Consider the following 72,089-nt stretch of genomic DNA (forward strand, 5'->3'; position numbering starts at 1 on the left):
AATTTAAATGTTTTCATGCTGTCTATTTCCTTTAGGAACTAGAATTTTATTTGGCACCATTACTTACAGCTTGATACCTTTGTTTATAACATGACCATGTATTGTTCCAAACGTTTGAAGTCACAACATGTGGTGCACTAACTGGTATGCGACATGGTACACATTTGTTTGCCGCAGTTGCATAAAAACAAAACCACAAAGGGATTATGTGACGAGCAACCAACACTGATACACACTGTTATTATATTTTAGTAAAACAGTTTGCTAGTTGTTAGCTGTAGCTTCATTTGGCTGTTCCAAACAGTTCTGGTACATGCTGACTAATTCCGTAGTAAGCCATCATTTTTGGCATAAAAACAAGGACAAAATCCAACAGGAGAAGACACATCTAAGAATGTAGACTTAAAATTAACATTCTTTATTATGCATTATCTGGTTGTGATACTGTCGCAATACGTTTGCAAGGCATAGGATATCTTTACTTATGGTTATGCTGTGTTAAAAAGATTCAAGAAGCGCACATGACAACTGGAAGGATGGGTTAAATGTTCTATAATGCAAAGAAATATCAAAATGAAGCCGGAGAATATATTTTCTTAGGCACTTAGACGTATTGAAAGCAAACCCCTGAGAGATGTTCACGTATGTAGCAAATATCACTGTATCAGGTTGTAGACAGGCATTTATAGCATATATTGACATTGCTAATCCTGTTAACTGGAAATGGTCAAGAGAACTTGGCTTTAATTATGTAATACGCTTCATAATTAGCTACTATAAGTTAGAGGAAACTCATCAATGTAACTCCAAGAATACATACAAAGGCAGATACAAATGTATCAAGCCAATCCTGTGTACTTAGACATTTTGAAGACATGTGTGCTAGAGAGTGAAATACTGGCAAATCTATCACAGTTTAAGTTAAATATTGAAAGGGTTGTTACGCCTAAAATTGAAAGTTGTTTGTCTAGGGTTACCTGATCATAAATTTTCATTCAACTTTTGTATGTTAACGAAAAAATAATGCTTGGGACATTAAGGCTTAATATGCAAGATAACTGTAGCTCAGTATATTTTAAGGAGACATTGTTTATAAACTAATCGATTAATCTTTACCTTCAAAAATTTACATCTAACTCTATTTGGTTTGATTCTCTTTATTTCTGTATCATATTTTCACCTTAATTTTTATATGTAACTATTTGCGTTCTTGGGGTGTCTGCAGTAAATATCTGCACTTTAGAAATGTTTATAGTTATAAGCTCTGTGGAGGGGTTCAGTGAGAGTGACCGTCTAGTGGTAAAGGTGTTGTCAGATCAATAGGTAGGCCGTTGGTTCAGACCGTACAAAGGTTAACCTATCATACAATACCGGTGCTATTTTCAAGAAAGCGGAATTTAGACTGATTCTAAAACTTGAAATCGTAATCAAATTCAAATAAATTAGTATCATTGAATGTAGTATAAATTAGCACTAGTAAATACAACAATATATTTAGTTCACATTCCATTTTCTTTTGTTTTAAAGAAAGTATTAGGATGATCGTATGCTTTAGCTTGAAGTCATTAATTGTCTTAAATAACATATAAATAATGTTTTGTATAATACGTTTTACATAAATTTAAATTAGATATTGAATTACAAGAAGAACACAAAATAATCCCTTCTTTAGCTGCTCTTTGGAATGCTTAATAATAATATTCATAGAGAAATCGAAATACCGGTACCCCACGTAAGTATAAATACTGTAAAATCGTGTATATGAATTACAGTATGTACGTATATGTGAGCTTGTTTTATAAAATACACTTAATGAACCTCAGAATGTAAAGAATGTTTAAATAATGTTTTAATATAATTAAATACTAAAATTAGTTTTGTTTACCTGAATGATATAATATTCAATATAATATTAAAGTCATCCAGTAAATGAAATTGTCAAACAATTTTGCCAACTTTCAGGGCCTCCTCTAAGTCATTTGTCAGTGTCCTATATATTAAATAAGAATAATTGTTACTAAATAAATATTATGTCAATAATAGTTACTTATTTAGGTTATAAATTAACCTTTTGGAAATTGCTTTCAAAAATATATGATTAAAATAAATAAAATATAGGTCCCCTTTTGGGGCCTCATATTAAGCTAATTGAGGTTAGCGAACTGCGTGTCTCCTCCTTTTTCTGGATTCAGCATACTTCAAAATAGTTACATATAAAGTTTGGTGCTTTCTTCACAAACGGAAACATCTTTTTCCTATAACCTACTCACATGGAACTTTTGCAATATTAGCTTTATAAAAGTCAATTTATTTAGATGTGAAACACTGGACAGATTTCTTTGTTAATCATGGTCATAGGTTTTAAGGAAAAGCAATATCAAACGTACGAGGGTCACTTGCGAGTGTTCTCCTCAACAACAGAGCTTTTGAGACCGTATCCAAGACAACGAGATCACCGCCTTCATTTTGGCATTTTCTTTGAGCATCATCCCATCGAACATTATGCGCCGTCCTGATATGAACGTACAAGTCTGCCTCTGAGTTTTTAAGATGTATGTATCCATCATTTGTGTCACATATTTTAGTAGGTGCACTGCTAGTACTTGTAGTAACATCTGTAACTTGAATCCAAGACAAATCATATATTTCTTCAATGTTTTTAGAATTACTTTGTCACGCTATAAACATAATGATTGATGGACTAGTATCCTTCTCAATATATGTGTTTGTTTTACCATGTACTACATTTATATCAATAATACGGTGTTTTGAAAAATCTGAATAACAGAAATATTTTAAAAAGTATCGTATTTCAGACCTCGTGCAATTAAAGAAGTAAACGAAGCATTACTGAAGTAGAAACAAATGGAAAAAACTAAGGAAACATTTATAAATAGTTTCTGGTAGACCACCAAATTCAACTGGAGAGTACAGCAGACATAACTACAATAATGAAGTATGATAACTCTGAAAATGAAAAACTAACATAAATATATCTATTTGCAAATTGATAAATCTAATATTTGATGAATTAACGCTAAAATTGTCCTTATCATTAATTATCACTGAAGTAGAATCATGTCTTATTTTTGGTATTTCACTGTTGTAATAAAATTTTGACGTTGATCTCATTTCAAGAATAGAAGGCATTGGTAGAATAGACTTTGTGCATAATAGGTAAAAAAACTCTTTTCATTTAACATTTTATTTAACCCATTTTAAACTGCTCATTTTGAATTCGCTTAGACTCGGATTCGAAACTAATTAACATATGTTTTGTAGGTTTCCATGTTTCTTACGGCAGTTTATCTTATGAGTCTTATAGTAATGAGAAATAAATAAACACATTAATAGATACAAATCCTATATATACTTTATAAAGTATACACGAGCTTGAAACCACATCGTGTATTCATAAATAAAGAAAAAAAACTAAGCTTCTGCTCATCGCACAATGGAATATGGTCATAAACAGTGCTAAATTAGGCACTACTACTACAGATGTATTTGTATTTGATCATGGGGAGAGGCCAAAGCCCGGGCCATGGACCGAACTAGGTGGAGAGCTGTGGTGAAGGCCCTATGCTCCGATTGGAGTGAAGAGGATTAAGTAAGTAGTACTTGGTCAGAATGTTTGTCTCAATAAAACCTCAGAGACAAGCTGGATATTGGATCATCTGCTCAGTATAAGAAACTTGATGTATTTGTTGAATATCAGGCGCTTTGCTAAAGCAGGCAATGCTCAAATTATATTTGCTGGAATATCAGACAGTTTGCTAAATTATGCAATACTTCAGATACACTTTTGAATATCAGATGCTTTGCTAAATTAGGCATTACTATAGATATATTTGTTATATTAGGCAATGAAAAAGATACATTTGTTGAATATCAGATGGTTTGCTTACTTATGTAACGCTATAGATATGTTTGTTAAATATTCAGAGGCTTTACAAATTAAGCTTACTTCATTTTGTAAGCAAACGGCTACATTACTGCAAGTCTTAGGATCAAGAAGAGAGTCGCATTTATAACAGTACGGCCCACGTTGTTCAACAGGTACAGCTGAAAAATATTTGAAAAAAAAAACTGAATGACCAATGACAATAATTCTAAAACCAGTAAGATATGTAACGCTCACATTATGATAGTGACGATTTGTCGCCGTAATTTAAAATAATATGAATTAAGGCATTGCCTAGCGTGGGGATTTATCTTTTATATATCTACTTACGAAGAAATATTCAACACTCAAAAGAAAGTGAAACTGCGCTCTAACAAACAGTGGAGTTTACAGTTAGTGTCATCATACCTCTTACAGCGAATATCATACTTTGCAAAATTTACGGGAAGCCGTGACGATGACGTCATTCACCGCGTTTTCTCACTGGCTTTAGGGATTGATCAGGTCGGATATCCGGGCACTTCAGCGTATCGCGTTGCGTAGCAACAAGCGGAGGTGACAGCAAACGCTAAATTGAAAAGCGTTTCATGTTTCACTAGTGCTGGTTGTTTTTCTTTGCTTAAAGTAAAATTTTAGGCAATATTAACAAGTCAGCGAATTTATAATGTATCACGATGTTCCAGAAATCACTCCCGAGAAAGAAATCTTTTTTTTTAGGTTTCAGACGTGATATTCATCAGTGATCCGTGTAAGCTAAATTAGGTCTCATATTTGTGACGGACTGGATGAAAATTATAATTTAAAAAATCGGAAGTCTTTTAAAGATAAATAAAACAGAAAATCTACCTCATCTAATTAGGTTTCTCCATTCGTTTCACTTTCTCGTTCTATTTTGTAGCCTGCCATTAAAATAGTTCTGAAAGCCGGATACCTTTTGTGGTGTCAAAAGTGATTCTGTCACGCCAAATTTATTTAAATCAAGACCTAGCTCTTACCTAAATTCTGATTCGTGTGAGATTTAATGAGAGGTGTCATAATTTAAAGCTTAATTGTACATTATGCTCATTCACTCATTTCTGCTCATTTTCTAGGGAGGAACCCCTTATTTACTCATTTTACCTCCTCCCAGTGAGGAGGAACCCCTCATTCACTCATTTCTGCTCATTTTCTAGGGAGGAGAAACCCCATATTTACCCATTTTACCTCCTCCCAGAGAGGAGGAGGAGCCCCTCATTCACTCATTTTTACTCATTCACACATTTTACCTCCTCCCAGTGAGGAGGAACCTCTCATTCACTTACTTTTACTTATTTTCAAGGGAGGAGGAATCTCTGATCACATTTGGTTATTATTTCAAAAGACTGGATGTAAAATTGTATGAAGGAAATGCAGTTAATCCACTATACAAACAAAAACACGCACGCGCTTAAAAGTCTTCAACAGGGCTATCATTCAATACTGTTTAACCGCAACTTTGGTTTTATATAGGAATTATGGACAAAGTGTTTAGGTTTCCATTCATGAAATTGACAATGTTTGTTTTGACCATTTTTCTTTCAATCAATGCAACATGCTCATTTTCCCATTCATAAACTGGACAGGGTTACGTTTATTTGTCCCTACATTTCCATTCTAAATCCAGGACAGTGATACCATATTTGTCCCTACATTCCCATTCAAAATCCTGGACAGTGTTACGTTATTTGTCCACAGATTTCCATTTAAAATCATGGACAATATTACGTCATTATGTCAACAAATTGATGCTGGATTCCCCCATTCTTCACCTTGGTGTGAAAAGGTAAGAAATTTTGTAGTATTTTTGCTTTTTCTTGGTTTGTTCCATGGACTGTGTTCTGTTCTGATCATTATCTAATCATGCTTACTATCATGCTGGTTTTTCTCTGCCACAGAGCGAGATGCATGTAATTATAATTATCCATTAATGATGCATGCCCTTGAGGTGAGCGATATTTCGGGCAAATTTCGTAGCAGTGTATAGATTGTACCTTAGCGTAAGGACTGCAGATAATAAAAAAATGACTTTTGATTTGTTTTATTTAAAAAACAACAACATAATAACCCACACCGCTAGTTAATTCGCTAGGAATTGCAGGGTCCTGCTTTCACCTCCAAGGTAATTTGCATAATCGATTGCTCCGGATGTGACGTCATGCCGACCTGATCAATTGTTTTTGTTTGTTTTGCACTCCACGCAGAAACTTGACGGCCTTTTCACTTCCTTACTATTTAAACGTGTTTTACAGTTGCATGTACAGTTTTCTTTACGAAAAAGAAGTAAAAGATTCATGTTGGTGTTGTTTACGAATTTCTGTGACTGATTCGCGGTGCTCGGATGTTCATGCAGACAACAGGTCTGCGACGTGTACATAAACCGGAACCGGAAAACATCGAAAAATTTGCCTCAGTATATGCAAACAACAAAGACGAATAACTATATACGGACGTTACCGTCTCGGGGATTTTCATCCCCTATTAGAAACACACATGTCCCCGAACTTGAACACATTATGATTAGGGATTTTACCACGTAATTGTATGGCTAAATACTTCACATTCTCTTTAGACAGATTTTTAATTAACCGCTCTTTTAAATAGATTAGATTTGCTTCAAGATCGACGTAAAAATATCAGTTTTGATAACATAACAATTCGTAATTTTGAACAGTATAGAAATAATAGTTATATGTTATATGAAGAAAATAGGGTACCTACACGTGCATGCGACACAACTTCACTTGACAAATACTATTTATAGATATGTACAAAAATCATCGATTTAGGATGTGGCCTTGTGAATACACTTCCGATTGCGAAATGTTCTCATTATGTTTAACATGTTTGAGAAAATAAATAAATTCTCTTTGACACTTCAAAATGATGGCTGTGACGTGAATTTCTATGTACGACTGTGTATGTCATTGCCTGTGACATTTATATCTGAGGTAATTACGTAACTGTCGTTTGCAGCATACCTTGTTACAGTTTTTATAATTTCATTGAGATCCCTTGAATCATGTAAAAGAAACAACTGAGGTACCAAGTGTTAAGGACGTCATACCAAACTAAGGGAAAATCTTACGTACAGGCGGACAATGCGATAACTACATGCCTCCAGATAATAATAATAAAAATTAATGTGCATAATAGTGATTTTATGAGCTTGCGATGATTCCAATAAAAAATGCACATCTTGTTTCCTTACACAATGCTATGCAAGAGTTGCAATTATTTTACATTCTTTGTAGATATAATGTTGTTAAGTACTGTATAACGGGTTATTTTTACTGCTGTAAAGTTTTCGGATTTGGGGTAAAAAACACATGATTTTATTATATATGATTTAAGAATTTACGAAATCACAAGGTCTACCCATTTACTTGACATTACACGGCGAATTTATACGAGGCCAACATTTACGAATCTGATTTGGTCGTAAAAAATAGTAAACACTAGCAGCAAGTAAATTACCCGTTCTACGGTATGTCAACACATAATATATTAATTATATTACATCAGTTTACAAAAGGATACATGTCTTCCTTGTTACATATCTAACATACATTTTGTTCCACAGCCCTGCTTGTTACAGAAATCACCATGGCAACATTCAAAACATGTTGAAATATCAGTACTTCTACTTGTAATATTACTCGTTCTTTTCCCAACAAGCGGGTCTCCAGTAATAGAACATCGCTGCAAATTAAAACTTTGTAATAAAGCAAAGCCAAATACGCATTATCTATACCCGATAAAGACTAAAAACAAGCTGTGTTTTCTTCAAGGGCTCTCCAAAAGAGAAGTTATATAAATGTTGACGTTTGAAAAGCTTGTTTGTCTGTTTGGTAGTTTAACGTTTGAATAAACGTATTTACTATCAATTTTTTAACCCTTACCCTACTAAATTACTCTAATGAACTTCTCCATTTTTAAATCTGTATATAACCATTAACTGTTAAAAGAGGTGATAAACAAAAATATACTTTCTGATGGCGAACAATGCAGATCATGATCTACACTGGTCGCAAAGGCAGAATCAGTTGTGTATAGTTATAAATCTTATAAAAGAAGGAAAAACATTTTCACAAAATAGTTTACGGATAATTTATAACATGATCATTTTTGTTAACTATCTACAGTACTTGCGATACAATACAGGTAATAAATATAACCCATCATTTGTTTTATTGTATCTTAACATTAAACAGAAATATGAACATGTACCTGTTTATTAGTGCAGCCAATATTGTATACAATACTTCCGCTGGTTGTTACAATCTGTTCTGTGAAACAATACTGAAATATCAGAAAATATTGTGTAGTAATATCTCTTTGGTTATTTATTTATAAATATTCTGCAAATATTTGTTCATAAGTATAACCTCTTGTGAACTTACTGTATTAGAAGTATTTATATAGATACAATTTTTTGTTAGGTATATTGCGCTGCCATTCTGAAAATAAAATAATTGATCTGTTCTATTCATAATGATTTTAGAGTTAAATAAAGTATTCTTATTTCACTCTTAACATTTTGTTTCTTGCTATGATAATGTGAGTTCTAATATCTATACTTAAATTTTAACTGAACATATTTATCTAGGTTAAATAAAAAATGAAGCTTACTAAATAGCAAACTATCTTGCATTCTACTTAACACATTGTACTTGCACTTGTATTAAACATATAATCTCATCAGAACTGCATATAGCCACCTTTGAACACGCACGTGGGTACGGAATGTTCTGACATTCGAAGCAGCGTGTGGCGTTACCTAAATGGTCATAATGGCTTTCATTATAATGCAGTTGTCACATGCTTTGATATGAACATAAAACATATTAATTTCTTGTTATATCCTACTTTTGGTGTTTTTCGTCTCATGTTTTTGTCACAGTTTGAAGGATATGATTTACGTAGGAGAAAGTATTACTAATTTCAACTATTATAACCTCCCTTTGTTGCTGTGCAGCATGGAGAGTAGTGCTTTTCTAACTATTCTCTTTATTATTCGGACAACGTGAAATTAAACGCACTATGAAACTTTAATACATTGTATTCTTCTCTGAAAATGTAGAAAACATCGGCAAGATGGTCAGCACATTATTGTATAAAAAATGTAGTCCAATTTTCCATTTGGATCGTTTAACCAAATACAAAGTGTTTATATTTGCACAATATAGTGGTGCCTACATAAAATACTCGAGTGGCTAATCATATAAGCGTATGCTTTCTGCACTACCATCTAACTTGCCTTTTAACATAAAAGATATTATTATATTATTCTCACAGCAATAAAGTATTCATTTCAATACGATGACGATGTCATCTTGGTGGAAGGCGGTGATACTACCATACATATTGTTTCCGTATATTTAAACAGAAGCAAACAAACACTGAAATCACACTGTAAGTGATCCAGAAGTCTTTCACAATTTAGTAATAGATTAAATATGGAAACAGTTTGTCAATAACCTGAAAACAAAACGTTAACGGGACCATATTGTAGTGTTCTGAAAATGTTCAAATCCTTGCGGTCTGTATGCAGTTTGGGCTCAAAACAATGCTATTAGTATTATGTTGTCAAGATAACACAAGGAAATTGTACCAGGTTATCTAATGCATGGAAACACCAGTTAAAGTTTAGCAGTATATCTCCAAACTACAGAAAGAAAGGGGTGTGTTTTATTCGAAAACTAAACATCAAATATTTTAAAAGCATGTTTATAATACTACTAAATAAATGTCATTTTAATATAAAAGTATACCTTAGAAGCAGGAATGGCACTCAAGGAAGTGATCAAATTGCCGGAAAGTTCATAAGATTTTAATATATTATTATAGTATTATTCTTGTATAGTCTTAGAACTGTTCATCTTTATGTGTTTGCAAAAATTTCCGAGCCCTTAAGTTGAAAAATAATCATTTGTTCTATTTGTATATACTTTTCAATTTTTGACAACTTGTCATTTGCAGTTAAATCTAAGGGAAACAGTTATAATACTAAGGAAATGAACGTAATTACTATTACGAAGATTCACCAATAAGACGTAAAATGAACTTCTCACTATTGTTGGTAAACGAACAAAAGCTTTATCAACAATCTACCAGAGTGTCCAATACAGGTTCAACCGTACTGTTCCGTACTTTAAACATTCTCTGAAAGTCCCCCCCTTTAAAAGGAATGACATTACCTTTGTAAGGAAATAAAAATATTAAAAAGCCAAAACTGCCGAAAATTATGGTGGCATATTTATCTCCCGAGGTACCTGCATAATCTAGCGAGAAATCTTAAGTTTTCGCGATATTTGATAATTAGTCAGGAAAAAAGTTCTCGTTACATTTATTTTCGAAATCAAAACTATTTATCAATTACCGAGATAAGCTATAAATAAATTCTGGTGATCGGAATATTATCTTTGGGCCTGTTTCACAAAACTTCGTACGCATATCGTACGATGAAAAAAACTGTTTCACAAAAGTTCGTAAATTCGGGACAATAACGTGTTAGAATCGAAATATTAACATATCTCAAACAGTGGTTTGCTCTTGAATAAAATCATTGTTTGGCGTTCAGATGCGAAGGAATATCACGAGGGCGCAGCAAACGACAAATCACTGTTTAGGATATACCGTAGAACGAGTATTTTTACTTGCTGCTATTTTTTATTATTTTTTATGACCAAATCAGGTTCGAAAATATTGACCTCCTATAAATTCGCCGTGTAACGTCAAGCAAATGGGTGATTTCGTAAATTTTAAAATCATATATAACGAAATCATATGTTTTTTACCCGAAATCCGTAAACTTTTACAGCATTAAAAATAACCCTTTATATGGTATTGTTTCTAAAATAAAATCTTATCGCCAATACCTACACATGTAAACCATTTTTTTTGCTGACAAAATACTTTTGTGCCGAAATGTAAAGCATAATATCTTACAATGATATCATCCAAGACGACATTTTTCTTTCTCATAATGTTTAGGCTAAGTACATGAGTGTGTTATACATAGTAGTCACCGAATCAATCTAGTTTCACTTTCAAAAGAAAAAAAGAATCTGATCGTATGCTGTGCCCTCTTTAAAACGCTTCTTACATGTATATATCGCATGTATCATACTTTTTAGCAGGTTCGTGAGTGCTTCCTTCGCTCCTATGCTGTTACCTGGTAATTAAAGGCTGTCTTATCTAATTGAACTTATTTGAGAACTAAGCACTTTAACCTTTTATCTATAATACAAGGACGCTAATATATTTTCATAGAAGGCCACGATGTGATGCCATGTTCTCAACCACGTTTTCACACACACACACACGCACGCACGCACGCACGCACATACACACACACAAAAACAACAACGACCAAAAAAAAAAAAAAAACAGTGCTGTATGTTTACTTGTAGTCTTGCCGACTCAAAATAAATCTTAATCTTATCTTATTGTTGCACGCGTTATTTCGGCTTAAGATTTATCAAAGTGAAACGTGAAGCTGTTTTAACTTCGTTTTTTTCTTTTGAAATGAGACACCAACTTGTTGAACAGGCCCCGTGTTCACAAAACATTCTTAGCTGAGTTTGATAATGAAATTTAATTTCTCATTTATATCTAAAAAGCATGTTTAAGACTAAATTTTAAGTTGATAACTATTTGAAAGTGATTATTCGGTATTGATGGTCAGTCTCATTTGGAATTTAACCTTGAAGTTTTGGTAAAACTGATATTAAAATTTCAAACTCAAACTCAGCTGAGATCAAAAAATGTTTTGTGAACACGGGCCAGATCTTATTTTTAGCTCGTCTGATTTTGAAAAAAAAAATACGACGTATTATCGTCACTAGAACGCGGGATGCTTTTCTTTCATTTTATTTTCTTTTTGTTTTAAATTAAACATTACGGAGAATGATAAATTATTTGCTCTGAAATAGGAACTTCTATTATATTTAAGAGCTTTCGTGAAAGGATAACGAACTTCAGTTTCTTTCATTTATTCTACATCTTTTGTAGGCTATATACCAATAAAAGAAATTCTTCTTTGTTTCATATAAAATTCAGCTTCTTCAGAACAATTTTGTTACAGTTTCTAGATTTTCACTCCGTCGTAGACCTATTTTCCACAAGATATCCATACATTTGCTTCAAGAAAATGAAAAGAAAAAGGGGTGTTGAATAGTATGCAGTAAAATGCAAGTCAGCTGAAGTCAGGTACCCTCATATTGCCGCATTTCAGAAAGCGGTCCGCAGAATAAACACCCTACTTTCGTTTTCAAGTAAACAACTCGAAAACATGTGAATATTTGCATGAAAAGTGTCCTATTTTATGTAAAATTCATTCCACGAGTGAAATAATGCCCATTTTGCCTCCGACTTATGCGCAAAAGCGCGAAAAATGAAAAAAATTAGGATCTATTTTTAAGGACTTCTTTCGACTACACCACGGAAGCACATTTTTGACCGAATTACTGCATTATGACCTTGTAAAATATGTCTAGTGTAAATTGTACTTACTTTGGTCTTTATCAAAAATTTCATCATTATACACTAAATCATTTTCTACATTAGGAGAAACGGGCTTTCTGTAAAATAAGTTTGTACGAAATAAGTTTACTAATATTCGCACTAATTTCGTACGAAAGTTTTTGTGAAACAGGCGTACGAGCTTCTTAAATGTTTCGTTCGTTTTGCGTACGAAAAGGTTTTGTGAAACAGGTCCCAGATGTACAACATTGGTAAGCTTGACCGTATGTCTATTTTGCAAGGATTTTTAGCCTGCAAATACAAAAACAAAACAATCTCTTGCTGTTTTAAAATTATTGCAGGATCGCATTTTTTCGTGATAGACAGACTGACAGATACATGAACAAACAGTCATACAGACTGACAACACATTCTCGATTTTGCCTTCTATGTACAGTAAACGTACAGTTATAACGAATTTTCGGGTATACGGGACAATTTCAAATGTAGCGAACAATTGTCAGATACAGGGAACACATTTTCATGTCCCAATGTAAACTTCTGTTAAATTCTGAACACCATGGTCATTATTAAGACTCCAGCGTCATGTTTATATTGTATGCTATCGGAATTCGCTATATTGAATTTATGTGCTATATGCTACAAACTTGCGATTACGTATATATTAACCACTTTAGATACAGTGCAGACAGTGTTTAATTGAGCATGTCATTGATGTAAGTTTGATACAATTATAAAACATATCAGTCCAATCTAAATACAAATTACGAGTCCCATTCAAAAGTTTGAATGCGTGAAGTATACATATAAACTTAAGCACTTTTAAAGTTTTCAGAAATTTGCCTTATTAAGACGGAGAAATACTTTAATATTGTACTGATCCAGGCATAATAAAGAATAAAGAAAAAATAAATAATAAAAAAAAAAAAAAAAAAAAAAAAAAAAAAAAAACTACACTTTAAAATAATACAAAGAAAATTGAAATTCACGGAACGTTCAACCAGTTCGTTATATAAATCAGTTCGACATTCAGATACTGTTATAAGGGTTTTGTTCGCTACACGTTTATAATAAACCCCGAATGTAACGAAATCATTCAATAAATATCTATATTATAAGAAAGCAAAGAAAGAATTTCAAAACAGTTAAATAAGTAAAATAGCTAAAATGGACGAAACGTTTTACCATGAACTGCAGGAGTATGCTGATCTGATGTAAAGTACATTTTGGAATTCACTTAATATAAAACGGAAGAAAAAGCTAATATCGTACGTGGGTTAATGAGTGAAAATGTCAGTACTCATGACCCCTAAGAGATTACAAACATATTCGGGAATCATTTCGAAAATGTATACATGCCATATATAACAATGAAAATTTTCATCGAGACTTTAACAACATATTACGCACGTTGATATAGTCTCATTTAGAAACGAGAAAAACGACGATGAAACTGATAACAATTGAGACAAAGCATAAATGTAGACGAAATTAAATCAGTTGTTTTTGCTAAAGTGAAGGTCACGATCCAATCCAAATGTCAACGAGCATATTAAATATGGAAGAATATTTTTTGTTTAAATGTATATCAAAACTATATAATTTAGTGGTAGAATTAGAGCATATACCAAACCATTTAAAACGCCGCGTAATCATCTCGTTTTTGAAAGAAGGAAAGAACAATATTACAATCTATAGACATGTTATTATTTTACAATTATCTACAAACTGTATGAAAAAATACAAAAAGGTATAAAAGAAAAAATGGATTCAAATCATGGATACAACATTTCCAAACAAATACAAACTTGATACCAAAAGCACTTAGGTTCCATTCAAGCTTGTATTGTCTTAGGAGAAACTGAGAATGGTACTAAACCCTGCGTCTGCCTTTCATGTAAAAACAACGTTTTGCTTTTCATGACTTGCGAATGTTTAATTTTCATCTTTCAAATATTTTCCTAATTATTAAAGCGCAAATCGCTTAACAGATTTACCGCGACACAAATTATGGCTATCACACCTTTTCAGAGACAGCAAAAAGAAAACAAGACAAAAAAAACAAGACAAAAAAGAACCAAAACAAAACCAAAAAAATATAATTAATAAAAATAAGTGATAGCAGTAATAAACCATTCACCACCAAAAATCAATAAATTTTAAACTTACACTGCACCAATTAAGTGAAGAATAAGCACGGTAACAGAAGCTGTTTCATTACGCCCTAATCTAACTTTAAGAGATCACGTTCTGAATTACATGTATAGTAGTCGCAACTTGACCGCGATGGTTGACCTTAGGCTGATTATTCATATCGATTATTTCATTGTTGTTGCTTAGGGTAGCCGTGTATTTTTATATGGAATGAGTTTGTATACAGTGCAGTATCAAAGTATATATACTTACATTTGATCAGTCAAAACTTTCCAATACACTAATTTATATTTACACAAATTTATATTTCCTTTTTCTCGTGGAGCACGTGTTTTACGTACACTCCTTTTCAATAGTAGGCTGAGCCTTATTATGTATTATAATGCCAAGGTCAACCATCGGGGTCAAGTTGAGTCCACTATACATGACAATGATTTGTATTTGATAAGACCGGAGGTCAATGCTCAAAGTATCGTTGTTATCTAGTTTCTTTTATTACCTGTTTTTCATTGGATTATTGAAATATTAGAGCAAAAAGAATTTACAAAAACAAACACGTAACATATGTGTGTTTATCCTGATGAAGGTACGGACTACCGAAACGCGTTGATAAACTGTAATATCTATTTTACGTGTTGTTGTTGTTGTTCATTCAAAGACTGAAATATAAGAGCAAAATACATTATTATTATTATCATTATTCTATTTCAAGTTAAAAGTTAAGCTATGTAGTATCTTGCCTGCCGGGTTGTTTCTTAAGGTTTAGGAGTATATCACCAAAACACAGAAATATTTTATAAACGAATAACATCGTTACCAATATTTTACTTAAAGTGGAAAAAAGGAAATGGATGAAAACATGAAATAAAAAATAAATTTTGCTTGCTTTACATTCCGCATCAAATATCTATCGCTCCTGAACCACATATCGTACATTTGAAGTCGTGGGTATCTCGTGAAATATTGTATCTCTTTATATTAAAGGCATTTTGAACTACTCATTTAGATTTGAAGAGTGGAAACTGCTTAAGCCGGTGCTAGGGGACGCGGGCAGTGTTGCATTCTCCATTACTGCCCATGAACAGACTCAATCAAACCGAGTCTGCAATTTTCACTGTTTGACTTGTTTTCGGTGCTTCCGAGGGATCTACTTTTCAGATTTTATTTTACACTGAAATAAACAATAGCCATCTATGTATAAAGCAACATTATTAGAATGTACAACAATCTTAGTGAGTGTTTGTTTAATCGTTTGTTACAGTCAAACAGAATATGTTTTGGCAAGCAGACAAAAGTTAAATTAATGTAAAACGGTGTTTAGCTCAAACAGACTGAGTAAAATAGAAAAAGTGGAAACTTCACAGGTCGCTCAACACAACAAAAACAAAAATGTTGCAGGCTCGGTTTGATTGAACCTGTTCATGGACGGTAGTGGAAATGCATGCTACCGTCTACGCCCTCTAGCCCAGGGTTGAACAGAACTCAACATTTACACATGTTTAAATTACAAAAAGCAATTCAGAGATATCCGCAGATGCATTCAAACGACGGTGAACCTTCAATGATACACGGGTTGTGGCGTGTAATTCCATAAAAAGCGGCGTCATATTTGCCTTATTTTATCTTAAAATCTTATTTGCGTTTCCTTATAAATATAGTTGAAGCACACGAAATTATCGTGCGACTCAAAAATGGCTCAAAATATTTTTCTTGTATTACGAATAAGGTAATAAAATTCTAATCTTCTGTCCAGTGCCTTCCTGATTGTTCTCTTTCCAGCAGTAGCCTTTTCAACATAGTTCACCTTGTGAAATTCTGGGTGTTTTGACTTTTTTTTTTTTTTAAAAATCGTCTGTTTGTTGACAAATTTCACCACAAAAATGTCCTACTTTCCCCAGGGCAATCAATTATTTGATCTTTATATAGTTTTGTATTTAGGTTGCTAATCCATGTGGCAAGTTTGCATGCTTTTTTTCATGATTAGAGGTAAAAAGTGCATAGCTTGCATGAGGTTCTAGGTCAATAGTAACCTAATCCTATCATAAAGTCTTTTGAGTTGTCTCCATTTTTCCAAATATTTCATCCGGGATCATTTTTATTCAGCTCAAATAACTCTTTTTCAGGAAATGATATTTTAATATTTTTTTCAGTCCTTGTATTTTGATGCAGTTAACTACACATATATTTAATATAGATAGCTCCTACTTGAAGTTTGTATTTTCATTTACAGTGCCTACTTACAGATACATTGTCAGAAATATGTATTTGATAGGTTTTGTCTTATTTATAAAAGATAATAGGTAAAGGTAGATTTCTCGGAAGCACAGAGCACCAAAAGCACAGCCCCAGAGCCACGCATTTGCATAGTAGGCCCACAACAAAAAGAAGCTGTAATGGAAAAATATTTCAGACGGGTTGCTTCAAACATCCAACAAGTAAATATTAATTTATGCTAAATAGATGGAGGGAAAGGAAATGGTAAGGGACAAAATGGGGTCGGGGTAGGGGGTGGGGAAAAGAACCCGAAGGGGAAAGATGAACAAGGACGAATATACAAGGGAATGCTATGTTCTTTAAAAACAGTCGCACTAGAACTTAAAATAATAGCGCAGACACTCATGTACCCAAAATAAACACACAACTACGATCAACTGAATAACATAGAAAAACGAACAAGCAACACATAAATAAACAGTACGGCAACGTTAAAGACTCACAAGCATACAAACGCACCCACACAAGTAGAAAAATACAATCAATCACCGTCTTAGGATTCGGCTGCCAAAACAAGGGGGAGCCACAAAAACTTACTAAAAGTAAAGGGGGAGGGGATGCAAAAAGTAGTGTAAATGCAAGGGAAATGAGAGGGCAATACTAAAGAGGTTAGCTAAATGTTTTTATTTCTATATATTTGCTACTGCAATGTACCTTCGAAGGCATGCTCTCTCAATACTGCGAATGTTCTTTTCTGTTTTGTTTTTTGGAAGGTGATTTATCAAAATCGTCTTCCCTATGTAACCGCGCAATTTAATCAGGAATAGACTGTCTCGCAACTATTTCGTATCTATCCGCTGTACAATGTAGTTCAGTGCGGAATAATTTACCACCTCTGACGTCATTATCGTTACTAAATGGAAAATTTGGCTTACTCTGTCACCGCCTTTGAGGCAGCCGTGGACTTGACCACAAACTTACAAAGTACTCATGCCCTGTAAAATAGTTCAACATACTTTGAATATATACCAATGGCGCAGTAATTTACTACGAATAACTATCCGTTGCATGCCTTTATTTAACATCTTTTTTACTTTACAGGGGGTTTGAATGCATAACTATATACATGTACATGTATATATCACCAAATCGCAGTATTATATTGATGATATGGTTAGCCGAATCAGTACTTTGATTTATATTTTGTTAAATCTACAGATCTATCCAAATCTAATTTGGTAATCTAAGTATGTCCTTATTTTCTTTATTGTATCCAATCGGCCGATGGTCGATAAATCTATATCGACCTCACCAAAAGGCAATAATTGTATAATATTGAAAAAAAGCACAATAAACAGGTATATTATGATCTACAGTTGTATTACTATCTTTCACATATAAAACCGCACCTATACCCGCAATGTTTGTCATGCCATTGAAAATTTCGATCAGCATTATGAGTATTTCTGAACATGCAGACACATCTCTGTTCATGCGCCGGTTTGTAGTTATTTGGTTCACCTAAATCCCAATCGGTCATGAAGGCATTCACAGGGGTGTGATTTATCCACGAATACTGGTTTTTATTTGAGAAATCCTTGGCACCAATCCAATATGCAGTTTCAGCGTAATCTGAAAACAAACAAATCGATTACTTTATTTCATACAGGGGAAGGTTTCGTTAGTTTTATTTTATTTTTAAGGTAGTTCTGCACGTTCGAATCAAAAACTTTTCTACAAAGTAGAATTTAATCAAACTTTACTTTTTCGAAACTTTAGAATATATTAAAAAATTCTGCAAATAAGAAAGGTAGGATCGTGCGCCTGAGTTTTGGTAAACTGATTTGAAAATTATGGACCTCAAGTTTTCTTCATAGTTGTCTATGGGAAAATCACACTTTCGATGACATTTTCGTGAATAGAGTTTTTTCTGCAATATAGATTTGAATGAAATTTCTCACAGTCGTAAAAAGGATAATTGCACAACCTAGACGTATATAAACTTTTACTAACTTTACTTAATAACCTGTGCTTCATACCCTGGTCAAGTGTCCCAAGTTACCTCACCCAGTTACCAACTTTACACTAATCCTATTGACTATTCTTTTTGATGATTTAAAATGTATAGGTCTGTGTTTGTTTTAGATAAATGTTGCATTATCTAACGTGTGAAACGTTTCAACACAATATTTTATCTAAAGAACTATAAAAACACTACCGTTTTGATAATTGAACTCACGGGTTGCCATTAATTCATAAAATAAGTATTATGCCTGTATTCCTGGTCTAGGCTTTATTCTACTCTATCGGGATAAATGACGTTCGTTATGCCATTATTTCTGGTTTATCCAGCGTGCAGTACTACCTTGATAATAGAAACCACTTATCATTTAATTCCGAGGGCATAACTTTTCGTAGTATAGACCAAAACAGCTAGTTAGTTGAATATTTGGTCTTCATCTTTTGGAGATAAAATGAACGATTTTTTTTATTTGTTCAGTAAGATTAAGTTTGTGAATTTGTGTTTTATGTTTTGAAAATAAACGTTTTGAATAGGAGGCCAAACATTTTGAATGTATTGGACTATTTAATACCTACTAAACTTAGAGAAAGGGATGTAGTTTAATATGCTAAAAATGTCTTTTGCACGTTTTGGGTATTAGATGGAAAACATTTCTACTCAATGTCACATGAAACCTTTGCAATATTAGCTTAATAAAAGTCAATTTATTTAGATGTAAAATGTTATATGAAACATTGAACAGATTCCTTTGTTAATCATGTATAGGTTTTGATGAAAAGCAATGTCAAACGTACGAGGGTCACCTGCAAGTGTCCTCCTCAACAACAGGGCTTTTGAGACCGTATCCAAGACAACGAGATCACCGCCATCCTTTTGGCATTTTGTTTGAGCATCATCCCATTGAACATTATGTGTCCCGATACGAACGCACAAGTCTGCCTCTGAGTTTTTAAGATGTATGTATCCATCATTTGTGTCACATATTTTAGTAGGTGCACTGCTAGTACTTGTAGTAACATCTGTAACTTGAATCCGAGACAAATTATATATTTCTTCAATGATTTTAGAATTACATTGTCATGCTACAAACATAATGCTTGATGAACTTGTATGTTTTAATACATGTGTTTGTTTACCATGTACTACATGTATATCAATCTATTCGATTCAATGATACGGTGTTTTGAAACCCTGAATAACAGAAATGTTTTTAAAAGTGTCGTATTTCAAACCTCGTGCAATTAAAAATGTGGACGAAGCATAACTGAAGTAGGAACTAATGGAAAAAACCTAAGGAAACATTTTTTTGTCTTTCACTAATCGTTCTTTACTAGTATGCAACATTTCTTCTTGTATAGAATACGGCGGCAGGTTTGGTTAAGGTGATTCGCCGTGTTGTACAGAGTTGTAACGCAAGTTCAGTTTAATTAAAATATTACCCGATCTTGTACCACAACGTTGCGGGTGTTAGAAAACATATCATACCGTGCGAGTGAGTATGTCTTGTTGGTGTTGGGAGTGGTGGTTTGTAGTTATGAACGAAAACACCACACTGGTCGTTACAAAAGTCAGTGTTACAACAAGTGGGAGAACATCTGCTACTGCTGGCTGTGTGTGACAACACATTGCAATCCTAAATTAATATGTTAACGGTTGTTTTCATGACTTAACATACACCTTTTCAGCTGTGTTAAATATCATTTTAAGAAATTTTTATTTCAATAATTTGCTTATACTCAATTAATAGCTTTTGTTTTACAACTAAATCATAGTTGACCTTTAGATCATTTACACTATTTTGTGTACAGACATGTGCATATAAGTATTTCAAAATTACTTGAAACATTTATAATATTTTATGTACATGACATGTACACAATATGTTATATATGTTGTAAATGCTACAAGTAATTTTGAAATACATATATGCACATGTCATGTACATAAAATATTATAAATGCTACAAGTAATTTTGAAATAAATATATGCACATGTCATGAACACAAAATAATATCAATGATGCAATTAATTTTGAAATACATATATACATATATCATGTACACAAAATATTATAAATGCTGCAAGTAATTTTAAAATTCATATATACACATGTCATGTATATATAATATTATAGATGCTGCAAGTAATTTTGAAATAATTGTAATTATTTACCGACTGTTTTCCGCATGTACCTTTATAAATAGTTTCTGGTAGACCAGCAAATTCAACTGGAGAGTACAGCAAACATAACTACAATAATGAAGTATGATAACTCTAAAAATAAAAAAATGCACATGAAATACTGACGTAAATATATCTATTTTGATAAATCTAATATTTCACGAATTATCGTTAAAATTGCCCTTATAAATAATTATCACTGAAGTAGAATCATGTCTTGTTTTTGGTATTTCACTGTTGTAATAACACTTTGCCGTTGATTTCATTTCAAGAATAGAAGACATTGGTAGAATAGATTTTCTTCATAATAGGTTAAAAAACTCTTTTCATTTAACATTTTATTTAACTCATTTGAAACTGCTCACATTGAATTCGCTTAGACACGCATTCGAAATTAATTAACGTATGTTTTTTACGTTTCTATGTGTTTCTTACGCAATTTATCTTATGAGTCTCGTAAGAATGAGAAATAAATAAACAAATTAATAGAAACAAATCCTATATATACAGGAGCTTGAAACCACATAGTGTAATCATAAATAAAGAAAAAATAAGCTTCTGCTCATTGCACAATGGAATATGGTCATAAACTTTGTTCAATTAGGTACTACTATAGATGTATTTGTTGAATATCAGACGCTTTGCTAAAGCAGGCAAAGCTCAAAATATGTTTGCTGGAAATATCAGATAGTGCAATATTTCAGATACACTTGAATATCAGACGCTTTGCTAAATTAGGCATTACTATAGCTATATTTGTTGCATATCTGATGGTTTTGCTAAATTAGGCAATGCAAAAGATACATTTTGTTGAATATCAGATGGTTTGCTTAATTACGCAATGCTATAGATATGTTTGTTGAATATCAGATGCTTTGCACATTAACCTTACTTCATTTTGTAAGCAAACGGCTACATTACTGCAAGCCTTTGGATCAAGAAGAGAGTCGCATTTGTAACAGTACGGCCCACGTTGTTCAACAGGTACAGCTGAAGAATATTTGAAATAAATACTGAATGACCAATGACAATAATTCTACAATCAGCAAGTAAGATATGTAACGCATTATCTGTTATCCTCACATTCTGATAGTGACGATTTTGTCGCCGGTGTAATGAAGTATTTTGACCCCCATAGAATAACGACCCCCGGTCATTATTCTACAGAAAATGTGACTCCTTTCCTGTAAAATATTGACTCCCCTTATAAAAACTGACTCTCTTTGAAAACTCTATAGAATAACGACCCCCGGTCATTATTCTATAGAAAAACTGACCCCTCCAAGTAAAATACTGACTCCCTAAAGATGACTCCCTTCGAATCTCATAGAATAACGACACCGGTTATTATTCTATAGAAAAAGTGACTCCTTCTATGTAAAATACTCACTGCCGAAATTACTACATTCGAACTCTCATACAATATCGATTCCCGGACATTATTCTATTAAAAAAAGTTACTCTTTCCGTGTAAAACACCGGCTCCTAAAAAGACTTTCGACGATAATATCTATTAAAAAGTGATCCCCACCAAACCTAGTGGACAATTTTACTAGATCTACAACTCTAATACCCTCCATTGCCAATAGTTAACATTTTGATTGTACTACTACTACTGGTGCCGCTACTTCTATTGCTATTACTACATGTACTTCTTCTTCTTCTACTACTACTACTACTACTTCTACTACTACTACTACAAATGCTACTACTGATACTACTATACCTGCTTCCACTAATACGTCTTGTACATCTACCTCTTCTTCTCCTGCTGCTGTTGTTGCTGTCACTTATTCCTCTGCTGCTGCTGCTGCTGCTACTGCAACTGCCACTACCACTACCACTACCACTACTACTATTACTACTACTTTCTGTTGTTGCCGCTACCGTACTTTACTGCCACTGCTAAGTATTGCAACTTTTATTAATACTAAGTTCTATGCTAGCAGTTTCTTGTGCAGTTTTCTTCTAAAGAATTACTTCATACCGAAGTTTGCAGGGATTATTGACACTGGTGTGTTTTGTGAACGTATTGTGAATTATTATTTTCCTGAAAAAAATGTATACACCAAGATACAGCGTCTAGAAATAGAATCCCTTTTCCCGTTGCGGAATGCTCTGATTTCTGTGTCAAGTGATGGTATCTGGGGCTAATGGTCAAACGGAAGGACGGACGGACGGACGGACAAGGGCAAATCTATATGCCCCCCTCCCCCGAGTGGAGTCATAAAATGCAACAATTAGGCCTTAGATACATGAGTTATCACTAAATTTGACCAAATGACTGGGGGTCGTTTTTTTATGGGAGTCAATATTCTTCGTGAGGTTCAGTTTACTTCACGTGGGGGAGTCATAGTACAATGATCTGGAGGTCATAATACTATGACCGGGGGTCACTTTTTCTATAGAATAATGACCGGGGGTCATTATTCTTTGGGGGTCGAAATACTTCATTACACTGGCCGTAATTTAAGATATTAGAAACACACATACCCCCGAACTTGCACACATGATAAATAGAGATTTACCACATAATTATATGGTTTAATACTGCGTAATCTCTTCAAATGGATTTTTAAGCAACTGCTCTTTTTACATTTAAAATGGATTGCTTCAAGATGGACGTAAAAATATCAGTTTTGATAACATAACAATCCGTAATTTTGAACAGTATAGAAATAATGATTATATGTTATATGAAGAAAATATATTTCGATCTTACACTGAAACAAACACATTTTCTATTTATTTTATGTATTTCTAGTGGTTTTAACCAAGTTATATCCAGCTTGTCCGCGCAACGTCACGTGCATCGCATCATGGCGTCATAATGTCATGAGGTCAGGATATCTTTGTAGAAAAATATGTTCTATTACATAACCTGATTTCTTCTACATTTTATTATGATAGAATGTATATATTTATGATCCTGTTAGTATTTCTATACGTCGAAGTATATTTTGCAAGGAATTTTCTATTATTTATAATTCATATTCTTTCGCATTTAAGTGTAGTTCCCTACAAGTGAAAAATAAAAAATGATATTTTCACTGTTTGAAACAGTGAAAATATCAATTTCTTTTCACTGTTAAATTTCAGTATTTCAATGAAGAGCATAAAATAATGTGGTTGTCATTGCCTGTGGTATTTATCTCTGAGGTAACGACCTGGCTTTTGTTCGCAGCATACCTTGATATCATTTTTATAATTTCATTGAGCTCCCTCGAATCATGTAAAAGAAACAACTGAGGTACAAAGTGTTAAGGACGACATACCAAACTAATGGGAAATCTTACGTACTGACGAACAATGCGATAACTATATGCCTCCATATAAAACAAAAAGAAATATACTTAATGTGCATAATAGTGGGTGCTCTCTATAAAGCATACTGGCCCTACATATTTCCGTAGAGGGTCAGTAACAAACCCAATAATTGATTTGTTTTATCGGCCACTAAATTACTTCTCGAAAGGTCTCTGAAGGTGGTAGTAGGATCCTTTTGAATTTTTAAAATAATAATGTTAATTTTATGGTCAACATCACGCAATTTTGAATTGCAATTCTCATGTAGGGTCACCCACTGACCCTCTACAGAAATATAGAGGGTAACCATGTGACACTACTCACCCAATGAAAGAGCTAGACTCTGGGGGAGGTTAAACAAAATGCTATGCAAGTGTTGCAATTATTTTACATTCTTTGTAGATATAATGTTGTTAAGTTTGTCAACACATAATATGTTGATTATATTACATCCGTTTACAAAAGGTTAAATGTCTTCCTTGTTACATATCTAACATACCTTTGGTTCCACAGCCCTGATTGTTACAGAAATCACCATGGCAACATTCAATACATGTTGAAATATCAGTACTGCTTCTTCTTGTAATATTACTCGTTCTCTTTCCAACAAGCCGGTCTCCAATGATAGAACATCGCTGTAAATTAAAACTTTGTAACAAAACAAAGCCAAAAACGCATTATCTGTACCCTGTAAGGACTAATAAACAAGCTTTATTTTATGTTTTCCGGTGAATTATAGACTTTTCTCAGGTAAATAAAAGTGATAATCCACAGTTTGAAACAGTAGATTATCTTTTTTATTTTTCACTGTTTTTGCCGAACTAGTTCCGGTCTTCCGTCGCGATTGAAGTCAAATTGTATACAGAGCGTTATCAATACCGGGGACCATAATGACGATAACGTCATTAAAATGACGTCATTTGTGATATGCTTTCTGATGATATTTCCCGCGATTTTCGACATTTTATAAATTACGCAACAAAAGAAGAGTTTTACACATGAAATAAAAAGAAAATTGGTTTGTGTCTGTGAAATATCAATTTTATTTCACAAGTGAGCATCAAAAACTGATATTTTCACGAGTCGTTTGATTAGCTAATTTTTCTGTTTGGTATTTTAACATTTGAATGAAAACGTTAAGGTGTTTGCTATCAAAGTTTCAATCCTTACCCTGCTAAATTACTATAATGAACTTGTCCATCTTTCAATTTGGATAACACCAATAACTGTTAAAAGGGGTGATTACCAAAAGTATACTTTCTGACAAAGAAAAATGCAAATCAAGATCTACACTGGTCGCAAAGGCAGAATGAGTTGTGTCTAACATGATAAGGGTTGTAAATCTTATAAAAGAAGGAAAGAAAATCATAAAATAGTTTACAGACAATTTATAACATGATAATTTCTGTTAACTATTTAATGTAATTGCGATACAATACAGGTAATAAATATAACCTATGTTTGTTTTATTGTATCTTAACATTAAATAGAAGTATGAAAATGTACCTGTTTATGAGTGCAGCCAATATTGTATACAATACTTCCACTTGTTGTTACAATCTGTTCTGTGAAACAATTCTGAAACATCGGAAAATATTGTATCTATTTTTGGTAAAATATCTGTATCTTTGGTTACATATTTATAAATATTCAATATTGTTTGTTCAAAATTATAACCTCCTGTGAACTTACTTTATTAGAAGTATTCATATAAATAAAATTATTAGTTCGGTATAGTGCACTGCCATTCTGAAAATAAAATAATTGAACTGTCCGATTCATAGTGATGGTAGAATGAATAAAGTAAAGTATTCTTATTTCACTCTTAACATTTTGTTTCTTGCTACGATAAGGTGAGTTCAAATATCCATACTTAAATTTTTAACTGAGCATATTTAGTTAAGTTTAATGAACAATGAAGCTTACTAAATAGCAAAATAGCTTGCATTCTACTTGGCACATTGTACTTGTACGTGTATAAAACATATTACCTCATCAGAACTGCATATAGCCAGCTTTGAACACGCACGTGGGTACGGAATGTTCTGACATTCGAAGCAGCGTGTGGCGTTACCTAAATGGTCATAATGGCTTTCATTATAATGCAGTTGTCGCATGCTTTGATAGGAACACAAACATATTAATTTCTTTGTTATATACTTTTGGTATCTTTCATCTCATATATTTGTCATAGATTGAAGGATGTGACGTACGTAGTAGAAAGTAATATCGATTCAACTATTTTATAACCTTCCTTAATTGCTGTGCAGCATGGAGAGTAGTGCTTTTCTAACTATTCTCTTGACTATTCGGACAACGTAAAATTAAACGCACTATGAAACTTTAATAAATTGTTTTCTTCTCTGAAAATGTAGAAAACATCGGCAAGATGGTCAGCAAATTATTATATAAAAATATAGTCCAATTCAAAATGAATTTTCCATTTGGATTGTTTAACCAATTACAAGGTGTAATAAAGTCTAATATGCCTTTTAACTTATTCTAGCTGCAATAAAGACGTACAACATTTGCCTATTAAAATATTCATTCAAATGCGATTATGGAAGACGGGGATACTAACACACATGATAGTGTTTTCGTATAATTTCAATGCATGGTCGATATCGTCAACAACTACAACCCATTTAAACAGAAGCAAACAAACATTGAAATCACATTGTAAGTGATCCAAAAGTATTTCACAATTTAGCAATAGATAAAATATGGAAACAGTTTGTCAATAACCTGAAAACAAAACGTTAACGGGACCATATTTTAGTGTTCTGAAAATGTTCAAATCCTTGCGGTCTGTATGCAATGTGGACCCAACACAATGCTATTAGTATTATGTTGTTAAGATAACGAAAGGAAATTGTACCAGGTAATCTAGGTTACGAAAACACTACCAAGAGAGTGCAAGTTAAGGTTTGTTATCCTGGGGCCTGTTTCACAAAAATTCGTACGACGTTTTCTTTTCGTACGAACTTCGTACGCATTTCGTACGATGAAAAAGCTCTTTCACAAAAGTTCGTACATTTGCTACAGTCGTACGTATTAAATTTTGCGATGTTAAAATAGAAGAAATCTAGTTGTCGCACAACTTTGTATGTAAAGTAAAACATCAATAAAACGCGGAATATGTTTTGTTATAATATTTTACATTATTGCAAAACACTTTAAACTGAGGAATGAAATGCCCACATCATATTTATTCGTATTAGACTATAAGTATTAACTAACTATGACAAAAACGCACATATCCAATTCAGCCATGTCCAGAAGTCTTCAAATCTACATTATACCCGTTTTTGTTTTCGAAGTTTACTCAGATAGTTCTTTAATGCATTAAAAACCGCAAGAGTAGAATTCTAGAAATTCTGTAATGAAAAATGGAAGAAATAAATATCTATAATAAAATATCATTATACTGATTTATGATTACTCTGCAAATATTATGTACATGTGCAGATACACGCCCAGTTTTATATCATATTATGATTATATTGAGCGAAATAAAAAATAATAAAAAAAGTCACGTTGCTTTCCCTTAACATATCGTAAGGAAACCGTTACATCAAGATCCTATTTTAAGAAACGACGTTGAAAAAAAAATGTTTTTTTCTATTTTTTAGTATAAAAAATCCGGAAGGTTTATGTCTTTTTTTATTTAAATGGATAAAACGTGTTCATTTTAAATTTTGTTAATATGATTAGCTACCCTTTCAATACATATCGAGCTGCGGTAGCCTAATAGATACGTTCGAGATTTGTTAGATGCAGGTCGTGTTACTGAACATAGACTATAGTCGGTGAGCAAATGAATGGTGAAATAAAAAAGTAAAAACTAAAGAAATTTCGGACATAATAAACATTTGTGCGATTGTACAACGTACTGTTTTCTTTCACATATAAGTAAACATATTTGTGTACATGACTGTGACAAAATCCTTCAAATATATTAGTATGTGGATCTGCAAAAAACTTTCTATTACGTGAGAGCACATTCTAACACCAACCGATTTAATTCCCTATTAAGAAGATAAGAATAAAACTGTGTGTTATCACGCAATACATGCACAGAATTAGATGTTAAAAGTACATTGTATTACGTAATAGTGTCAGACGTCATTGCGGCGCGTTGGAAAAAGGAAAACTCACTAAACGGGCAAATATTTGGTGAATAACTTTAGTGATGTAGATCATAATACTTGATGACGTTTTACAATCGAAATAAAATATCTCAAACAGTGGTTTGCTCTTGAATACTAGATGCCCACGGGCAACATGTCGAGCTCGCCCTTTGACCCCTAACTGTGACCTTAATAATAATAATAATAATAATAATAATAATAATAACTTTATTTATAGAGGAAGGCACAGTTGGGGCTTGCCCAATCTTCCCTGTGGTCCTCTTTCAAACATAATTTACAAACTGTATACACAAACAATATACATGACACAGAATACACAAGACAAATTAAATTCTATAATAGATCTAAAAGTAGAAGATGGGTTATATGTTTAACAATATAACGGACATCATAGTTTCAACAATCAAACAGTATGTACAAGGACAAAATTTACTAGAAGGGTAATATTTACAGAATTTGAGCAACTTTAGAAAATATGTATTCTGAGAGACATAGATTTTTCATTCATAATTAAGTTATAGATTTTGCTGTCACTGTATGTATTATCTGAATCAGATCTATTATTAAGCCTCTCCTTATACTCCAGATAATTCTTTTTAAAACTGTTTACACTACCGGAGTGTTTTATTTGTTCTGGAGTGTTCCAAATTTTTGATCCTGTATATGCAAAGGATTTTCTTAAAATTTCAAGGTTAGGTTTGGGTACATATAGATTATTTTGATCACTAGATCGTAAGGACCTGCTATGAATTTCGGATACATAGGTGAAATTGTTTTGTAGATAAGAGGGTGCAATATTGTGAACAACCTTGTACATCATTACTGATTTTTTGTATTCTACTCTTTCATCAAAAGTCATCCAGTTTAGTATCTTAAAAAGCTTTGCTGAAGGAGTTTCTATTGTTTCATCTAAAATAAGTCTTGCTGCTCTTTTCTGAAAGGACAGGATTTTATTGGTTTGCTCTTGATTACAATTGCTACAAACAGTACAGCAGTAGTCTAAGTGGGGGAGAATATATGAGTTTTAGAATAGTTTACGCATGGGTATTGACAAGTAATATTTGATTCTTCCAAGTAAGTAAAGCATTTTTTCAGAATATTCTCCACTTGGTTTACCCAGGACAGTGTACTGTCGACTTGTACCCCTAATAACTTTTCTTGTTTAGAAATCTCTATATTTTCATTATTTAAGTGGAACATGAATTTGGTTGCATCAATATTCTTTTGTCTGTTATGGGATGTCATTATCATAGCTTTAGTTTTACTTGCATTTAATTTCATTGCATTTGTAGAACACCAGGTATTTATTTCTTCTAGATCTTCATTTAGTGCATTTACTATATGTGAGATAGACTTAGAACTGTATGTAAGAGATGCATCATCAGCAAACATATTTGTTGTAGAGTGTCGAGTTGATAAAGGCATATCATTTATAAAGATGATAAACAGTAAAGGTCCTAGGACATATCCCTGAGGAACTCCGCATGTTACTGGTTTCTCTTCAGATAATGAATTTGCCATTTTAACTTTTTGAGTTCTGTCTATTAGGTATGAGGTTAACCATTTTATTGTATCATTATGAAATTTGTAAGCTGTTAACTTTTTTAATAATATTTTGTGGTTAATAAGGTCAAATGCTTTTGATAGATCCAGAAAGATAGTACCAGAATATTCATGATTATTGATTGCTTTTATCCAGTCATCAGCCATGGCATTGAGAGCAGTTTCGCAGGAATGGTTACTTCTAAAGCCAGATTGTCTGTCATGCAAGAGATTCTTAGATGTAAGAAAGGATTTAATATGATTGCTTACATGTCTTTCTAGTACCTTTTACAGGATTGGCAAGATGGAAATGGGTTTAATTGCTTACGTCATCCTTCTGTCCTTTCTTGAAAATTGGTATTACTTTTGATATTTTAAACTGTTTAGGGTGTATTCCTGTTTTAATGCTGAGATTGAAAATTTAAGTAACGCTTTCATAAATTACATTAGAACTTATCCTTAGAAACTTAGCTGACAGACCGTCAAGACCAGTAGATTTTATTTCAGACAAGGCATTTAATTCCTTCCTCACAAACTGGGCATCCAGTAAAGGTATTTGAAACTCTGATATTTCAGTATCATTTATTCTACTATTGATGAAGTTATCTAGTCTCTATTTGATTAAAGGGTTATTTTCATATTCCTCATAGCTGCCTTGCTGATGAATTTGGGGAACTGAAATAAGGTATTCGTTAAATGTGTTTGCTATTGCTAAAGGGTTAGATAATAGATTGCCATCTTCATCATTAAGTTTTGGTTGATAATTTGTTTGACACTTGCTTGAAAAAATGTACCTTGAACTTTGAGATAGAGTCTGTCTCATTGACTTAAACATTCATGCCAAATATAAACAAGGTTCCTCAATGCATGTAAAAGTTATTCGCCGGGCGAGATCTGACATGACTTTTGACCTCCAACTGTGACCTTGACCTTTGAGATAGGAACTGGGAGTTGCGCATGACACTCTCACTGAGGTTAACATTCATGCCAAGTATAAACAAGATTCCTCAATGCATGTCAAAGTTATGGGCCCGAAAAGGTCTGACATGACCTTTGACTTCCAACTAAGACCTTGATCTTTGAGCCAGGATCTTGATGTTTGCACGTCACACTCCCACTCACTGAGGTTAACATTCATGCCAAATATAAACAAGATTGCTCCATGCATGTCAAAGTTATGGTCCGGACAAACAAATCCGGACGCATGCACGCACGGACACACGCACGCATGCACATACACCGAACCGCCATTTTGACAACTACGCCTTCGCTTCCGCAAACGGGCTAGACAAAAATTATGTTGTGCGTTCAGATGCGAAGGAATTATATCACGAGGGCGCAGCCAACGACAAATCACTGTTTGGGATATATTGTTTCTAAAACAATACATGTAAACGCATTTTTTGCTGTCAAAATACGTTTGTGTCCAGGTGTAAAGCATAAGATCTTACAATGATATCATTAAAATTGATATTTCTCTTACTCATAATGTTTAAGCTAAGTACATGAGCGCATTGTATATAGTTGTAACCGAATCAATCTATTTTTACTTTCTAGAAAAGGAAATCTGATTGTTACATGACGCTAAAGTCTAAATAATGACCATGGTGTTCCATGTATTTCAATATATTAAAAATATATTGGGACATGTAAATGTGTTTCATATATCTGACATTTCCCTAAAACCATGTTCGCTATGAAAAATAATTGGGACATTTGAAATTATCCTGTATACCTGAAAATTCGTTACAACTGTAAGGTTACTGTACATAGAAGGCAAAATAGAGAATATGTTGTCAATCTGTATGTCTGTTTGTTCACCTATCTGTCCGTCTGTCTATCACGAAAAATGTGATCCTGCGATAACTTTAAACAAGAAGAGTGTTTCCGTTTAACCTGGTTTATAGATGGTGGGCAATTTAGAAAATATGCAGTTCTTTATCTTTTTGTTTTGTTTCTGTATTTGCAGATTTAAAATGCTTGCAAAATAGATATACGGTCTAGCATACCAAAGTTGTACATCTGGGACCTGTTTCACAAAACTTTTTCGTACGAAGTCCACACGATTTTGCGAACGCAAAACGTACGAACATTTTAAGAAGTTCGTACGCCTGTTTCGCAAAACTTTCGTACGAAGTTTGGGCGTATATTGGTAAAAATATTTCGTACTTGCTTATTTTACAGAAAGCCCGTTTCTCCCAATGTAGAAAATGATTTAGTGCACAATGATGAAATCTTTGATAAAGACCAAAGTAATCATAAACACCAGACATACTTTACAACAGATGTAGAATAAATGAAAGAAACTGAAAGTTCGTTATCCTTTCACGAAAGCTCTTAGAATAATGTTTATGAATACAATCAACGTTCCTGTTTCAGAGTAAATAATTAACCATTATCCGTACTGTAGTGTTTAATTTACAACAAAAAATAAAAGAAGAGCATCCCGCGTTCAAGTGACGATAATACCAAGATCAGACGAGATAAAAATTAGATCTGTTCAATAAGATGGTATCTCGTTTTAAAAGAAAAAAGAAACGAAATTAAAACAGCTTCACGTTTCAATTTGTTAAATCTTAAGCCGAAATACCGAGCGCAACAATGAGATAGATGAAGATTTATTTTGAGTCGGCAAGACTACAACAAATAAACAAACAGCACTGTTTTCTTCGGTGTGTTTTGAAAACGTGGTTGAGAACACGGCATCACATCGTGGCCATATATGATAATATGTGAATGTCCCTAGATAAATGATAAAAGGTTAAAGTGTTTAGTTCTCAAATAATTTCATTTAAGTAAACCAACCTTTAATTATCAGGTAACAACATACGAGACATGGAAGCACTCACGAACCTGCTAAAAAGCTATTGAGTTTTGCTATATTTAATGTTATGTGTTATATTTGCTACAAACTTGCGACTATGTATAAATTAACCATTTTAGATGCAAGTGCAGACAGTGTTTGATTGAGCATGTCATTGATGTAAATTTCACACACTTATAAAACATATCAGTCATATCCAAATACAAATTACGAGTCCCATTCAAAAACTTCAATGCGTGAAGTATATATATAAACTTATGCATTTTAAAGATTTCAGAAATTAGCCATATTAAGGTTCGTCAGTACAGACGGAGAAAGATTTTAATATTTTACAGATTCAGGCTTAATAAAGAATACAAAAAATTAAACTACACTTTAAAATAATACAAAGGAAATTGAAATTTACAGTACGTTTAACCAGTTCGTTATATAAATCAGTTCACCAGTCAGATACTGTTTCTATACGTTTATAACAAACTGCTGATGAAACGAACTCATTCGATCAAAATCTATATTATAAGAAAGCAAAGAAAGAATTTCATAAAAGTTCAATAAGTGAAATAGCTAAAATGGACTAATCGTTTTACCATTAACTGCAGAAGATGTAAAGTACATTTTGGAATTAGCTTAATATAAAACGGAAGAAAATGCTAATATCGTACGTGGGTTATTGAATGAAAATGTCAGTACTCGTAACCCCTAAGAGATTACAAACAAATTTGGAAATCATTTCAAAATGTATACATACCATATAACAATGGAAATTTTCATCGAGACTTTAAAAACATAATGCCTGTTGATATCGTCTCATTTAAAAAAGAGCAAAACTACGATGAAACTGATAAAAAATTGGGACAAAGCACAAAAGTAGACGAAATTAAATCATCAGCTATTTTAGCTAAAGTGGAGGTCACGATCATGTTGTCAACGAGCATATTAGATATGGAAGAATATGTTTTGTTTAAATGTACATCAAAATTATATAATCTAGTGGTAGAATTAGAGCATATACCAATTGATCTAAAACGCCGCGTAACTATCTCTTTATGAAAGAAGAAAAGAAAATGTTACTATCTATAGACCTGTTATTCTTTTACCTGTTATCTACACACTGTATGAAAAAGAACAAAAAGATATAAAAGGAAAAATGGATTCAAATCATGGATACATTTCCAAACAAATGCAAACTTGATACAAAAAGCATTTAGGTTCCATTCCAGTTTGTGTTGTCTTAGGGGGAACTGAGAATGGTACTGAACTCTGCCTTTCATGTAAAAACAACATTTTCCTTTTATGATTTGCTGATATCTAATCGTTAAAGCGCAAATCGCGAAACCGATTTACTGTACAGTATACTACTTACCGCGACACAAATTATGGCTATCACACTGTTTCAGAGGCAGCAAATATTTACTGAACTGAATACTATTTACCGCGACACAAATTATGGCTATCACACTGTTTCAGAGGCAGCAAATATTTACTGAACTGAATACTATTTACCGCGACACAAATTATGGCTATCACACTGTTTCAGAGAGACAGGAAAGAACAATTACTACAATAAATAACAATATCAGATAACTGTTGATTTGAATAACAATAAACCATTCACCACCAAAAAATAATAAATTTTGAACTTACTCTGCACCAAAAAAGTGAAGAATAAGCACAGTAATAGTAGTTGTTTCATTACGCCCTAATCTAACTCTAAGAGATCACTTACTGAATTACATGTACATGCAATGATTTGTATTTGATAAGACCGGAGGTCAATGCTCAAAGTATCGTTGTTATCTATTTTCTTTTATTACATGTTTTTCATTGAATTACTGAAATATTATAGCAAAATACATTATTATTATCATTGTTATTATTATTATTATTATTATCATTGTTTTTATTTTTTATAGTGAAAAATATTAAATATACTAAAGTGTAAAAAAAGATAACGGATGAAAACGTGAAATAAAAAAGAAATTTTGCTTGTTTTACATTCAGCATCAAATATATATCACCCTTGAACCCCATATCGTACATATAAAGTCATGGGTATGTATCTCGTGCAAATATTTTATCTTTTTATGTGAATGACGTTTTGAACTTACACTGAAACTAGAATGTGCCTGTAGGACACAGGGTGTGCCCCCACTGGTATATTTGTCACAAATAAGGGGAAATCATTCAAATGTTTGTAGTCTTAATGGAGTATAGCCTCAAAAAAGAGTATGAAATGGATTCATTATTCTATACCATATATTTTTTGAGCTATGAGCATCACAAACAAAAAATCCACTATTTTGGCTAATTCAAGGGCCATAACTCTGTTATAAACGCTAAAGGCACTTAATTAGGTGAAAATGTGCATTTATGACTATTTCAGGGGCCATAACCCTGGAAATAGGAGGTGTGCAAGTTCATAACATGATAAAGATTCATGCAAGGTTTTATCAATTTATATCAATTACTTTTTGAGCTAGGCGTGTCACAAGGTGAAAATGTGCATTTTTGACTATTTCAGGGGCCATAACAATAGAAATAGGGGACAGACCCAGATGAAAAATGGGAGGTGTGCAAGTTCATATTATGATTAAGAATCATGCAAGGTTTCGTGAATCTATATCAAATACTTTTTGAGCTAGGCGTGTCGCAAGGTAAAAATTTGCATTTTTGACTATTTCAGGGGCCATAACTCTAGAAATGGGGGGCGGACCAAGATGAAAATAGGAGGTGCGCAAGTTCATAACATGATTAAGACTCATGCAAGGTTTCATGAATCCATATCAAATACTTTTTGAGCTAGGCGTGTCACAAGGTGAAATTGTGCATTTTTGACTATTTCAGGGGCCATAACTCTAGCAATAGGGGGCGGAGCCAAACGAAAAATAGAAGGTGCGCAAGTTCATATCATGATAAAGACTCATGCAAGGTTTCATTCATTTATATAAAATACTTTTTGAGCTAGGCGTGTCACGGTTCTATATGGTATGCAATAACCTCGCCAGGAAGACAGAACTCCTCCTCTAGCCTGACATCACCTTGTCACAAACATACTACTGGATGAAGAGGCCAGAAACAGGATTTCCAAAGCCAGCTCCATCTTTATCCGGTGTAATGAAGTATTTCGACCCCATAGAATAACGACCCCCCCCCCCGGTCATTATTCTATAGAAAATGTGACTCCTTTCCAGTAAAATATTGACTCCCCTTATAAAAAGCTGACTCCCTTTGAAAACTCTATTGAATAACGACCCCCCGGTCATTATTCTATAGAAAAATTGATCCCTCCAAGTAAAATACTGACTCCCTAAAGATGACTCCTTTCGAATCTCATAGAATAACGACCCCGGTTGTTATTCTATAGAACAAGTGACCCCTTCCATGTGAAATACTCACTGCCGAAATTACTACATTCGAACTCTCATACAATATCGATTCCTGGACATTATTCTATTTAAAAAAGTTACTCTTTCCGTGTAAAACACTGGCTCCTAAAAAGACTTTCGACGATAATATCTATTAAAAAGTGATCCCTACCAAACCTAACGGACAATTTTACTAGATCTACAACTCTAATACCCTCCATTGCCAATAGTTAACATTTTGATTGTACTACTACTACTGGTGCCGCTACTTCTATTGCTATTACTACATGTACTTGTTCTACTACTACTACTACTTGTTCTACTACTACTACAACTGCTACTACTGATACTACTATACCTGCTTCCACTAATACGTCTAAATACCTGCTGCTGTTGTTGCTGTATTCGTCTGCTGCTGCTGCTACTGCAACTGCCACTACCACTGCCACTACTGCTACTACTACTACTACTACTACTACTTCTGCTACTACTTTCTATTGTTGCCGCTACCGTACTTTACTGCCACTGCTAAGTATTGCAACTTCTATTAATACTAAGTTCTATGCTAGCAGTTTCTTGTGCAGTTTTCTTCTGAAGAATTACCTCATACCGAAGTTTGCAGGGATTATTGACACTGGTGTGTTTTGTGAACGTATTGTGAATTGTTATTTTCCTGAAAAAAAATGTATACACCAAGATACAGCGTCTAGAAATAGAATTCCTTTTCCCGTTGCGGAATGCTCTGATTTCTGTGTCAAGTGATGGTATGTGGGGCTAATGGTCAAACGGAAGGACGGACGGACGGACGGACAAGGGCAAATCTATATGCCCCCCAACCCCCTCCCCCGAGTGGGGGCATAAAATGCAGCAATTAGGCTTTAGATACATGAGTTATCACTAAATTTGACCAAATGACCGAGGGTCGTTTTTTTTAATGGGAGTCAATATTCTTCGTGAGATTCAGTTTACTTCACGTGGGGGAGTCATAGTACTATGATCTGGAGGTCATAATACTAGGACCGGGGGTCACTTTCTATAGAATAATAACCGGGGGTCGAAATACTTCATTACACCTGCACCAGGGAAAGGTATCCGAGGGAAAAGAAAGCAAGACTATCACATTTCTTTTCTTAAACTTTAGTGAGTGTTCTGTATGTTCTTTATACATTTATTTACTCATCAGAAACATACTCTAGTAAGTCATGTATAGTAGGCATACCAGAAAAGTCAATCACTTTCATACGAACTGTCTCCAAAAGATCCTACAGATTACAGAGCATACGAAAAGACAAGATCCTAAGGCACTGTAGTCTTAGCCAAAGTTGATGTCCCAATGTGCTTTCATTACATTTTGTGTACCTCCACAGGGCCAAGATGGTAAGTTGGCCTTACAGACAGAGGCCTCCAAAAATATTAATGACGGACTATCTGAAGAAAAGCATTCCATGTGCGACCAGGCACGTTTATTAAAGCTTCTTTGAAATGTTGAGCATATACGTAAGATTCAGGGATTCTTTCGCAAAAGAACGGTCATTGTCTATGTCATCCTAGCAAACCGCAATTCCCATTAGCGGTGGTGTCACAGAACGCGAGAAGGTCCATTTGCGGTAAGGAATTGAGCTGCTAGAATGTTAAAGAGCTTCGGACACATGTGCTGTTCAATCTGCTCTTGTGTGTTGTGAATGCTTATGAGGTTTCTGTTAAAGTCATGATCCACGTCTGTACCAATTCAACGTGTTCCTTGTCTATCGTTGAGCTCGACTGAGAGAAAAAATGTATTATTTTATCATCATCAACACTGTCATTGATTTTAAAAGCTGTACGCTATTAAATGAAGCCTCGGATCGAATAGCAGATGAAAACTATATTTAGAGCATGGTGAAGTGTTTACGTAGTTGAACTGTCCGGAAGTGTAGCCCCTAGATTCCTATTCCAGATGCATAGGGTATGGCAAGTAGACGATACTGTTTTGCAAACTGATACTGTTTTATATGCTGTTTAACTTTTATGTAAAACGCAGCTTTCTTTATATAATCTGATGATTCCGTTTCGATTCAAATATGCATCTACTAAACCTTACTAAGAACACTGTTTTACGATTTCGATTGCCGGAGTCTGAGTTTTACTTTACAGATAGCAAAAATGAGATGCAAGTTTTACAATTAACCAAATGTTCATGTGTTCAAAGATAAACTGTCAGAAATATGTATTTGGTAGCTTTTGTCTTATTTATAACACTGCTAAAGGGGTTAGCTAAATATGTGTTTTATATATATATTTGCTACTGCAATGTACATTCGATATCAATACTGCGAATGTTTTTTTCTTCTGTTTTTGAAAGATGTTTCTCTATGTAACCGTGCAGAATTTAATCAGGAATAGACTGTCTCACAACTATTTCATATCTATCCGCGGTACAATGTAGTTCAATGCGGAATAATTTACTACCTCTGACGTCATTATCGTTACTAACCTGAAAATTTGGCTTACTCTATCATCACCTTTGAGGCAGCCATTGACTTGATCACAAACTTACAAGTACTCATGCCCTGTACAAATAGTTCAACGTACTTTGAATATATACCAATGGCGCAGTAATTTACTACGAATAACTATCCGCGGCATGCCTTTACTTAACAGCTTTATACTTTACAGGGGGTTTGAATGCATAACTATATATATATCACCAAATCGCAGTATCATATTTATGATATGGTTAGCCGAATCAAATCCTGTATATATTGGGTTTCTAACTATCAAAGCGCTGTTAGCGCTTGTGTCATATTAATAATGGATACTCATCATACGTATACAAACATAAATCACCTTATATCAGTACTGTACTATCGGTAATTTGATTTTTTTTTTAATCTACAGATCTATCTAAATCTATTTTTGTAATCTTAGTATGTCCTTATATTCTTTATTGCATCCTTTATTGATACTGTTTTCATTGTTATGTAAATATACATTTTTTCGACCCAGTATTGCATCAAGGTGCTATGTGTATATGTAAGCAGAATGCTTGTAGCTCCTTGATGCTGCAAAAGGGAGGTTTTACTCCGCTTTATAATGCCCCTACATAGAATAAATTTAGAAAATATAAAGCAATACATCAGTCATATTTTACAAATGTATCTCGTGTGAAATTTCATGTTTGAAACCTAGACTGCATAAGTTTTTAATGCGGTAATAATTTTAATGCTCCATCAACTGTATCGGATAGGAGGTAAAGATTGGAGTAACACTAATGCAGGAAGTGTCTATTCATATCTCGTGTTAAGTCTACCGGATTTTTGTCTAGTTGCGGATTTTGTGGTAAAAATGTGCTCGTGTTACAGCAGTGTATATCTATATTCAAGATCTGTCTTTTGTGATATTTTACCGAACCGTCAGCGGACCTTTTCTGTTGTGAAATCTGCTCAAGCAGCGGCCGTAATCGGATGTTTTGGAGGTTCCACTGGTGTATTACTTCAATAGAGAAAAAGCTGTAAATATAGAACAGGAACCACGGCTTGATATTTTTCAACTGGTTACTAGTATATAATAAGTATGGGTCGTTCCATCACAAAACTTGTATTTGTGATAAAAATCAAAATTGAGATAACAAAATATTCATGAAGAACATTATTTTACTTTCATTTTAGAAAAATTTAAGAAACTTTGTTGTTCTGGTTGGACTTAAAGAATCAAGAAAATGTGAATATCTAAAATTAGAAAAAAGAAGTTGAGATCTTTTTTCCAGAATTTATTTTAACTTTAAATACCGGTATGTTTGAAACTGTCTAGAAATAATGATGATATAATATGCATTTTAACTAAAATACATGACAAAATATATCTAAAATGGGAAGACCAGGTTAATTTCTGATAACACACGAAATCGTGATACAATTATATTTCATAAAGCTTATTCTTTAAATATATAATTGAGCCGCACCATGAGAAAACCAACAAAGTGCATTTGCGACCAGCATGGATCCAGACCAGCCTGCACATCCGCGCAGTCTGGTCAGGATCCATTCTGTTCGCTTTCAAGACCTATTGCAATTAAAGAAACTGGATGTGCAGGCTGATCTGGACCCATGCTGGTCGCAAATGTACTTTGTTGGTTTTCTCAGTACCTAATCCTGATGAAACAATTGTGAAAAAATGATTTGAAATTATATTTGAATTCTTTTGGCACTGTCAATGTATAAACATCACGTGACTAAGAAGGTTAGTTCTTCACAAGGGTCAACGTGAGTCTCGTGCCTTAATCTCTATCTTGACGAAAACAAGTTGTTCAAATGTTGTAAACACTACGCAGAGAAAAATATCATTTTCACCTATTGAAAAAAAAATGTAATTTTATGTACAAAATCTGTACAACATGCGTAATATTTCGAAATAGATTTCACACAACGACCATTTTATATCATCACAGCGATAAAAGCTAATGTTAAAGGGAATTAGTCATACAATAAGAATACAAAAATATTATAAAGATGAAACGAATGTTAATATGGTATTAAGGCCAGACAAAGCTGTGAATATATTACATTTAGATACATATCCGTATTCTTTGTTATCTAAACAATTGAAATATCAAGGAGTTGAACTTTCGCCCGAAAGGAATTGATCAAGGTCTAAAAGGAGATGAACCTCAATAAAAAGGAGCTGAGCATACCTCAGAAAGGAGTGGAATATTAATCAGAAATGGGTTAAGCATTCATGTTCAACTCCAGCCTGGAGAATGTTTACAATGGATGAACGTCAGCTCATTTCTGACGAATATTGAACTTCTTTCTATTAATAGTTTATCTCGTTTCTAACGAAAGTTCAACTAGTTTCTAGCAAATGTCTACATACTTTTTGGTCGACTCCTAACAAAGTTCCATCACATTTCTGTCATTCAATGTGAGTCGGCTGATGTTTTGTTTATTTGCGTTCCTTGCTTAGGATTTTATTAAGATTTTTATAAAGAAAGATCAAAACTGCCCTCTAGGGCTTCCATAGTATGAAAAAGCAGACAATGTCATGAAACAAGAGCGAGATTTGTTCATGAATTACTACGGTTTGTTAAAGGTATTAGTAAAGAAGGAAACGCTCGCTGTACGATGACAATCGACATAGCGATAGAAGTTTCTCAGAGCACCTCTGCTGGTGGGGGAACTAGGCTCAGTTCTGCTACTGAGATGGAACTTGATCGATACACAGAGCCCGTATCTCCGACAGCTGCAGTGGAAAACAAAATAGAAATGGAAATGAAGCAGCAACAGGACAGTGAAAGAGCAGTACAAACTGATGAATCTCGTGTTGATGAAGGTCTACCAATAGACAAAGGGTGGGCTTGGGTAGTACTCGCAGGTGAGCAATTTATACTAGTGGCTTTATGTTCTATTTGCGTTCATTGAATTTAGGTGTTTATTTAACCGCAAGTTGCCGAGATTTTCTATTACAACATTTAATAATGGTTCTTGTAACAAATATTCGTTTAATAGATTTGCTAAGTCTTACAGTTGCTATACTTGACATACACTTAGAGTCAAACGCTGGACTGTCTAGATCTTCTAATTTAATCTAGAATATACGGAAAAAAAATGATTAATGAATGATAGGTACATGTAAATTGTTCATTCATGTTATCATTTTGTCCCATTTCCAAACAGCTTTTACACACACCTTGACAATATCTACAAATACTTTTTCTTGTCTTTTTTATGATTTGTTAAAGCCAATAGTTAAAACTTCAGCATAACGCAATTTTCTAGAAATACAATCCACACTCTTTATAAACATTCTTTATAAAAATGAACAATTAAATGGAAACTTACTATCACCTTAAAATTTATTAAGAACGTATTCGTTTTAAAATCTTCTCTATTAAACATTTAAAAATAACTGCACATTTTACAGCGTTAGGATGAATGACTTTGAATGTTCGAATATTCAAATTAATTTGTAGTGAAATGTATATAATGTGAACTTTGTCTAGTTACAAAATTCTTCTTGTTTAAATATAAAAAATTCATCGTATACTTCGAAACTTAGTTCATCTAGTCAATATAACATTAACCTTTAGCCTGCTGGCGGCGAGTGATTCTGCCTTTGCGACTAGTGCAGAGCAAGATCAGCCTGCACATCCGTGCAGGCTGATCATGGTCTGCACTGTTCGCTATTCAGTCAGTAAATTTTCAGTGAACATCCCTTCAAATAATAAATGGTATTGCCCATATTGAATGACGGACCAGTCCATTTTAGAAATTTAGCAGTCTAAGGGTTAACACTTGATAAGCATTCGTTTTTAAAATACAAAATGTACTAGGTTATTTTGTCACGTAGTACTACCGGCTAGCTGTTAATGCTTTACACCGCGGTTTACGTTTTTTCATACTAAACAGTTTTATAGGCATAGTAACATGCTCATTTCGTGTAGATAAGAAGTTTCTATTATGATGGAACCAGAAACTTTTATAACACTTCTGTTCAATAACTGATATTAATAATTTCTAAAGAGATACAGTGGCTAATTGTGGACGAAAAATCAAAATCATTTATATCATTGTAAAAATTTCATTTCTCAAATCTTACTGACATGGATAGTTACAATAAATACATGGTTTGTTACTCTGTTAATTTACAATTTAGAATTTACATGCTTCTGCTAACCTGACCAAAGTATGCAAGGTTAGGATAACACCAAAGAATTGCTACGAAATGTCACATTGCACGTTTCATTTTGGATGTTATTCATCTTTACGAGGGTCACGGTTAGATAATTACAGTTTGATGATCAGATTGTTGATCGGACAAGTTGCAATATGTTTTCGCGACCTCACATTAATAGTCATACAGAGAAAGTATTAAGCATGACTATGCGATTCAGCAAATCTGATTAATTGTTTAAATCGCTTGATGTACATCCCCAACTAGATAAACTAAATTAGCATTACTAAAGTTAACATTCCTTACCAATGATTTTTGCTCCTTTTCTCAAAAAGTAGGTGTAATACAATGTCTTTTAGGCCAGCGTGTCTTTCCAAAAAGAAGAATGTAGCTGTTGCAATGCATTGATATAGATGTTGTTTCTTGGTATCTAAAACTGGTAAAGAAAAAACTATGGCTATTTGTTTTGTAGTATGGTTGAAAAATTGCAAACTAGTACGGCATAGCTTCCAAAAGGAAAGCATGATGATCTATATAATCCGTATATATATATATACTAGGTTACGTTGTATATATATAAACCGTTGATTTTGAAATATAGGCAACGTTTTAAACACCATAGTAAATCATAAAAACGACAACCAAATATTCCATTTGAAACAAAATGAAAAGATGCACTTTTTGTGAACATGTTATTAACTGATAACATAAAACAGACGGAACACTTCGTGCGCAAATTATATTTTGCTTGTCTTAAAGAGGTGGACCAATGGAAATAAAGAATGAATTCGAGCTATTCTGTGGGAAAATGAAATATTCTTTTAAAAACTGATTTCTGAATATACGTTATGTATAAAGTAAGCAAGGATGCTTGCAAACATTATACAAATAAAATGCTGTATTTCTTTACATTTGTATCTTTATTTTCAGGAGCAGCCTTTTGTTTTACATTATTTGGGGGAATAAAAAAGAATTTTGGCCTCTTCTTCGTGGCAATCCAAGATAGGTTTGGATCCAGCGCCTCTCTAACATCAGTGGTGGTCACCATTCAAAGGTTGCTTTATAGCTTTATATGTAAGAATGTACATTTAGTGTGATCAATTTATCTGTATAAACATTTTTTTCACGTAGAAAATAAATAACGTTGAGACACTTATTTCGTAATTAAATGCAAATAATTTCGTGTAAGTGAATACATTGTTATGTGTTATTACAAACGCCTAACACAACGGCTAACAAACTATAATTCTATATACATATATATTTGACTAGTGTGGTTAAGGTGGAATACCAACACAATAAACTTCTTGTAGTAGCTGGAATGTTTGTGTTAACAATAATGTTAACATACCATATAAGAAGCTGGAGCCATGGACCGGGTACGAAGCAGACCGTGTTAAGATTTGAACTCCACTTTTGACCGTGGTGCTAAAGGCTGGTCTTGTGTGTAAAGTGTAGTCTTCGTATAAGGAATGTGCCAATTAATGTCAAAACATTCTGAAGGATGACATTGTTATGGATGAAATATGCCTTTCTACCATTCAAGTATAACAGACTGTCGCACTCTGGATATCGTCTTTTCACCACTTATGTATATTCCAAATTTCAAGTCAACAGCTTGATTAATTTTACGTTGTGCTCAGCAAATTTGACAGAAATACTTGACATTTGTGATCGATTTGTCATTTTAACCCGGTCCATGCGCTCTGCACACATCGTCATCCACCGATATTCAAAGACATTTCACGCTATGCTCCGGACACGAAACTTATGGGAAAATTTTGACATTTGTACTCAGTTTGTGACATTGACTTCATTTTTTTTATATTGACCCGTTTTATGCGTTCTGCACATATCCTTATCACTACCTATTTATATGCCAGATTTAAAGGCAATACCTTGAAAGTTATGATCCGGGCATGAACTACGACTTAGAGATTTTACCTTTTTGTAACACTGACCTCTTACTTAAAGCCCGGTTCATGTGCTCTACACATTATCTTAATACACCCGATCTTATGATCACTTGTGTGTATGCTAAATGTGAAGTCAGTACCTTGAATGGCTCTTGAGCTATGCCCCGATCGTGAAATTCGACTGAGAAATTTTACCTTTTTGTGTCCTTGACCTCTGACTTTTAGCCCGGTTCATGTGCTCACATCTTATTACACCCAGTAGTATGATCATTTATCGATATGCCAAATGTGAAGTCTATACCTTGAATGGCTCTTACGTTACGCTCCGGACAAGAAAAACGACTGACAGATTTGACAATATTTTGACCTTTACCTTTGACTACTAGCCCATATATGCGCTCAGCGCATCAGCGCCTCGCAACCTACTTATATGCCAAGTTTAAAGTCAATACTTTGAATGGTTATTAAGATATGTTCCGGTCATGAAATAAGACTGAGAGATTTTACCTCTTTTGACTTTTAGCCTGGTTAGTGTGCTTTGGGCAACATCTTATTGCATTCTGCCTTAGTGCGTAATTTAAAGTCCATATTAAGTTATACTCTGGACATAAAAATGGAGGACAAATTTGATATTTGAATTCAATCTGTGACCTTGAAATTTTACCTAAACGGCCCTATTCATATCCTATGCACTTGTTTTATATATAGATACATGTGTGCCAAATGTGAAGTCAATACCGTAATTGCTCTGATGTTACGATCCGGACATGAAAATACAACTGACAGATTTGACAATGTATCTTGACCTTTGACTACTAGCCCAATTCATGCACTCAGCTTATCGCCTTATTACAACCTACATATTTCTAAAAGTGACTGACTGACTGACCCAGTTCATGCGTACTGCACATCTACTCTTCGCCATCTACTTATGTGCTAAGTTGGAAGTTACAAGTTTGAATGGTTAAGTTATGCCCCGGACATTAAATATGACGAACAGACGGACAGACGCACGCGACATACGAACTACGTCCATTTTCCTAATACGGGCGAATAATAACGATTACAAGAATGATTCAGCAAGGATGCCATGACAAATAAATGTATTTATGTATACATTGCATATCACATCAAGCGTAAATAAATTATACACTGAGCATGTTTCCAATATGTATACCTATAAGAATTTCACATATTTATTGTAGCACTTATCACTATGACTGTTGGAATGAAGTTCATGTCCAACCGGATGGCTGTGATGTTAGGAGCTATGATTCTAACAATATCCTACATAATATCAGCATTCGCAACAGATGTACGGATGCTCTTTGTATCATTAGGATTTCTGGAAGGTAAATATATTTTCATCTTTTTATTTGTTTTATTTCTACCTAGACTTATAAGATGAAATCAATCATTAGGCTAAATCTATATTGAAGGACTATCTATCCGATTCAATGATGCACTGAGGATACCAAACCCAGTGTTCCACATAAAATGTCCAGTAATTGGACTACCCATTCTACTAGTCCTAAATGTAGAATGATACCAAGCATAGTAATCGATGTTATAAAATTTAAAAAAAAGAAAAACCAAGGGTCGCCAAACACAACATAAATGAAACTGTTGCAGGCTCTGTTTGATTTGGCCTGTTCATAGACCGTAGTGGAGATGCAAGCGACCGTCCACGCCGTTGAGCAGAACATAGTACTAAAATATCATTAAGAGATACCCGCAGATGTATTAATTCGGTGATGCATATTGAATATATTCAGTGATATACAGAGTGCAATTCCATGAAAAGCGTCGTAAAATAATGGGGTTGACTTGAACGGGAACTAAACAAACTTTGAATTAGACAGATAATTTGAGGTTATGGAGCCGGCATATTACAGAAACTGCCAAAAGACAAAATTGAAAAGCAATCAACGTATCCAAGGGGTAATTAAACAATACCCAAAGCTATTGGAATCACCCAGGCCGAAATGTTCAAGCTGATACCTTAAACAGTACACTTAAACAATATTATTATTATTATTATACCAGATTTATAAAGCGCCCTTTTCATGATAAACACGTTCAAAGGCGCTTTACGTATACTGCAGCCACACAGGGCGCGAAATCATCCTCTACTAGTACAGACACAGAGCGTTCTGACCAGAGGGACAGAGTGAGATATAGGGCTCCCCCAGAACAGACAGAGAGAACTTTTCAGATACAGACGTGTCCGGCTAACTTATCCTAGCTCTTTTCGAATAGACAGTCTGGTTCTTTAACGTGCCCGGTGTATAGCACCGATACACGCAAAGCCGTCTTTCCTGGGAAGAACAGTACGGGCCTTTAGTTAGGTGGGAGACACTCAAGAGCATCTCAGAAGTTTCCAGTGCCTGGACCGGGATTCGAACCCCGGACCTCTGGATTGACAGCAAGCGTGTTACCACTAGACCACCGGCCCACCTATGAATGTCGTGCTGAACGATCTGACAAGATCGAAATATAACAGCTGTGACTGAAAGTACGGGTAGATTTTGCACGACCGCTACTAGGCATGAACAACCCTGATGTGAAAAAAGTGGAAAACCACAGGTCTCCCAACACGACATAAATGAAAATGTTGCAGTCTCTGTTTAATTGAGCCTGCTTATGGACTTTAGTGGAAATGTGAGCAACCCTCCACGCCCTCTAGTCCCGGTTCGGGCAAAACTCAACATTTACACATGTTACAAGTACCAAAGTATAAAAATTAGACACTCGTATTCATACGGCGTGCACATTGAACCTTTACCGATACTCAGTTAAAGTTCAATTAAATGAAGAGCAATGCAAGACCCCAAATTAAAAAAATGGGTTTGTTTTAAACGTGAAAACAATAAATATAACTGGAACAATTTAGAGAGGGGAGCCGTGGTTATGGAGCCTGCATATCACAGAAACTGCTAAAAGACAACATTAAAAAGCAAGCAGCATTTTCGATTAAAAAGTTAGTATTGGAACCACCCAAGCCGAAATTTCCAAGCTGAAAATTAAACAGTACACAAACACAACAAGACTGTTATGCTATACGGTCTGAGGAGACTGAAATATAACAGCTCGGGTCGAAAGTAAGAAAGTACGGGGAGTAGCGTGAAGATGAGCTTCTAACTAAATTGTCCTAATAACGCAGCTGGAATACACAGAACTGTATTCAATGCCATAAAAACATGTAGGTTAGCTTTCTAGCCCATTTGTCCTGATGATGCAGCTGAAATACTAAAAACTGTATTCTATGTCAAAAAGGAATGTAAGTGAGCTGATTAGACCCATTATCCTAATAATGCCCCTAGAATACCAAGGACTGTATTTCGCGTCATAATGGCATGTAACTGAACTATCTAGCCAATATGTTGTCTTGATGCATCAAAAATACCGATGTAGCTAGACTAGTGCTTATCATAAAGGTGATGACACTGTCTAGCTTTTAAAAGTTACTCAATAACTCATGATGCGAGGATAGGTGTAATACGAGACCGACTAGCAAAGTATTTACTGTCGCGTACGACAGGCCAGTTAACATAGTATTTGTCCGCCATGTAGTTGTGTCGCGAGAACGTATTTAGTGCTAACATATTAGTTATTGTTATGACTTGCATCGGTCAATGTAACAATCGGCGTTATGTTATGTCACAAGTACAGCTAGCAAAGTGGTAGGTATCGCTATGTAGTTATATAGAGACTATCGAACTTTGAAGTTATCGTCATAAAGAGTTATCGTGAGGGTACTATTTTTCGAGAATCCTGACAATAATATCTCTTTTTTTATGTTAAGTGGGACTGTCCTGGTCATAATTCCTTTATTAAGGTGTATGGAGGCATTCTGTCGACATTTTTGTATAAAGTAGCGTTATTATGTAATATCGTTCTTTCATGCAGTACGAATACTGTGAGATGTATTGATATTGTTATATGTTGGCATGTTAGAAAAATATGAAACTTTGTTGTTTTTTTATATATTTTTTACTAGCCAAGCATGCAGCTGTTACCAGTTACTAAATGTAGCTTCAACGAAACTGAAGTGCACTGCCCCATACTGTCTGATAATTGTCCTTATTCTGTGTCTTAAGGCTATATCTGGTGTGTTAATCATACGTGTCATCAACATGCCGGTATTAAAGCTAACCATAAAGACATCTTCTCAAATTTAGAAACCGGGGGTATCTAGCCCAATTGGTTTACAGATACGTTGACAAAATAACTAAAAATACTTTTCCTCAAATTTTCAGGAATAGGAAGAGCTTTGCTTCATCCCACAGTGATGGTCTCTCTTGTAGAATATTTCAACAAAAGGCGCGGACTGGCTAATGGTTTGGCTTTTAGTGGAGCTAGTTTTGGAGGCTTGATCTTCGCTCCAGTTTTTGCCGAGTTGTTTGAAAAATTAGGTTATTCCGGAACATTTTTAATAGTGGCTGGTATGACATTAACTTTTCTGGTGACAGGTGCTTTAATAAAACCTTTAAGGTCGTTCAAAAGACAAACTTCAATAAACATGGAAACAAATGAAAAAAAAGAAGGTGATGATGATAAAGATGATGATGATGATAATAGCACTAAGAAGGGATCTGTTACTGAAAATCAGGAAACTTCTTTTAAAAATTCAGAAGACACAACTGACATCCTGAAACTATCGTTTCTTAGTAAAATAAAGACAACATTTGATATGACTTTGTTCAAAACTTTTGTATTTCCGGTGTTTTTGCTAATGGCATCCATGTTAGCGACAACATCTGATCTACTTCAAGTGTTTTTGGCGCCATTATCTAACGATCTCGGCCTGACTGCTGATCAAATTGGGATACTGATGACAGTTGTGCGTGGCGCTGGCTTGTTGTCTAGATTTTTGTGCGGTATATTTGCTGACAGAGAATTTTTCAACCTGACTACGCTCTTAGCTGTTGTATCAACGATTGCTGGACTAACTGCACATTGTGCCAGTTTCTTCACAAGTTTCTCTTTGCTCGTGGTTATGGCAATACTGTTAGGTAAACTCTTTAATAAAACGTATTATAACTAACTGTAAACAACAGCAAACTATAAAAGTTGTATGACGTATAAAGTTTTATATTTTGAATGTTACCAATTCCAGGCCCTGTAGAGCGTGCCGAATATAGGCAATATTAAGAAATAGTTAGCTCTGTGAAAATAAACATATTCGTTTTTTCCCAACGAAATCGGAACGAATTGTCCGTAACAGTTGAAAATCCTAAATAGAACAGGTACATTTTAGTCACATAAATGGAAATATTTTTAAGGTGAAAAGTTTAAAACATTTTTCTGCTATGTAGGAAGCAAACACAAACTGTAACACTAAAACCATTTTTACTGATCTAGCTTTTTCTGTGCCTAAGCAACAGATCGTATTATTACAAAATGCCATGTATCAGAAGTATTTCATCTTTTCGTCTATATTTCAAGTTTGTGTGAAAAATGAGAACAATCGCACTTTTTCCCATTAACTTAAATAAAAAAAACGAAAAAAAAAAGACAAAGAACGAAACAAAACAAAATAACCCCCCTACAAAAAGAAAAAAAAAACAAAAAAAAAACCACACACACAAACAAACAAAACGCTTAATGTGCAGACGATATGTGCGAATATTCCTCTCGGATGCCACATATCAGCCGATCGCGACGGCTTTGATAATCAACAACAGCTTCTGTTAAATACATTTGTTTGTCTTATCTTTAGAACTAAATTTCAGAAATATGTTAGGTAATGAAACATGTATTTTATCAAAGCTTTCGGAAAAGCTATTACTTCTGTCTCTCGTTTTTGAGACGAAATTGAAAAACGTTGCCATTGGTCTGTTGGCATCTGGCAACACGTCACAAATCGTCCCCGCTAAAATAGTTTTGACTGTATACTGTTAGCGATACATATTGTTTACGAAATCTGCGACATATATAATCGTTCTGAATGTCTATTGCAGGTCTAACATGTGAGATTTACCACTCTATGTATTTAGTGGTACTAGTTGATTATTTAACACGTTCGAAGGCGAAAAGCTGCATGGGGTTTACAACGCTGTGTCACGGTGTTGCAGTCGCTTCTACATATCCTCTTGTTGGTAATGACATATCATTTTATTCGTCTACAACACTATATTATATTGATTTCAAATGACACGTTTTAATGTTCAAAATTAAAACTAGACTTAATTTATTCATACATGTAACAGTCAAACCTGTATGTAAAGACCACCCTTGAGAAATGAAAACGCTGTGCCTTTTGTCACGTGATCTCTCAACATAGGTAAATTTACACTGTTTATAGTCAACCTTGAAGAGAAAATAGTAGCTTTTGTAAGGAGGTTGTATTGTTCTGGCTTTAATTCAGAGCTGATCTGTAATAGAGGTTTTAGTGTGTATGGAAATAAAAAAAAAATGTGATTTTTGTAAATAAATGTATCAAATAGTCGTCACAGATATATTTACAACGGCCTTCAAATTAATCGTGAGTAGTAAAGGATGTTACTACTATCGTGTGCCCTTACTCGGCAATAGAAGAGGGTCTGATCCGTTTAACCAGCCAAAAAGGTCATGAAATGAAGATAAATATTTTGAAAGTACTTAAGGTTTAAGCTGAAGGTAGTGAAAAAAATACACTTAACCTTTTGGGTAAAAGTGTTACATCTAGCGATAAACTTTGTTTAAATTTTGATTTCGGGTAAGGCAATTCACTGACCTATATTTTTGTTTCAAATCTATGGTCAGTTTTCCTTGCACAATGTGTTTTTATATACCTTCTTTATATAATATAAAATTATATATAGTATAAAAAGCCCGTCCGCTTAGCTCAATAGGGAGAGCGTCGGTCTACGGCTACGGCTTTTTGATAAAAGACATTGTGTCTCAAATCATCCGTCCTCCACCTCTGATTCATGTGGGGAAGTTGGCAGTTACTTGCGGAGAACAGGTTTGTACTGGTACAGAATCCAGGAACACTGGTTAGGTTAACTGCCCGCCGTTATATGACTGAAATAATGTTGAAAAAACGGCGTTAAACCCAAAACAAACAAACAAATTATATAATATAAAAAGTACAAAGCTTTGTTAATTTTAGGGAATAAACTTTTATGACGCGTTTTACGTCACTTTAAGACTGTATCTAGGCATAACTGAGATAAGGATATTTTATGGTACTTGTCCAGCTTTAACCGTATTTGTCAATGTAATAAAATTTGTGTTACTTGGTAAACTATTAACGACCAAATCGATGTAATCAAATGAAGACGTGGATAATGTTATTGGACTTTCCCATGCAACCAAACTTATATCGCGAAATCTATATAGTACTATCAGTTGAACGTTCATGCGGATACATATTTGGATTTTTTACACCGATGTAATGTACGGCAGCCAATTTAGAAATTAAACTCACAAAGACTTTGTTCAAAACAAAGGTACATTTGAAGCAGAAAATGTTCATTTTAGGTTTTCTTGTCTTGACCTTCATGTTATTCGAAAGATACGTTAAGTTATATCCATTTTATGATATTTGTATATTCAACCGCGCCTATATAGGAAAATGTTTCCGTCCTTTTTCGTTTAATTTACAAATCAAATATGTACGACTTTATTAAACTATGCGAAAGTAGGATGCTTATCGAAATGGGATACACTTTAAGTATAATAGAACTCTGAAGTAACATTGTTTGCTTTAAAATATATTACTCTAAGTATTCTTGCCTGTTTGTATATACATTGTAGTAGCAAACATATGGTACAAATGGTTCGTTATATTTTACAGGTTGGTTAAGGGACACCACCGGAAGTTACTACGCCTCCTATCACTTCCTTGGAACTATGTCGTTCATAGGGGCTATCTCTGCGTTGTCTCTGCCTTGTGTTCATAGAAAAAGCAAACGGAAGTGAGATCATACCAGCATCATATTCACACGAAGCAAGAATTGAACAAAAAGTGTCACTGAACGATATAAGAGTGAATTATACATTTTAGGTGGCTCCATTCCTTAGACCAAAAAAGTAAAATAACCAACAAAGTTGCTCTGAATGTAGATTAAAGACTATATTTTTCGAAAATGTATATATAATTTGCAGAGTTCCTGTCTAATGTGGTATGTGTAACGCCATCTAGCGGTACCTGCTTTTATCACGGAAAAGTTTGGGTTTTTCCGCCATTATTAAGTGGGGAAATGGTCCAAATTAATTTTTTCCCGCCTGCTCATAGTTTTTTTTTTCATATTGCAAGTAGATAAATACTCAAGAAACAGACTTCAAATTGGTCTAGTCCAATCATGCCATTTGCACAGCTTTTTTGACATTCTGACGGTCAGCTGTGGCCGTGATTGTTTACTATACACATTGGCATTCACTAGCATTTATAGTGTTTAGCTAATTATTAGCATTTCATTTGATCATATAATGATTCAAAACAATAGAAATACAACTTCTCGCAAAAAGGTCGTAGGTCGTTTTGCTTTGCTTTTAATTTGTATTGGAACAATTGGTCGGCATTGATATCTGTTTCTATGCCTTTGTAATATCTTTCTTTAATGAAAATAGTCCACTTGTTATTTTAATGTTTATCATGTACACCTACGGTATTCCGTTTAACTGTCGGCCGCACGAAGTTGTTGTAATAACTGCAGTTGTTAATTGTCACATGACTGGTCCAGACATGCTATACTACAAAAACTGTTACTACAGTTTTAGTGTTCATACATTTCTCCAGTACACACATACTAGTACAGATATTTCCAAGACATTGTATTGCAATTTGAGTTTAACCCAGATGATTCCGTATCCCTTGCAACTGTAATAGCCTTCAATATTACGAATGTTACTAAAGAAATATATCTTTTTTGTGGTAGTGGGAGGATTTTTACGTCACCTCGACACAATTATAGGTCATTTTGCAGCTTTTCATGGTTGAAGAAGACCCCAGGTGCCCTTCCGGACATTATTTCGTTATGCGCGGGCACCTGGTTAGAACCACCGAACTGTCGTAAGTTGGATGGATTCACCACATAAATAATTCTACACCCGCCCCAAGCGAGATTGGAACCCACATCGGTAAGGGGCAAGTAATTTGAAGTCGGCCACGGAGGCTTCTGAGTATCATCTTCTTAACCGTGGATGAACAAGGTTATTTACCTTAAGTTTTATAATAAACATTTTAATTAACGCTATGATACTGATTTCTAATGTAGTCATGAAATGGCGATTCATTATAATTTCTCCTCTCAACTCTCTTTGTTTCCGTGTCCTGAGATGCAACAACAGAGAAAACTTTTGGTTCGTAAATGCGTAAACTCAGTTCCGATCCAGACACTACCCTTGCTGTGGGTGATCAGTGACGTGGAACCTATAATGGGATGTTACGATAGACGTTGCTAAGGCACTTATTACCGCTATACTGTGTCAGAGGCAAATGGAGATACATAATTAAAATTCTACATTTAGAACAGAGAAAATTGTACTTTGTCACCGTATACTGACAGAAAGATTTTTATTTTTCAAAATAGTAAAGTGGTTATACATATTCAACTTCTAAATACCTTTGTATGATATCTTAAAGCGACTAACCCACACATTGTGATTTGTGATTTTTAGCTCACCGGAGCACGAATTGCTCAGGGTGAGCTGTTGTGACCTGTCATTGTCCGGCGTCCGTCGTCGTCCGTCGTGCGTCTTCCGTCAACATTTGCTTTGTTGACACTCTAGATGCCACATTTGTGACCCAATTTTGATGAAACTTTGTTAGAATGTTTGTCTTGATGATCTCTAGGTCAAGTTTGAAAGTGGGTTAGGTGGAGTCAAAAATTAGGTCAGTAGGCCGTATCAAAGGAAAATATTATTAACACTCTAGAGTCCACAGTTTAAGTTTGAAACTCATGAGAAATGGTCAGAATGTTTGTCTTGATGACTTCTGGGTCAAGTTTGAATCTGGGTCATGCAGGATCAAAAACTAGGTCACCCGGTTAAATCAAAGAAAAAGCTTGTTAACACAGTTGTAGATGATCTCTAGGTCAGGTTTGAAACTGAGTCATGTGGGGTCAAAAACTAGGTCAGTAGATTAAATCAAAGGAAAATCTTGTTAACATTGTAAAGTCCACAGTTTAAGTTTGAAACTCATGAGAATTGGTCAGAATTTTTGTCTTAATGACCTCTAAGTCAAGTTTGAATCTGTGGGGCCAAAAACTAGGTCACCCTGTCAAATCAAAGGAATAGCTTGTTAACTCTTGCTTCCACAGTTGTAATCCAATCTTCATGAAACTTAGTTAGAATGTTTGTATAGATGATCTCTAGGTCAAGTTGGAAGCTGGGTCATGTGGGGTCCAAAACTAGGTCTGTAGGCCAGATCAAAGGAAAATCTTGTGAACACTCTAGAGTCCACAGTTTAAGTTTAAAACTCATGAGAATTCGTCAGAGTGTTAGTCTTGATAACCTCTAGGTTAAGGTTGAATCTGGGTTTTATGGGGTCAAAAACTAGGTCACCTGGTCAAATCAAAGGAAATACTTGTTAACGCTCTAGAGGCCACAGTTGTGACCCAGTCTTTATGAAACTCGGTTAGAATGTTTGCTTTGATGATCTCTAGTTCAAGTTTGAAAGTGAGTCATGTGGAGTAAAAAAACTAGGCCAGATCAACTCTGGTGAGCGATATAGGACCATCATGGCCCTCTTGTTTAAACAATTTATCACCGAAAGGCAAAATGCTGCCAATGTTTCATATATTTATAGGAAACCTAATGGGTTGATTAGTTTCTAGTTTCCAGAATTATGGAAACATTCGAGATTTTGCAGTTTTTCTCATACACTTTGATAAAAAGTTGCAACGATTTACATAGAACGAGACGCGACAGTATTTTTAGACACTATCATCACGTATGCAGCAAACCAAAAACTGTGCATGCACATATTTTGCTTCCGTCACTAATAATCATGCAATGGAGCGCACACGACATATGAGTATTGCACAGTATTATTGCGTTTTGAAATGTAAACAAAAAACAAAACAAAACAATAACCTAAAATTAAGTCAATACACTACGTTTACGATGCAGTCAGTGATTCTTCATTGGCCGAGTGGTTACAGTATTCGTATAATACTTTTTTGTCGTGAGTTCGATTCCCAGACCCGTAACTTATGTTTTCAAAACTGTATTATATTTCATTTCTTCAATACGAGTCAAAACAAAGACAAAACGAGAAAGTTAATCTAGTTTAATAATGAATTAAAAATACACTAATACTAAGTTTGTTGGCAGTCGTTACAATTTTGTTTCAGCAGGACATCCGATAACAACCCGATTTACATGTATTTGAACTTCGCATGTTAAAAATGCATGTTTTATCTTCTTAGTCTTAATTATAATCAAACAGGTCAATTTTGTTTTGAAAGGACATATTTCTGTTAACTCAAGCAGCTTATACACAATTTAGATTATATAAACATAAATGGGTGCATGTGACTTTGACTAAAATCGGCCCCATAGTTTCAGCAAAAAATATAAACTAATAGGCCAAAACGAGCTTTAGAAAATCAATGATGGAGACGAAAACACTTTTACATGAAAGTCTTCATCTAACTACTAAAATCACTGTTAGAATCGGACCACTTCTGAAAAAAAACTTAAAATAGTTTGAAAGCTAAGAAAATGGCTGACCATGGAGGCTGCCATTTTTATGCTGATGTCATGTTGTCATCTATACAGTGTTGTGTTTTGTTTTAATTTATTTAAAAGCCCTTACCTAATTTGCCAGTTTAAATTGTCATATGATTTTCATCTATATATACATGTACTTCGTTTGCAGAAAACTGAGTTCACTTAAGTGTGCGAGCCTGAAAATCAAAGTACAAATCCTTATATGCTTGAAAGTCTTTGGCAATGAACAACTAACATGCAAGAACTGCTGAATGACAAATAACCACTGCCGAATGAGAAAAATCACATTGTACTGCGATCATGTTAGAACGGAATGTTACCACGGCATAATGTAATCAACTCGCTAAAGTTTATTGAGACATCTTGAGGTTGGTGGTGGGCAAATGTCGTTTAAGATAGCGGTAATGACAGCATAGATTTCCAAATGAAAACTCACTGATTACATTGAAAACTACGAGTTTGTTTTGTGGGGTAATACTATGTTAAAATTACTTATGTCTTGTTAAGAATGAATGTCCGCTGCCTTTTTGATTTATTTTATAATCTGGTCTAATTTAAACAATGAATCATATTTATGAAATCATTTAACCATTTGACGCCTCTGACAGGAGGAAAAGGCCTCCGTTGCCGGGTGGTTAAGGTCGCTGACTTCAAATCATTTGCTCCTCATCGATGTGGGCTTGAGCCTCACTCGGGGCGTTGAATTCTTCCTGTGAGGAAGTCATCCAGCTGGCTAACAGAAGGTCGGTGGTTCTAGCCAGGTACCAGCTCGTGATAAAATAATGCACGAAGGGGCACCTTGGGTGTACCTCCACCATCAGAGTTGGAAAGTCGTCATGTGACCTATACTTGTGTCGGTCAGACGTTGAACCCAACAAAATAAAATAATGCAAGGTGTTTTACAGTTTATGATTTGAGGAGGCTGATTTTTCTTAACATATTATTTTGTATTGTAACGTGCTATGAGTATATCTTTAATCATCATTCGCTTTTCTGATAAAAGTTCTTATTTATTGGCTTTATTATTCACGTGAAGTATTTTAGTTAGTCGTTAGAAAGCCTTTGAAAGTTATATTTATTGTGAAAGTGTGTGTCCAAGTCGAAGGTATGCTGGCTGCTGTATATACATTTATAGAGCCATCTCCCTGATATCTTTGGGTGGCTTCTATGTGAGATAGAGGATCAGGTGCATGCCTATTGAGTAGTGTATTGATATTATACATCAACAGAGACATAACATTTTCTTTTTTCTTTAAAGAATACTGACCGTGTGTCGTTATTCTATAGGGTCACAATTATTCGTGAGGGATCACTTTGCTATGCGTGCGGATCATAATATTAGAAACTAATGTTTTAGGACTGATATGGAAGATAACTCGGAAAGTCTAGTTTCATTCTACATGGGTGTAATTTTTACAATGAATGACTTGTAAACATAGAAGTCCGGTAAATATTTGGATTAATCATTACATATGCTGAAATTGCTTCAGTTTGAACAAAATGTATACATCCAATTAAAAAATGTGACAAATCCTACTTTCAGTTTACGTATTTCTGGAAAGTTTCTAATTTTGCAATTTTTTATGTATGAAATGTATTTTTATTACTTCTATGTTTGAAACCTGTATGCAGAAAAAAAATAGTGTATTAAAAATGCCGCGATATGATATTTTTTTCTTGATTTTTAGAAGTTTAAAACACTTAAAGAAATCAGACCTAGAGTTATTCCAAATAATTAGACGTGAAAATAGTTGTCAATTGACGTTCAAAATTCAATATTCTGACATTTTACAGTTTTTACTATCAAATCATTTAAACGAATACCATAAAGCACGTCCATGATTGTTCACGCCAGATGTGAAAGTTTCAGTCTCGTCCATTACAGATCAAAATTGACATCTGTAGCTGATTTTATGCTATACGTAAATACAGTTGATTGTTCAGACCTGACATAACATGGAAAAAAAACACAAATCAATTAAAATGAACGGATAAATTGATATGAGTTATGTCAGGTCTTATATTTAGGACTAACCTAATAACTAACCTAGAGTCGGATATGTATTCTTTATCTTCGTACATCAAATCACCCTCTGGGTTACTTGAATTTACATAGCACACGAAGTCTGAAAAGGGAAATATATATTATCATTATATGCGCAAAAACAACAACAACTTAAAACAATTGTAGGGCTTGAAAATTGAACAGACTAGGCCTGAAATTAATTATTTTAATTTATTTTGAAGGCAAAAAGTCAGATGGACACATACTAGACCTACATATTGACTGCCTTTACATATCTGAGGTCCCGATTTATAGGATTTTTTTTTCACATTTTAAGTATCAAAAACTTAAAATGAGAGCGCTAGGACAATGAGAAGTTTGACGCATAAATGGGAGTAAGCAACATTTGTATATATAAGTCTACTACTTCTCACATTTAACTGAAGACAATTGTTTGGTGTTGTGAATTGCTTTGTAAATATTTTAAATCAAAGTTAGATACTTTTCCTGTGATATATTAAATTTAATAGATTTCGTTAAATTGCAAAAGGAAGCGAAAAAAGAAAAGAATATAGAATTTCAGCCAGTTTTGCCATAATGACTATTTTATGAAGCAAGTATGGAAGTGAGATTACATTTATAATCAAATACCATCAAATCTTGAACAGGATTTTGTTCATAATAGTTGGTATACTAAGCTGTATTCCCTGTGGAAATATTCAGTTCAGATTGAAGCTAATTTTATCTGAAAACAGTAAACATTCTTTTCAGATCTAGAAGCCAGTAAGACAAGGAATATGAACAGACTGTTTTGTGATTGATAGTTTTGTTATTTAAACTGTATGTTACGGAACATTTTACATACGTTAGACTTGGTCTTGACGTTTTATATAACATTTTGACGGTTCCCGTGTGAGGAAAGAAAATAGTGATATACATCTTAATAGAATAGTTTCTGCGATGTGCACATTTTTACAGATCACTCTTCCTTTGCAGTCAGATTGTTTTGAAACATACTTTCTACATACATGCAATCATTTATCATAAACTGATTATATATTTAATCTATGATATTATGACAAGCTTGAATCATTTTTCAGACGTTGTTCTGCTGCAGGCCTTTCAGTCTCAAACAAGTTCAGTCGCACGAATGGTCGCTGGAATTCAAACTAGTCACTGGAAAAATTAAGAGTATCGGTTGTAGTTTTCAGGTTGACATTTATTAAAGTATTTACAGAAATTTAGACAGTATGGAACATTCAGCAGGCCATGCAATGATGTAAATTTATTATCATTCTTTATAGGCTATATACCAATAAAAGAAATTGTTCTTTGTTTTATATAAAATTTAGCTACTTCAAATAAATTTTGATAGAGTTTCTTACATTCTCACTCGCTCGTAGACCTGTTTTCCACACAATATCCATACATTTGCTTCGACAGGGGTGTTGAATAGTATGCAGTGAAATGTAAGTCAACTGAAGTCAGCTACCCACAACTTGCCGCTTTTCAGAAAGCGGTCCGCAGAATAAACACCCTACCTTCGTTTTCAATTAGCATGATTAAACAACTCGAAAACATGCGAATAGTGTCTTATTTTGTTATAAAACTAAATTCTAGGAGTGACCATAGTGCCCGTTTTGCCCCTGGTTTACGCGCATATGCGCAAAAACTAGGATCTATTTATTAAGGGCTTTTTCGATTACACCACGGAAACACTTTTGCTACATAACCTGTACAGAGAGGTGCTGTTTTTACCAATAAGCTCAGCTGTATTACACAATCTAAGATTTTGTACTGTGTAAATGATCATGATGTACCAGTTTTAAGTACAATGTAAACTAATAGTTAGCACATTAAATGAATTAAAATGTAACATTTGAGTGAAATATTCATTTCAGGAACACTCCCTAGCTTTTTAGTAGACCCACACACTTGACTTCTCGGAGTTGCCTGGCTCATTTTTATCTAGGGTAGCCATATATGAATAATCACTGACCTGACACATATATGTACGAAGCCATTCAACCGTATATTGGCCACATACTAGACTGCCTAAAAATGACACATTTGGCAGCTACATACAGGATTTTTCTTAGTTTACGTCTCATATAATCACATGACGAATTTCGATGTTTTTTTATTTTTTCTAATATGAATATTTTTTCTTAAAATTTGAAGAGTGATATAGTAATCAAACTTGAAGTTGCTCTTATTTGGGGTAGATATACATTCAGGAAACATGCTATGTGTGTGTGTGTGTGTGTGTGTGTGCGCGCGCGCGCGCGTGTGTGTGTGTGTTTCATCTAAAAAGTATGCGATGTCTTTCTCTCAGATTTGACCGCTACCTTGTGTAAGATTGATTTAACGCTTAGTTCAACAAAGAAGAAACTGTCAGATTTTATATCTGATACGTCTGACATTGTACTGGTAAAATATTTTGTTTTAGTTTGAAGAGAACATAGGTCTTAATAGGCATAATTTCACATTTATTTGCCCTTGGACAACCACAATAAGGAAGTGGTTATGCAGAAAATAGCTCCTCTGTTTGATAGTGAATATTGATAAAAGTTTGAGTGAAAGACCTGCAATAGATGGCATAATTGTATAGAGGAGATATAGAGTAGAAGGTGCATGTCAGAATATGCATAACATGACTTTTTGTAGAGCAAGGCAAGTCGTGCCTGTTTGCAGTCATTTAGAGGCGATTCTCCATACTCATGTGACTTGGTTTAAAAAGAGCCGACCAACCCCATGTGGCTAGATTTTTATTCTTTTGAATAGTTCTCTTGATAGCAAGGAATGCATGCAAAATTGCAATAGTGTCCAGTGTCTATATAGAACATATATAGAGGATATTTATTTGTTTTAGTGTAAGGTGTAATTTAATTTCATCTCATGAGCTTCGAAAATAGTATCCTCACTCGTGGCGCAGGTCTAGTCACAAGAAGTCCAAATATAAATAGTACTAATATTTTTCCTTTCCTAGTGCCTTTTCTAAATAGCAACGTGTTTACTTTTACCCTACCGCGTTCCAGTATGTATCACTTCGCTTTCTATCGAAGTCGGCATGTTCCTATCGCATTCTATGTAAAAATGTCGGCGTAAGAATCTAATGTTTTGAAAAGAGAAATTGAAAGAAGCGTAAAGGAGTAAATACAGCGGCTTGTATTTAGCGAACTGTAGTTTTTTTTATATAAAAGTTATTACCCCTTTTTCTTTTATTTTTTCTAAAGTAGCAATGTAGTTCTTTATGGGAATGTAAGTCTCTGAAAATCTGATATGCTTGAAAATGTCGTAAACCCGTTTTAAAGTGAGTGAATCTTACATAAAATAAAAAACAGCCGGATTAAGTGGTGTTCAGCCTAATCGATTAACTGAACATTATTTGCAAGGGTAAATTCCTTTGTACTGCTTTGTAACAGTGAAAAATATCAATTTTATTTCACTGATATTTTTCAGTATTTCACGAAAAAGCATAAAATAAATTGTCATCGAATCATCGTGATCCTTGCGGAAAATAAAAAATTTATCCACTACGGGTCTGTTATAGGCATTAAATAGAAAGAGTGTGAACAAGACTTTAAAAGTGCAATATTGCATGGGTTTCGTTTAGACTTTTACTAAATGTTCCAATTCTTCAAATAATTAAAACAAATCTAGACAGACCGGACAAAAGTACTACATTTTGCAGGTAGTTTGGACCAACACAAGATCTTTGGATGTAAAGGTCAAGGTCACAGCTCTTTGAAAGTTTTTTTTCAGAACATTTAAAATTGCCACCATTAAAACAGACAGTTATTTTAGTAAAAGTTAGTTTTTATCTTATTCTCAATCCATATTTATATGTGACCTGATTCATACCTACTCCTATGGTCAGTTGATGCATTTGCATGAAGTAATGTTAGTCAGTCTGTAAATCCGACTGTCTATACTTCATAAACGAATTTTTAAACAGTATATTGTGCGTATAACTATTAAATGAGCCCCCATAATGTTCAGATCGACTTTAATTCTGATGTAGTGGAAAATAAGCTTTTGGCCAACTTTTGGATGAAATATGTTATCATTTGTTCCGTCAGTCCGTCTCTTTGAACAGCTGTTTTTGCTAAATCTAAGTGTTTTTATGACTTTTGACAGTTTTTATTCTATAAATTGTTAAATGCCTATTGTTATTTGTAATATTCATGTGCATCTGTGAAAACAAGTGACCTGTTTTAAATGCAAAGAAAATGTTTATATAAACGATTTGTTTGCTTAAAGGGCTATAATGGCTTTTTTATTATACGACAGCCGTATGTGCTGTAATGAACATAAAATATATTGATAACTTGTTAAATTTTGATACTTTATTAATAACATATTTTTCAAAGGTTTAAGTATGATTCAAATAGTGGAAAGTATGAGTCCGTTTTTATTACCTCCTTTATATGTAAAAGGGTAAGTACATGTGCAGTAATAAAATAAGTATTTTTCCAGCCATGTAATTGCCCGTATTCTATTTTATGAGAGTTGCTGTATCGGGTTTTAACATTATGGGATTTTAACAAATTGAAGTTCGCAAACACAGGGGTGACGAAATATCCTATTGGTAAGTACTTTAGGCATATTGAACATCAGTTAAAATGGTTGTGGGGAACATTTTCTTAATTAAGAAATAAGTTCCCAAACGTGGTTTATCGTAGAATAACCAGAGTTTTGAGTTCTTATGCGTAAAAATATATCACGAAGGCCTGCGGCCTTCGTGATATATTGTTTCGCATAAAAACGAAAAACTCGGGTTATTCTATGATAAATCACACTTGGGAACTTATTATTTCGATTCTAACACGACATACTAGTATCAACAGTGTTAGAAATAAATGGTAACTACTTTTTACGACCGCACTACGCACCAGAATCGGATGACGTCATTGCACGCGAGTGGTATATTGCAGAAAACCCGAGATAGACTTTGCTCTAGATGTGTGTAGGTTATTTGCAGGTCGTGTTAGAATCTCTATTAAATCATGTTTGATACATGTACCTATTTCTTAATGTCTATTATAGAAAGCACCATCTACATTTATTGCTTATATGTATCTATATTATCTATATCAAATGTGTTATTTTATGGCAAAATTTTAACGGTGAGATTGCCATCCTAATCTTTATCGATGGGGCTGTTGCATTCTATGGGGTTATTTCAAAGTTAGAGTGTTAGTTAAATTGTATGGTCATTACTACAAATTGCTTTATAAATCAATGTAATGACAATAATTTATAAAAGGTTATGTATTTTACATGTTGACAAAGCATAATATGCATATAAATGAATTATGCATACATCCATCATTAAGTATGTCTGAAATAAATTAGCTAATTGCACGAAGAACTTCCTTTTCAAGCAATTATGCCATTTAAAGCCAGTGTGATGAAAAACATACTAAATTACCATTGATGATAAAGTGAAAATAGTTTTATGCACGTTTTATTCCTGGAACGGCGAATATGACTGACATAAGAAATGCAAATAGTGTATGCTGTTTTAAATCTATTAAGACATGTTGTCGTTATTCAATGAAGGAATTTATGTCATTGATCTAAGTGGGAAATTTCAAAGTATTTAAAAGGCAATAAATGTATGCAGCAGTCATGCTTTTACTGTTTCATTATAAGTAGTATTAGAAATACCGAAGCGAGCGTTTTTGACCCCCCCTGACCCCTTGTCCCTATTCTATAAGTGCACTTTAACCTTGCCCTAAAATTAAAATACTAATTTGGTACTCTTAGTACCCTAAAAATCTTTTAAATCTTTAGTAAAACCGAATGAAAACCTTTGGTTTAACCTCATTTGACCTTTTAACCCTCGGTCAGGACTGACCAATGCCGGACAATTTAAAATCCACAGGTTTCAAACCCAGTAAAAACCAACTAAAAAGTTTTAAATACATATGATATAGATGAGTTACAGAATAAAATATTGTTTGAAAGAAAGAAATTTACTGATAATATAAATCCTCATTATGTTACAACAAAAAACGGAGAAAAATGATAAAGCTACTTGTTCATCTTGTGGAAAAATAAAATCAAAGTTTGTTAAAAGTACAGGGGTAATTTAGATATTCACAAAGCAATGTTACCTTTATTACCTAAGAAAGGTTTAACACTCCCAGGATATAATTATTGTGGGCCAGGAAATCCCTAGATAATGGACCCCTGTCAATGAACTGGATGCAGTATGTATGGACCATGATTTTTGCTATGACAGTGGTGTAAAAAGGGTAATGTGATAAGCAAATGCTTTCCAATTTAAATAAAACTAAATCAAAAACATTTGGAGAAAGATTGCAAAACATTTGTTGTAAAACCAGCTATCAAAACGAAATACACACTTGGTCTCGGACAAAAACAAAAATCAAAAAACGGGAAAAAGGGGTAAGTATACCCCGAAATAAATTGGAGCGATGAATTAGCAGAAGAATTACACAAACCAATTAAAAGAAAATTTATGAAACGAAGAGTGATTGTTAATAATATTGTGATACTTGGTCAGCTGATTTAGTTGACATGCAAGCTTTTTCAAAATATAATAAAGGAGTAAAGTACTTGTTAACCGTTATTGATATATTTAGTAAATATGCTTGGGTTATTCCATTAAAGAATAAAACTGGAGAATCTGTTACTGAAGCATTTGAAAAAATAATTTTAGAAGGACGATTACCAGTAAATTTATGGGTAGATGAAGGAAAAGAATTTTATAATAAAAATTTGAATCATTTTTGAATAAAAAATAAATTAATATGTATCATACATTTAATGAAGGAAAGGCTGTAGTAATAGAAAGATTTAATAGAAGTTTAAAAAGATAATGTGGAAATATTTTACAGCAAATAATACTTATACTTATTTAGATAATTTGCAGGATATGGTTGATAATATAACAAAACAAAACATTCTAGTATAAAAATGACACCAACCGAAGCTAGTAAAAACTTAAATAAGGTACTGTTTACTTTAATTTATATGGTGATTTAAAAATACCAAAAAGTAAAACAAAATTTAAAATTGGTGATCGAGTTCGCTTAAGTAAACTTAAAAGACATTTTTAAAAAGGATATACACCAAACTGGACAGAGGAAATATTTATAATTTATAAAATTAATAATACAAATCCCAGAACATACTCTATTAAAGATTTAAATGATGAAATAATTCAAGGTTCATTTTATGAACAAGAACTTTTACCTACTACACAAGAAGTTTTTAGAATAGAAAAAGTTATTAGACGAGACTATAAGAAAAAACAAGCTTTAGTAAAATGGAAAGGTTACAATGAAAAATTTAATAGTTGGGTACCATTTAGTGAATTGAAAGAAATTAATTTAAAATATATATTATATAAATGGTCCATAAAAATTTAATTTCTAATAATGGAATAGAAACAATAGATCAGTTAATCATTCACTTAACTAAACTAGCTGCTGCTTACAGAAAAAGTTATAAATTTTTGGGAGAGTAAGTACCGGATTATATATTACAGCAGGTGTTTTTGGTTGTTCAGCTGCATTAGCACTTGTTCCAGCTATTCCTATATTTGTAGCAGTTGCTGGCGCTGTTCCATCAGTAATTACCATATTTACTAACAGACTAAAACTTGACGACAAGAAATTTATTTTAAAAGCACATCATCACAAAATAAAACAACTAATAACAAAAGCACGGATTGGAAAAGTAAATAAAGAAGAAGAGAAACAAGTTATTCAGGATATTTTTACAATACTATTAGAAATGCAGAAAGAAAAAAAATATTCAATGCCTTTTGAAACGTATATGAAGGAATTTAAACTTAACGGATATAAAAGTAAAAAAGAAGAAGAGCTGTATTAAATTTTAACGTGTGTTTTTAAAGATTTTTTTCTATAAGTATATTATATATAGATGGTTAATAGAAAGGTAGATAGAATGATTATGTCAAAAATTATCTAGCACTTTAGGAGAAATAATGAATCCAGACAAAATATATAAGAAAGTTCTTAAAAGAAGAAATGTTATTAAATCAAAACTTGATCAAATAGTTAGCGATGAATATAAAAACCACGTCATTGATAAATTACAAAATGTTATAGATCTTATCTTCGTAAAGAACTTTATTTGAATGGAACTGTGGTGTCTATTAACTGAAGAAGAAAATGCCGAAAGATTATGTGATTGTCCCAGACCAAATAATTATCGAAACAATCCTAAAAAAGTAATTGTAACCGACTGTGATACTAATGAAGAAAAACATATAAAAGCACTTACAAAGCATCTAAAGAATTTGGTATTAATGCGGGTTAATAAAAATGTGTTGTGAAGGGACAAACCGAGTAAAATGTGGAATATCAAAAGTTAATGGAAAAGATATAAATTTAAATATTTTATTTCTTCTAAAGATAATTTAAAAACTTTATTTATTTTATTACTTTTTTTAATTATTTTTTTAATTATTTTTTTAATTCTTTTTTGCTTGAAGATTTTTTTTCTAAATATTAATATATAGATGGAAATCGAGGAGATCTACAAAACAATATTATAAGAAATTTGAAATTAAAATTACATATAGACAAGATCCAAAAATCAATTATATTTAACTATAACGACTCTTATGAAATACTTAAATCTGAACTTAAACTTTAAAGGTATAAAAATAAACGTTGTTTTAAAAATAACTTTTGCAAAAATGGATAAAACTGATACAATATATAAATCAGCTTATTTTCAATCAAAGGCTTTAGAAATTATTAACACAAACGAAATAAAAAAAAAATTACATCAAGCTTTTGATGAATAATAAATAGAATTGGTAATTGGATTTCTGAAGGAAGTGGCTGGAGAATAGAGTCAGTTGATGCTCATTATATAAATAGATATAAGTATAGTCCATTGGCTGCTTCAGTTATTTTAGAATTACCAAAACCATTACAAAATTCAATGAAAGGATTAATAAATATAAAGAACGATGATAATGAATGTTTAGATGGTGTCATTTAGCTTACAAAATTCCTGTTGAAAAAGACCCCCAAAAAATTTCAAAATATAAAAAACATATAAACGATCTTGATTATACTGGAATTAAATTTCCTGTTACATTAAATCAAATACCTAAATAGAAGTTTTAATGAAATATCATTTAATATATTTGGATATGAAGAAAATAGTATTTATCCATTGTACATATCAAGTATCAATACGAAGAACACTGTGACATGTTGCTAATTACTAATGATAAAATAAATGATAAAATAACTGATGATGACTGTAAACCCTCAAGAATGTAGTCCAACATTATGTTTGGATAAAAGACTTTAATAGATTAATGACTAACAAAACCAAAGACCAACATAGAAAATATTTTTGTAAAAGTTGCTTACAACATTTTACTCAAGAAAGAATATTAAATGAACATATTCCAAATTGTTTAGCTATTAATGGTACCCAAGGTGTAAAAATGCCAAAAGAGGGAAGTAAAGTACAATTTAAAAATTATCATAAAGGTTTAGCAGTACCTTTTGTAATTTATGCTGATTTTGAATCAATAACTAAAAAAGTTTTAACTGTATTACCATCAACTGAATCTTCATTTACTGAACCATATCAAAATCATATAGATTGTGGTTACGGCTATAAAGTTGTTTGTTGTTATGACGATAAATATACTAAACCAACCCAGATTTATAGAGGTCCTAATGCAGTTTATAAGTTATTGAAAAAATGCTTGAGGAAAATGAATATTGTAAGAAATATTTAAAGAGCACTTTAACAAAGAACTAAGAATGTCTAAAAAGATGAAATGAATTTAAAAAACAAAAGTTTTGTCATATTTGTGAAAAAGAATATATAGAAGATTCAATCAAAGTACGTGACCATTGTCATATAACAGGAAAATTTAGAGGAAGTGCTCACTCAGAATGTAATATTAATTTTAAACTAACACATAAAATTCCTGTTATTTTTCATAATTTAAGAGGTTATGACGGTCATTTTATTATGCAACAAATAGGAAAATTCAAAAAAGAAATTAATGTTATTCCTAACAATATGGAAAGATATATGGCATTTATGATTTCCGACTTGGTCTTTATTGATTCATTTCAATTTATGTCTCAATCATTGGATAACTTAGTAAAAAATATTCCAGAATTTAAATACTTATCTCAAGAATTTGATTATATTAATTTATTAAAGACAAAAGGTGTTTATCCATATGATTACATGGATTCATTTAAAAAATTCAAAGAAACAGAATTACCTTCTAAAGAAGATTTTTATTCAATTTTAAATGAAACACACATATCTGATAATGAATACGAACATGCTAAAAATATCTGGAAAAAATTTAAAATTAAAACAATGGGAGAATATCATGATTTATATTTAAAAACTGACGTATTACTTTTAGCTGATGTATTTGAAAATTTTAGAAAACTATGTTTGGAGTACTACAAATTAGATCCTTGTCATTATTTTAGTAGTCCTGGTTTAGCTTGGGATGCAATGTTAAAAATGACTGGAATTAAGTTAGATTTAATAACTGATATTGATATGTTATCTTTTATTGAAAAGGGACTGAGAGGAGGAATAAGTTATATTTCAAAACGATACAGTAAAGCAAACAATAAATATATGAAAGATTATGATTCAAAGAAGAAAGCAAATACATTATGTACCTCGACGCCAATAACCTTTACGGTTGGGCTATGTTGTCAACCTTTACCCTCTGGAAACTTTAAATTTATATCCGAAAAACATTTAAGAAATTAATTGCAAAAGGTAAAACAACTTTATAGTTGAATGTGATCTTGAATATCCAAAAGAATTACATAAAACCCACAACGATTATCCTTTAGCTCCTGAAAAAATTAAATACCAGACGAATGGCTTTCTGACTATAGTAAAAATATTAAAACAGAATTTGAAATAGGAAAAAGTAATGTAAAGAAGTTAGTTCCAACTTTAATGAAAAAACAAAATTATGTAGTTCATTTTAAAAATCTTGAACTATATACACAATTAGGGTTTAAAAGTAACAAAATACATAAAGTATTAACTTTTGACGAAAGTCCTTGGTTAAAAAAGTATATTGATTTTTAATACTCAAAAAAGATCTAAAGCAAAAAATTCATTTGAAAAGGACTTTTTTAAGTTAATGAACAATTCTGTATTCGGTAAGACGATGGAGAATTTACGCAGAGGGTTAATATTAAATTAACTCTGATGAAAATATTTTATTAAAATACATAGCCAAACCTTCATTTGTTAGTTCAACGATGTTTAACAAGAATTTGTTTGGTATTCATAGAATAAAAGAAAGTTTGTTATTAAACAGACCTTGTTATGTTGGAATGTGCATTCTAGATTTATCAAAATATTTAATGTATGATTTTCATTATAATTACATTAAAGAAAAGTACGAGGGTAATTGTAAATTATTGTTTACTGACACTGATTCATTATGTTATGAAATAAAAACCAAAGATGCGTATAAAGACTTTTATAAGGACAAAGATTTATTTGATAATAGTGATTATAACCCAAAATCAGAATTTTATTTTGATAATAATAAAAAAGTAATTGGAAAATTTAAAGATGAAGCTGCCGGCATTCCCATTGTTGAATTTGTCGGATTAAGAAGTAAAATGTATTCTTATTTATTAGAAAATGAAGTTAACATTAAAAAATGTAAAGGAATTAAAAAACTTGTTGTTAAGAAAACAATAGTTCATAAAAATTACAAAGATACTTTGTTTAATTCAACCCAAAGTAATCACACTTTTAAAGTTATTCGTTCTAATAAACACAATCTTTCCAGTTATGTTATAAATAAAACATCTTTATCATGTTATGATGATAAAAGATATATTCTTGATAATGGTATTGATACATTAGCTTATTCTTAAAATTAATTAAAACTTAAATTAACTCTTAAATTAAAACTTAAATTAATTCTTAAATTAAAACTTAAATTAATTCTTAAATTAACTCTTAAATTAATTCTTAAATTATAGAACCATAAATTGTTAACTGAATATTCATAACATTTAAAGAATTAATATAAATAACATCATTTATTTTAAATTCATTTGCATAATTAATAGAAATAGATTCATTTTTTCTGTTATTTTTTGCATTGTAACTTTGAAGAATTACATTTTCTTTATTTTTTAGTTGTAATTTAGCTTCTCCTTTATCTAATTTAATTGCATCAACAAGAATAATTAAGATGCAATTAAAATTAATTCTTACATTATTACCATTTTGAACTAAACCAGGACTAGCATTTACAGTTTTCCATTGAAATAATCCACCATCAGTATCTTGGGTATAACTTGTTAAAAACAATGGAGGTTTTCTTATTAATTGTCTTTCTATTTTATTTACTTTTTCATTTATATTATTGAATATTCCCATTATATTAATTATTCCAGTTAAATAAAACACAGTTTTAATAAGTTAAATAAATGTCCTTATTAGTTAAAATAATTTATAATAGTTTGTTCATTTTGTTTTACATTATTAATTTTTAGTATTTTATACAGTAAATCATACAACGGTACTTTATCTTGTAACATTTTAATGAAAAATAAACAATAATATCCGCAAAGCATACTTGTTTTGTCTTGATATTGAACATTGTTGTATTTTACATTTGGTATATAATTAATTACTTCTTTCGGCGGAGGAAGTCCAAATGGATCGAAATACATGTTATTTACATAACAAACCCAATGTGTTCCAGGACCAACAGAGTCGTCCAAATTTATAATTCCACACTCGTCCTTTTCTTTTAATTTTGGTAGACCTGTGGTCTCCGAGAGTTTCACTCTTGGTAAGTTATTTCTACTAAATACACCCCTAAAGTTTTTAATTTTTAATTGTTTTACCCATTGTTCAATTTCAAAGTTAGAAATAGGTTTGTTTATAAATTTTATTTTCTTTTTACTAAATTTTATTTTCTTTTTACTAAATTTTATTTTTTTTTTACTATAGGAATTCGTCTGTAAGGTCTCCGTTGTGAATCAATCTGTAGTCCTTTTCCACTTAACAAAGATGTAATCAAAGGTATTTCCTAGACTAGCAGCCAACATACCTAAAAACCCCCGTCTTGTTTTTGTTTTGTGTTAATTTAATCACTCCAGATCCTACTAGTTGCTTTCTTTGATTAGGTGTAAGATATGGTGATATCATATTTCTCTTATCATTAGCTACTGAAATCATACCATTTCCAAGTATTTTACTAACACCAGTACTGGCCAGTCCAGAAAGGGCTCCAATGCCTAGAGGGGCTAATATTTTTGGAGCTATTTTTGCTGCCATTGGAAGAATTGTTTTTCCTAACAAACCAGCTAAGCTCCTAAATAATCCACCATTTTGACCTTGACTGGACATTTGGCTTTTTGAAATTGTAATTTCTAATCCCTTATTATTTGCAACAGCTTTTTTTAATTTGATTAATTTGTGTTTTTGTTAATAGTAAAGGGAAGTTTCCATGTAATTGTTCATGTTTTAATCTAAAAGTATGTGGAATTTTGTTGTTGTAGGCTCGGGCTAAATTTTTCTTTTGTCCATCTGTAAGGTTAATTTTATATTCAATATAATTTGATGACATTATATATTTTATATTTATTTTAATTTATATTTATTTTATTTAAACAATGACAAGTTCATTTAA

General features: G+C 33.1%; 2 protein-coding genes across 3 annotated transcripts; one reads left to right on the forward strand and one right to left on the reverse strand.

The window, feature by feature from the left end:
* Window positions 1–18,023: 18,023 nt before the first annotated feature.
* Window positions 18,024–34,532, reverse strand: LOC123532387 (C-type lectin domain family 4 member A-like). 2 transcript variants are annotated; one of them, XM_045313809.2, is made up of 9 exons: window positions 34,446–34,532; window positions 26,276–26,358; window positions 25,791–25,862; window positions 24,784–24,919; window positions 21,871–21,968; window positions 20,970–21,047; window positions 20,283–20,430; window positions 19,592–19,822; window positions 18,024–18,406 (listed from the first exon to the last, which is right to left on the reverse strand). In XM_045313809.2, the coding sequence occupies exons 1-9, from the start codon at window positions 34,492–34,494 to the stop codon at window positions 18,159–18,161; spliced, it is 1,143 nt and encodes a 380-aa protein (XP_045169744.2). In that variant the 5' UTR covers window positions 34,495–34,532; the 3' UTR covers window positions 18,024–18,158. The 2 variants fall into 2 exon arrangements, with proteins under 2 accessions (XP_045169744.2, XP_045169745.2); XM_045313810.2 differs by having other exon boundaries at window positions 18,029–18,406; window positions 19,592–19,816.
* A 6,733-nt stretch (window positions 34,533–41,265) lies between these two features.
* Window positions 41,266–49,884, forward strand: LOC123530805 (monocarboxylate transporter 12-B-like). The gene is made up of 4 exons (XM_045311578.2): window positions 41,266–41,515; window positions 45,936–46,082; window positions 48,990–49,175; window positions 49,850–49,884. The coding sequence occupies exons 1-4, from the start codon at window positions 41,266–41,268 to the stop codon at window positions 49,882–49,884; spliced, it is 618 nt and encodes a 205-aa protein (XP_045167513.2).
* Window positions 49,885–72,089: the final 22,205 nt, after the last annotated feature.

The sequence above is a fragment of the Mercenaria mercenaria genome, chromosome 11 (assembly GCF_021730395.1).
Source record: "Mercenaria mercenaria strain notata chromosome 11, MADL_Memer_1, whole genome shotgun sequence".
Lineage (NCBI taxonomy): Eukaryota > Metazoa > Mollusca > Bivalvia > Venerida > Veneridae > Mercenaria > Mercenaria mercenaria.

Bases quoted from the DNA above. Each gene is read 5' to 3' on its own strand.
- LOC123530805 (XM_045311578.2), top strand. From the start codon at position 41,266: ATGACAATCGACATAGCGATAGAAGTTTCTCAGAGCACCTCTGCTGGT. The intron at 46,083-48,989 runs GTAAATATATTT...TCAAATTTTCAG, and splicing joins ATCATTAGGATTTCTGGAAG to GAATAGGAAGAGCTTTGCTT. The intron at 49,176-49,849 runs GTATGACATTAA...TACCAATTCCAG, and splicing joins AACATTTTTAATAGTGGCTG to GCCCTGTAGAGCGTGCCGAA.
- LOC123532387 (XM_045313809.2), bottom strand. From the start codon at position 34,494: ATGAAACAACTACTATTACTGTGCTTATTCTTCACTTTTTTGGTGCAG. The intron at 26,359-34,445 runs GTAAGTTCAAAA...ATGACCATTTAG, and splicing joins CTTCACTTTTTTGGTGCAGA to GTAACGCCACACGCTGCTTC. The intron at 25,863-26,275 runs GTAATATGTTTT...CCGATGTTTCAG, and splicing joins CTATATGCAGTTCTGATGAG to AATTGTTTCACAGAACAGAT.